This window comes from Guillardia theta (genome assembly GCF_000315625.1).
Source record: "Guillardia theta CCMP2712 unplaced genomic scaffold GUITHscaffold_1, whole genome shotgun sequence".
NCBI lineage: Eukaryota > Cryptophyceae > Pyrenomonadales > Geminigeraceae > Guillardia > Guillardia theta.
This window is the reverse complement of record NW_005434673.1, coordinates 1-63,565: the sequence shown is the minus strand read 5'-3', so window position 1 is coordinate 63,565 and position 63,565 is coordinate 1. Positions and strand designations below refer to the sequence as shown.

At 51.6% G+C, this 63,565-nt stretch overlaps 19 protein-coding genes across 19 annotated transcripts in view; 11 read left to right on the top strand and 8 right to left on the bottom strand.

Moving 5' to 3' along the window:
* Positions 1–212, top strand: part of GUITHDRAFT_149709 (hypothetical protein) — a gene marked incomplete at its 3' end in the record, with an annotated part of 1,207 nt that extends 995 nt beyond the window's left edge. The window contains exons 5-7 of the mRNA XM_005842057.1: positions 1–19; positions 73–128; positions 192–212. The exon at positions 1–19 is cut by the window's left edge and continues 235 nt beyond it. Of these exons, the coding sequence (XP_005842114.1) occupies positions 1–19; positions 73–122 (69 nt within the window). The remainder of the gene's footprint in view (positions 20–72; positions 129–191) is intronic.
* Positions 213–453: 241 nt separating this feature from the next.
* On the top strand, positions 454–824 carry GUITHDRAFT_149708 (hypothetical protein). Its single transcript, XM_005842056.1, has 2 exons — positions 454–512; positions 557–824. Exons 1-2 carry the CDS (start codon positions 481–483, stop codon positions 765–767), a joined length of 243 nt encoding a protein of 80 aa, XP_005842113.1. The 5' UTR covers positions 454–480; the 3' UTR covers positions 768–824.
* A 785-nt stretch (positions 825–1,609) lies between these two features.
* GUITHDRAFT_83711 (hypothetical protein) lies at positions 1,610–3,099 on the top strand (the record flags this gene model as incomplete). The annotated part of the gene is made up of 11 exons (XM_005842055.1): positions 1,610–1,638; positions 1,682–1,812; positions 1,859–1,959; positions 2,003–2,118; positions 2,174–2,240; positions 2,289–2,479; positions 2,514–2,583; positions 2,630–2,694; positions 2,748–2,812; positions 2,859–2,934; positions 2,980–3,099. Exons 1-11 carry the CDS (start codon positions 1,630–1,632, stop codon positions 3,097–3,099), a joined length of 1,011 nt encoding a protein of 336 aa, XP_005842112.1. The 5' UTR covers positions 1,610–1,629.
* A 247-nt stretch (positions 3,100–3,346) lies between these two features.
* Positions 3,347–5,925, bottom strand: GUITHDRAFT_98917 (hypothetical protein; the record flags this gene model as incomplete). The annotated part of the gene is made up of 11 exons (XM_005842054.1): positions 3,347–3,388; positions 3,432–3,536; positions 3,588–3,655; positions 3,773–3,848; positions 3,887–4,017; positions 4,066–4,157; positions 4,204–4,260; positions 4,351–4,496; positions 4,627–4,782; positions 4,829–4,994; positions 5,036–5,925. The coding sequence occupies 11 exons, from the start codon at positions 5,923–5,925 to the stop codon at positions 3,347–3,349; spliced, it is 1,929 nt and encodes a 642-aa protein (XP_005842111.1).
* A 1,589-nt stretch (positions 5,926–7,514) lies between these two features.
* Positions 7,515–11,481, bottom strand: GUITHDRAFT_98916 (hypothetical protein; the record flags this gene model as incomplete). The annotated part of the gene is made up of 7 exons (XM_005842053.1): positions 7,515–7,635; positions 7,697–8,019; positions 8,072–8,335; positions 8,378–8,524; positions 8,569–10,434; positions 10,488–10,622; positions 10,675–11,481. 7 exons carry the CDS (start codon positions 11,479–11,481, stop codon positions 7,515–7,517), a joined length of 3,663 nt encoding a protein of 1,220 aa, XP_005842110.1.
* Positions 11,482–12,248: 767 nt separating this feature from the next.
* Positions 12,249–13,058, bottom strand: GUITHDRAFT_149706 (hypothetical protein). Its single transcript, XM_005842052.1, has 2 exons — positions 12,514–13,058; positions 12,249–12,468 (listed from the first exon to the last, which is right to left on the bottom strand). Exons 1-2 carry the CDS (start codon positions 12,937–12,939, stop codon positions 12,295–12,297), a joined length of 600 nt encoding a protein of 199 aa, XP_005842109.1. The 5' UTR covers positions 12,940–13,058; the 3' UTR covers positions 12,249–12,294.
* Positions 13,059–18,123: 5,065 nt separating this feature from the next.
* On the top strand, positions 18,124–20,898 carry GUITHDRAFT_98914 (hypothetical protein; the record flags this gene model as incomplete). The annotated part of the gene is made up of 23 exons (XM_005842051.1): positions 18,124–18,247; positions 18,291–18,345; positions 18,388–18,443; positions 18,487–18,554; positions 18,680–18,793; positions 18,850–18,903; positions 18,948–19,112; positions 19,173–19,223; positions 19,273–19,326; positions 19,378–19,490; positions 19,543–19,570; positions 19,621–19,723; positions 19,775–19,859; positions 19,907–19,960; positions 20,007–20,055; positions 20,104–20,169; positions 20,216–20,308; positions 20,357–20,404; positions 20,453–20,530; positions 20,570–20,621; positions 20,670–20,707; positions 20,761–20,821; positions 20,864–20,898. 23 exons carry the CDS (start codon positions 18,124–18,126, stop codon positions 20,896–20,898), a joined length of 1,644 nt encoding a protein of 547 aa, XP_005842108.1.
* Positions 20,899–22,062: 1,164 nt separating this feature from the next.
* On the top strand, positions 22,063–23,766 carry GUITHDRAFT_98913 (hypothetical protein; the record flags this gene model as incomplete). The annotated part of the gene is made up of 4 exons (XM_005842050.1): positions 22,063–22,078; positions 22,123–22,217; positions 22,266–22,377; positions 22,424–23,766. The coding sequence occupies 4 exons, from the start codon at positions 22,063–22,065 to the stop codon at positions 23,764–23,766; spliced, it is 1,566 nt and encodes a 521-aa protein (XP_005842107.1).
* A 334-nt stretch (positions 23,767–24,100) lies between these two features.
* GUITHDRAFT_149705 (hypothetical protein) lies at positions 24,101–27,211 on the bottom strand. The gene is made up of 16 exons (XM_005842049.1): positions 27,175–27,211; positions 27,033–27,123; positions 26,895–26,986; positions 26,731–26,847; positions 26,497–26,550; positions 26,337–26,438; positions 26,244–26,293; positions 26,125–26,196; positions 25,952–26,044; positions 25,706–25,765; positions 25,579–25,656; positions 25,426–25,531; positions 25,321–25,379; positions 25,144–25,279; positions 24,977–25,098; positions 24,101–24,932 (listed from the first exon to the last, which is right to left on the bottom strand). Exons 1-16 carry the CDS (start codon positions 27,184–27,186, stop codon positions 24,158–24,160), a joined length of 2,019 nt encoding a protein of 672 aa, XP_005842106.1. The 5' UTR covers positions 27,187–27,211; the 3' UTR covers positions 24,101–24,157.
* A 1,065-nt stretch (positions 27,212–28,276) lies between these two features.
* GUITHDRAFT_91319 (hypothetical protein) lies at positions 28,277–30,120 on the top strand (the record flags this gene model as incomplete). The annotated part of the gene is made up of 2 exons (XM_005842048.1): positions 28,277–29,765; positions 29,871–30,120. The coding sequence occupies 2 exons, from the start codon at positions 28,280–28,282 to the stop codon at positions 30,023–30,025; spliced, it is 1,641 nt and encodes a 546-aa protein (XP_005842105.1). The 3' UTR covers positions 30,026–30,120.
* Positions 30,121–30,389: 269 nt separating this feature from the next.
* Positions 30,390–33,212, bottom strand: GUITHDRAFT_62617 (hypothetical protein; the record flags this gene model as incomplete). Its single annotated transcript, XM_005842047.1, has 10 exons — positions 30,390–31,583; positions 31,631–31,762; positions 31,806–31,994; positions 32,040–32,133; positions 32,184–32,248; positions 32,292–32,394; positions 32,445–32,659; positions 32,721–32,947; positions 33,008–33,116; positions 33,159–33,212. Coding segments are annotated over 10 exons (2,382 nt in total), but the record flags the coding sequence as incomplete, so codon positions are not given.
* Positions 33,213–35,864: 2,652 nt separating this feature from the next.
* Positions 35,865–36,715, top strand: GUITHDRAFT_62865 (hypothetical protein; the record flags this gene model as incomplete). Its single annotated transcript, XM_005842046.1, has 4 exons — positions 35,865–35,963; positions 36,012–36,119; positions 36,235–36,387; positions 36,431–36,715. Coding segments are annotated over 4 exons (645 nt in total), but the record flags the coding sequence as incomplete, so codon positions are not given.
* Positions 36,716–39,714: 2,999 nt separating this feature from the next.
* Positions 39,715–40,980, bottom strand: GUITHDRAFT_160376 (hypothetical protein; the record flags this gene model as incomplete). The annotated part of the gene is made up of 2 exons (XM_005842045.1): positions 40,241–40,980; positions 39,715–40,180 (listed from the first exon to the last, which is right to left on the bottom strand). Coding segments are annotated over exons 1-2 (966 nt in total), but the record flags the coding sequence as incomplete, so codon positions are not given.
* A 7,158-nt stretch (positions 40,981–48,138) lies between these two features.
* On the top strand, positions 48,139–48,708 carry GUITHDRAFT_149704 (hypothetical protein). Its single transcript, XM_005842044.1, has 2 exons — positions 48,139–48,222; positions 48,270–48,708. Exons 1-2 carry the CDS (start codon positions 48,145–48,147, stop codon positions 48,603–48,605), a joined length of 414 nt encoding a protein of 137 aa, XP_005842101.1. The 5' UTR covers positions 48,139–48,144; the 3' UTR covers positions 48,606–48,708.
* A 590-nt stretch (positions 48,709–49,298) lies between these two features.
* Positions 49,299–50,609, top strand: GUITHDRAFT_53115 (hypothetical protein; the record flags this gene model as incomplete). The annotated part of the gene is made up of 5 exons (XM_005842043.1): positions 49,299–49,943; positions 49,986–50,078; positions 50,171–50,304; positions 50,345–50,468; positions 50,517–50,609. Coding segments are annotated over 5 exons (1,089 nt in total), but the record flags the coding sequence as incomplete, so codon positions are not given.
* A 370-nt stretch (positions 50,610–50,979) lies between these two features.
* Positions 50,980–53,025, bottom strand: GUITHDRAFT_98904 (hypothetical protein; the record flags this gene model as incomplete). Its single annotated transcript, XM_005842042.1, has 8 exons — positions 50,980–51,100; positions 51,145–51,296; positions 51,337–51,378; positions 51,426–51,894; positions 52,229–52,479; positions 52,532–52,655; positions 52,712–52,816; positions 52,868–53,025. 8 exons carry the CDS (start codon positions 53,023–53,025, stop codon positions 50,980–50,982), a joined length of 1,422 nt encoding a protein of 473 aa, XP_005842099.1.
* Positions 53,026–53,967: 942 nt separating this feature from the next.
* GUITHDRAFT_62660 (DNA-directed RNA polymerases I, II, and III subunit RPABC3) lies at positions 53,968–54,533 on the top strand (the record flags this gene model as incomplete). The annotated part of the gene is made up of 4 exons (XM_005842041.1): positions 53,968–54,037; positions 54,089–54,250; positions 54,296–54,380; positions 54,422–54,533. The coding sequence occupies 4 exons, from the start codon at positions 53,968–53,970 to the stop codon at positions 54,531–54,533; spliced, it is 429 nt and encodes a 142-aa protein (XP_005842098.1).
* A 1,349-nt stretch (positions 54,534–55,882) lies between these two features.
* GUITHDRAFT_149702 (hypothetical protein) lies at positions 55,883–56,820 on the bottom strand. Its single transcript, XM_005842040.1, has 5 exons — positions 56,534–56,820; positions 56,413–56,470; positions 56,276–56,361; positions 56,006–56,185; positions 55,883–55,957 (listed from the first exon to the last, which is right to left on the bottom strand). The coding sequence occupies exons 1-2, from the start codon at positions 56,722–56,724 to the stop codon at positions 56,428–56,430; spliced, it is 234 nt and encodes a 77-aa protein (XP_005842097.1). The 5' UTR covers positions 56,725–56,820; the 3' UTR covers positions 55,883–55,957; positions 56,006–56,185; positions 56,276–56,361; positions 56,413–56,427.
* A 1,379-nt stretch (positions 56,821–58,199) lies between these two features.
* On the top strand, positions 58,200–59,467 carry GUITHDRAFT_98901 (hypothetical protein; the record flags this gene model as incomplete). Its single annotated transcript, XM_005842039.1, has 2 exons — positions 58,200–58,920; positions 58,983–59,467. 2 exons carry the CDS (start codon positions 58,200–58,202, stop codon positions 59,465–59,467), a joined length of 1,206 nt encoding a protein of 401 aa, XP_005842096.1.
* Positions 59,468–63,565: the final 4,098 nt, after the last annotated feature.

Below are 63,565 nucleotides of genomic sequence, written 5' to 3'. Positions count from 1 at the left end.
AAGACGAAGGAGGAAAGATGTAAATGTTTCCTTGAGCATAGTTGTCCTCGTCCCATTGACAATATTGTCTAGGAAATGGGACTTGCCAAACAATAACTCAAGAAATTCTCCTACAACATTGAAGTCAGGTGAGATTCAGAGTTCAACTGATTTCGAAGTTTTCTTTCAGTGTGATGACGTTTACTATGAAGCACATCGACTGCCCAACGACCATGAAAGCAAGAGCCCGGGCTACTGCGACCGTCCTTCGCTTTCAGCAAGAACTCCACATCGATCAGAAATCGTTTGCAGCGAGTTGTATCAGAAGATGAAAGATGAACGCAAGAGGAGGAGGGATGTTGAGCAAGAAAGCGCGAAGGACTTTTGTAGAAGAATAACGGGTAATGCCTTCTTCCTCTTGTTGGTATAGGAAAGTTTTCCATTCACAGACGGTCAATGTGAGCAGGTATGTGTGAAGACATCATCCGAGTTACAACTCCCATGAAAAATTTTCGTAGAGAAACTCCTTCCAGGTGACACTTTCTCGATCGCGGTAGATTTCTGACATCCTTGTCAGGCCTACTCCTGGAGGGCCACGTAACCATCTACTGCAAAGCTCTGAGCCAGAGACATGCAAGGATGCGAGAACTCCTTTGAAGTTTTCCTCCAAGGTGAACGAGATCGTCAGAACAGGCCTGGGGACTCCGCAAAGGATCAAGACGCCAAGAAAACAAACGTTCCTCCAGAGCCCCGCGCGTTTACCTAATCGTTACAACTCAAAGTTGTAGCGCATCATAGCCACCGTTTTCTTTACTTGATTACAGACATTACATCACAACTTGGCCCGCGTGACTGCCAGTGAACTGCCACAGTCACTTCGGAAACTTCGGCGTTTTAGTCCAGCTGGCCCGAGTCCAGCTGAGCTCAGCTTCAGTGCGTCGGGGGCCTGCCACCGGCCGGGCCAGCCGGGCCGCCGGTTTGACCGTCTGACAGGCTGCCATGGCCCGGCGGTCCGGCTGTTCAAGACTCTTGAGGCCGTGTGCCCTGTAAAGGGAACTTCCGAAGAAGAGGAGGTCGCACTGGGAGATAGGGGTAGTGAGACAAAATTAGGGTAGGGGTACTGGGGAACAAACAGATGCGATTTCAGATTCCTGGAATGTGCTATAGACTGTAGGGGTACTAGTCAATAGGGGTAGTAAAATAAGGGGTGGGGTGGAATCACAGGGGGTTGGGGAGTATAGGAGAGGAGACGTAAGAACGGGGGAAGAAAAGAAACAGACGGAAAATGCTAAGAATCGCTAGATGAAAGATGAAAGATGAAAGATGAGAGATGAGCGATCAGAGATCAGAGATTAGAAACTTGATGAGATCTGATTATAATCAGGGGAGAAGTGTAGAACAGTAGTAGAAGAGAAGCTGGTTGCTATGTGAGGAATTTCTCAGTTCAGGAGATCCCCCGATTCTAGGATAAGAAGCGAGACAAAGAAATAAGGATGGAGGGAGGGGGCAGGAGAAGGACGAGGTTTTAATCTTACGAATTATCTCCACGTAACCAAGATAATTCAAATTGTTTCTGATAGAGTTTGAACTCACGACCCGCTGTTGATGACTTGGATTTGCTGTTTTCAGTGTGATTGAAGCGACCTCGGCATGCCTAAGGCAAGTCAATGCATCTCAGAGCTGAATAGTAACATTTGAATAGATTGCTATCTTCAGCTTTGCGCATTACGATGGGCAATGTCTTGTTCCAGCCCTCACTGCACATCTGGGGGCAGATAATTTGAAATGCCTTCCTGTTCGACTGAGCGAGGAGACTGCCGAACTTGCATCTGGGTATGGTTCTTTCGCTGTGATCGCTGATGTAACACTCGTGCGGTAGATGCGAAGTGGTTTGCCTCTTTGTCAACGACATTGCGGACGAGCGTGTCGTGAACTACCTCGCAGATATTGGAGTGAAGTTGATTTTGTTGAGGAGTACTGGTGTGTTTGTAATGGCTGTTTCGAAGCATCTCACGGTGTGCAGGCTTCAACCATGTAGATCTTGAGTGTGCGGCAAAGCGGGGCCTTGATGTCCGTCGAGTTCCTGTCTACAGTCCATACGCAGTTGCTGAGATGGCTGTTGGTTTGCTTCTCAGTCTGGTGAGAGAGGAGCCAACTTCGGCGCGACTCGTGACTTTTCTTCTCTCTGCTGCAGGTGAGAAAGATCCACAAGGCGTACAACCGCGTGAGAGAGCACAACTTCAACATCGAGAACCTGCAAGGTGCTCCTGTTTTTTAGTACGACTTGATGCATGTAAACTCTTGCAAAGGGTTTGATATCCACGGCAAGACGATAGGAATCTTGGGAACGGGCAACATTGGAAGAATTACTGCTAAGATCTTGAACGGGTTCTCTCCTGGAAGACTGCTCGGGTTCGATCCGTATCCGAGTGATGAGATGAAGGCTTTGGGAATGGAATATGTCTCAAAAGAAACCCTTCTTGCAGAGGAAAGAAACGATGTTCTCATGCGCAAGGTTTACTGGTGTCCAACAGAGCGATATCATCTCTCTCCACGTGCCTCTCATGCCCGAGACCTATCACATCATCGGCAAGGAGAGCATCCGTAATCGTTGAGAGCGAGCTTTCTACGGAGCTGACAAGTTGTTCAGAGACGATGAAGAAGGGAGTGGTTATCATCAACGTCTCCCGTGGAGGTCTCATCGATGCTGAAGCCGTGAGCTCCTTACGTTCCCTGTACACAAGAAGGAGATGTGATGTTGCTGGCAGCTCGAAGAAGGTTTGAGGGAGAGGAAGATTGGAGGAGTGGGCATGGATGTCTACGAGAACGAACAGTAGGAGCAAAGGCAACTCGTTCTGGTGATGACTTATGATCTGCAGATCTTTCTTCTTTAAAGATTGCTCCGATCAAATCCTCTCAGATCAAATCCTCACCAGGCTCCTCACTTTCCCCAACGTGGACGTCTTGACTTGACTCGCCAAGGGACTGACAGCTGGCTAGGTGATCATCACGGCGCATCAGGCTTTCTTGACTACAGAGGCTCTTCAGACCATCGCAGACACTACTTTGCAGAACTTGAAAGATTACGAAGCAGGTGGGGTGCAGCTGGAAGAGGGATAGCGGGACGGCAACATGATCTCTGTTAACATGACTTGGATTGTGTCAGGCATGCAAACTTCTAACGTCGTGGAGTATGTCAAGAAAATGTGAACACACAAGAGGAGCAGGAGCCGCATCTCTCATGACCGAGCGATTTGATCGTCATGCACGTTAAGTTTGCGGTCTCTATGGGCTCAAATTCAAAATTAAAGGGCGAAGGATCAGCTTTATTCAATTTTTATTCAAAGATTGGTTGTATAAGGGCTCTTCATTTCCTCGACCCCTTGCGCTTGTCCTTAGCTTCGCTCTCCTGCAGAATTTCTCAGCTCATTCATGCTCCAGCTGCCCTCCACCTCCGCTCCTTGATAGAAGAGGCTCAGAGACAGCTCAAGATCCTCGCTCTCCAGCCCCCACGCCAACTCCTCCTTCCTCAGCGCTTCCTGCTTTGCCTCCTCCACCTGGTCAGGAGCAAGTCATGAGGGGAACGACGCCCACGAGCTTCCTCCTACCGCTGCTTCAGCTACCTGTAGTTGGAGGAGGACCGCAGTCCTTGCCTGCCGGATCAGTGCTGTGGAGCCTTCATACACGTCAGAACTTTCTCCTCCTAACTTCCCCATCCTCCTCCCCACTTCCCCCCCCCCCCCTCCCCCCGCCTCTCCCCACTCCTCCCTCCTCCTCCCTATGCTCGTAGCACCTGTTGCGATCCTCTCTTCCCACTGGTCCATGGACGCCTCAAGCTGATGGATCCTCAACCGCAGAGCTGAAATCTCCTGCCGATCCATCACCTCCTGTTGCTCTGCATGCTCACCACCAGCTGGACTTGATGCTCGCCCGCTCTTCTCTCCTCCACCTCCTCGACTAGCTCTAGAACTTGTTGATGCCCCGCTAGCAAACTTCGCGCGCGTCCAAGGACAGCACGAGGCAGGCCAGATCGTTCAGCTGGATGACAGCCAGTGAGCCGTCGATAGCCCAGCAAATGTGAGTCACCGGCGGCCAGTGCCCGGCTATGGCCAGGGAAGCCGAAGAATGCGCGGAAGGAGGGAGAAGAACCGTTCCAGTACATGTTGCAGACTTGAAATCTGAGGCGACAGTCACAATGGTAAGGTCAGACGCTGGTCAAGTCACCTGTGGTTGTTCATCGCCATGTTCTTCACCCCCTCGTAGTGTGTCGTCGTGACCAGCCTAGCACTCCCTCAGATGACAGTCTGGAAATGGAGGAGGAGGAGGAGGAGAAGCAGGAGCAGGAGAAGGGGGAACGGGAGTTGACATTACCTCACGTCCTGCTCCACCAACTCCTGCAGGATCGCCTTTGCTAGAGCACTTCCTTCCTCTGGGCAGGTCCCCGAGCAGGGCTCATCGAGCAGGATCAGAGAGCTGGCAGGCGCGGAGGAGAGAGAAGTATTCATGATCTTACGGATCTGAGGGAAAGTGAGCGAGGAGACGACAAGCAGCAAGGAGAAGGATAGCAGGTGTGAGGAGGGTGTGTGAGGGGTTCGAGGCATGAGGAGGGAGGAGGTGAGAAGAGGATGGAAGAGGGGAGGTGACAACGTCTTCGAGTTGAGAGGAGAAGGTTGAGAGGTCCTTGAAAACGTCTTGCCCGTCTCCTATTGAGCAGAGGATGTGCTCAAACAGATCAAATCGGCTCCCAGCTCGACAGGGCAGCCAACATCCACGCTGGACCAGCTTGGCAAACAGCCCGACGGTCTTGACAAGTGCATGTCAAAGCCTCCCCAGCTCTTTCCCAGCTCACCTTCAGCAGGATTGTCTTCCCTCCTCCGTTGGGGCCAGTGACCACCAGCCCTCGCTTGCTAGAGTCCAGCAGGAGGTCGTTGCCAACAGGTGAGGTCTCTCGCAGAGCCAGCAGCGGATGTTGACAAGCATGCAGCTGGATGAGACCTTCACGTCCTACTAGAGGCCTGCTGGAGCTTCAGCTCGGGCCCGCACTCTCCCTCATCACCTGCTCGCTCCCATCCTCAGCGCCGCTCGCTCCCTTGCGCAGAGACCGTCGAGGACGGCAGAAGCTTCAAGAGCGTCGAGCACGTCTCGTGCGTGCGGGGAGATGTCACGAGAGATCAGTCGCAGGATCTGGTGGATGGCCTGGAGGTACGCTTGCTTCGCACTCTCCATCTCCTGCACCAGCGGGTGAAGTTTCCTCTGCAAGTTGGTTGTCGTGCGGACAGTCTCCTCCAGCCTTAGGTAGTTCTCCTGCAGGGCTCGAGCCTCCGGGTACCTCGACAGGTCCAGCCGACCATCGCTCTTGAGGTTCTGGTTGAGAACTTTGATCACCTGGGCGGGAACTGCCTTTCCTCCCCTCTGTGACCAGACCCTGACGACGGTCGGGCACAACCATGAAACTTCCTCTGATTTCATCCGATCGTTCAGCTGACGGAGGGTTCTTGCCGTCGTGCGAAGAGTTTGCAGCTCTTCTACCTCTACAACTCCAGCTGTGGATACTCTGAGCAAAATGTCCTCGACGTCGGCGATGGAAGTGAAGGTGAAAGAATCATCAAAATCCTTCATCTTGTTGCGGACACGAAGCGCTCGAAGCTCGCCGATCATGTCAAAGTGTTCTTCAATCTCCTCAATCTCCTGCATTGCTCTGCATTCTCCTAGGAAGCGCTTACCTGCTTCGCTCTTTGCGCATGAAACCACACTCATCCAAGTCTTCTCCCAGTCTAGTTCGTCGCTCTTTACGTTTGACGGAGGCATCTCTCGGGCTGGGCCCTCCTTGGACAAGAGGCGGATGGTTCCAAGACGCTCGCGCAAGCTTTTCATTGCCTGAGTTCTATACATGGACGTCAACATTCGGGACATCTTGCATCGAGAGTTGATGCTGTCGATCCTCATGAAATCCGTTCTGTACAGCCGGAAGTTTTGACCAACATCAAACCAAGAGAGCGCGAGGTACAGCGACAGGATGCGACTTGCCTTCATGTTCAAAACAAGCAGGTGGAACAGGAGATCACGCCATGTACAGCTCGCCTCCTCCTCCTCCTCCTCCTCCTCCTCCTCCTCCTCCTGTTTTCTATGCAAACGGTGTACATTCAGGGGTAGGGTGGTTTTAGGGGTAGGGGTGGGGCGGCTTTATGTGATGGTTACACGCCTTTTTGAATTTCAAAGATGGCATCAGAGAAGGGCAGGAGGACAGGTCATCAGAGCAGGGCAGGAGGACAGGGCATCAGAGCAGGGCAGGATGCTTCAAGAGTTGCGCTAGCTGTTTGAAGAACCAGTGAAAGGTGAAGAGAGAAACAGAAAACAACAACAACAACAGCCTTGTGCAGCAAGATGGTAACTTGCCTGATCTAGTCCTCGTACTTACAAACATAATCAAATTCGACCTCACCGTGATTTTGATTTTTCGGCAGGGATACGACGAGTCTCTCTCCCTGCTCAAGACGAAAGCATGACAATGGAACTGCCTACTAATGTCAGCGATAATGGAACTACCTACTGATGTCAACGATAATGGAACTACCTACTGATGTCAGCGATATTTACGAATGGTCTCTCAACTATCAACTCTCCACTTATCGTTTTGAAATTTCAATGAATGTAGGCTCAATGCAAAAGAGGAGATAAGGGGCGGGAGGGTAACAATACCTGGAGTGAGATATGATCTTTTGGACAGAAGAATGTGATGTTATCTTGTGTGATCATTGATGGAAATGATATCCTTGTTTGGAAATCAGGAAAGCAAGGCTGCTGCTAGGACAGAGGAGGGTTGAGACAGAATCTGACGGGGCAAGCTGTATTCCTGTCCTCTGTCATGAGTTGACGTTTCATTCAGAGCGACTTGTATCCATACATGGAGCCTGAAGACTCTTGGAAGTGCATGAGGATGGTTGATGATGCCTCAGATGGCCCTGATGAATCCCAGCTCGATGTCTTCAACGGTGAATTTGCTCGCAATGGCCGGAATTTTCGAAGTCAGTCATGAAGCAGGAGAAGATCCAACGATCCGTAAACAAGAGTTGTCAGTCAAATCCATGAATTTGATGCAATCAAGAGAAAATCTTCCTTGCTCAACACGTCAACCAGCAAAACCTTTGAATGTATTATTTCACATTTCATTCCAGGTTGACCATGACTTGCTCATCAGGTTGCCGGGGGCAGAAGAATGAAGGGGTCCAGCACATTTAGAAGGCGAATGTTCACTGAGATTGAGAGAAGACAGTACGTGACGTTCATTTCATGGATGGTTTGGTGAGATTTCGATGCAGACAAGACATGATAGAAGTGTGGAATGAAATTAGAGTGGCAAACGAAGATCTCAAGATTGTGAGATTTTCATTCGGGTGAGAGAGTCTCGTTCGTTGAAAGTGTGACAGACTTTGGGAGAACTGAATCGCTCGTTGCGTGAGGAGCTAGCAGCATCGAGTGTCGATTGCTGAAACATCAAGTAGATGTGGACATGTCAGATGTATGTACATGAAACCTCAATAGAACTCAATAGACTTGTCCTGCATCATCCTTGCTGCGGCTTGTCGTCGGAAGCAACTCAACTCTTGCTTAATGGCTGAGTTTTCACCTTCGATGCGGACAGATCGTTGTTGACATCTGCCATCGAGTGTGAGCTCGCAATGTGAACATGTGCGATCAGAGAATAATCGTGAGTCACCTTTGCAGGTCTTTCAAGAGGGTCTCGTGCTGGGAGCGCATGTTCTCGTATTCCTTCTGGATAGACTCCAGGCTGATTGATTTCTCTATGATGTCTCGCTTGTACTTGCAGAGTTGATCGCTCATCGCTGAGGCCGAGTCGTCTTTGCGCTTCATCGCCCTCTGGAGGTTCTCCACATTTTCTTGCAGTGACCGAAGTTGTGTCGTCACCGCCATGTGCTGAGAGTCTTTCAGCTGGGTTGTAACTAGGCAGTTCCTGTGGGTCTGTTCAATCTCGTCGCAGACTTTGAGGAGTTTGACTAAGATGGGAGCGAGGGTCTTCTCCTGCATGGAGAGTCAGCAACAAGAACGGCAGCAGGGGCAGGCGATTTAGCACCTGCTCGTCCTTGTGAGAAGAGTTCCAAACTTGCAGAGTGCTTGTCATCTCATCTTGTGACTGCATCAAGTCTCTCTGAGATTGCAAGACTTCCTCCTTGAGTTGTTCGATCCGTCCTTCTTTGACTCTCATCTCATCCACCAGCTCCTGGTTCCTCAACTTGTACATGTCGACCTCTCGGGTAGACTGGCGCAAGCAGTCGATCAGGTTTTCTTCCCGGTACTTCATGTTGATGAAGGCGTCTTTTGCATTGCAATGCAGGACCTGGCATCACATCAGCCTCAAACTTCAACTTCACGTGACAACCTCGAGCTCCAGCAGCTGAATCGACACCAGCGAGCAGACGGCATGCATCTGCCCGTCCAGTACCATACAGACTTTCTTCGACCCCTTGTACTTCTCCTCCAACTCCCTTGCCCTCCTCGACGTCTGCGCCAGGTTCTCCTTCAGCTCCTGCCAGCCTCGTCAGGTTCCTCCCCCACCCTTCTTTACCTCACCGCCGACTCGTGCTGAGCCTCAACCATCTCCGAGGTGATGCTCGACACCTGCTGCGCCATGTCTTCGGCCTTGTCCTTACAGTCCAGCAGAGTCGAGGTGAGAGCTGCCAGCTGCGAGCTGAGCGACCAGTTGACAAGTTGGTGCTCGGCGACTTGACCCCGAGCAGCTGAGAGCTCACCAGACAACTCATGCACTTCTCCAGCAAGACCCCCTACTGGATGCACGCACTTGGCAACAAGCTCCTCCACCTTGTTCAACTTGATCTCAGCAGCTCCCAGCGCTAGAGTCATGTCGCTCTGGTCCTCGGCGTCCTCAGCGCGGAGCAAGGACAGCTGGTAGAGAGTGCGGAGAGCCTCAAGCTCGGCAGTGCTATCGAACAGAAGCTGCTGACAGCCTGCAATGTAAACTTTCTGCGCCTTGTTGCAAGACAAGACCTGAGAAACCTTGAACTCGCATGACTGGACGAGAACTTCGATGCACTCGCATAAAAACGAAAGATTGCAGAAGAAGGAGTCATACTCAGAGAAGAGTTGAGACAAAAAGTCATTCTGTAGAGAAAATTGATACACAAGCGCATCGCTCTTCTTCTCCACAACTGCCATTTCAACACGGAGAGACGTAATGTACTCTTGTGACTCCTGTAGCTGCGCCTCGAGCTCGTCTTGCTGTGCCCGCATGCGGTCTCGAGTCCTCGCCTCGCTCTCTTCGGCCTCGCCCAGCTTCGTCCTGAGCTCCTCTGCCTCCTCGCGGCTTCTAGTCTCAAGCTCTCGCAGCGACTCGTACATGGCGTCTCGAGCGGCTCCTAGCTCCCCGGCCTCTGCCTCGGCTGCCTCAAGCTTGCCCTGTAGCTCTGCCGCCTCCTGCGTCAGCCTCGAGATCGCTGCCTGCGCCTCCTCAAGGGCTTGGCCTCGCTCCTGCATGCTTCCCTCCATCTCGGCCTGTCGGCTCTGACCCTCTGCAAGCTCCTGTCTGAGCTCTGACAAGCTCGCCTGAGCCGCCTGTAGCTGCGCCTCGAGCTCGTCTTGCTGTGCCCGCATGCGGTCTCGAGTCCTCGCCTCGCTCTCTTCGGCCTCGCCCAGCTTCGTCCGCACATCTCCGGCCTCTGCCTCGGCTGCCTCAAGCTTGCCCTGTAGCTCTGCCGCCTCCTGCGTCAGCCTCGAGATCGCTGCCTGCGCCTCCTGCAAGCTCTGGTCGCGCTCGGACACTTGAGCCAGCGACCGCTGCTCGGTGGCTTCGAGCTGCTCCTGGAGCTGAGCAATCTCCTCTTGCAGCTGCTCGCTCCCCTGCACGCTGCCCTGTAGCTCCTGTCTGAGCTCTGACAAGCTCGCCTGAGCCGCCTGTAGCTGCGCCTCGAGCTCGTCTTGCTGTGCCCGCATGCGGTCTCGAGTCCTCGCCTCGCTCTCTTCGGCCTCGCCCAGCTTCGTCCTGAGCTCCTCTGCCTCCTCGCGGCTTCTAGTCTCAAGCTCTCGCAGCGACTCGTACATGGCGTCTCGAGCGGCTCCTAGCTCCCCGGCCTCTGCCTCGGCTGCCTCAAGCTTGCCCTGTAGCTCTGCCGCCTCTTGGGTTAGTTTGGATATCAAGGATTGAGCATGCTGAAGATTAGTTTCTTTTTCGGCATCTTCTTGCATCCGTTTTTGGTTTAGTCGATCCCAATTGTTTTCGAGCTCACTGATTGATTCTTGCAGTTGTTGATTTTTTGCTATCTCGTCTTTCAGTTGTCCTTCAAGATGAGTGATCCTTTTTTCGTGTGCTTGATTGCTTTTCTTATGTTTGTTTTGCTGCACTGTAGTGTTTTTGTCCCAATTTTCCTTATCCGCGTTCTGATCTTGGCGATTTTCCAAGCTACCTTCGAGGTAGATTATGTACTGCTCAATTTGTCATCTTTTACCAAATTTTTCAAGCATCATTGATTCATTACCTTACGGATCATTTCAACATCACACTTTCGCACCATGTCACTTCCATCTTCATTCTTGTACTTGATGATGACATCTGCCAAGCTTCCGCTGGGTTCCAAGGGAAGGAACATGGAGTGCAAGAGATCTACATGTACCTGCACATTTTCTAGTTAGAGATATCAAAGGTCGATGCACAGAAAGAAAAACCTGATTCAAGCTTGCATCTTGATCCTTGAGTATCTCACACTGAGTCTCAAGCTGTCGAACTTGTTGTTCATTGTATCCGATCGTTCGTTTAAGAGACACCTCACCGCCGCTATGTTGAAACGAGGCTGGATCTGCTGTCTCGTGTGACTTGGCTTCGCTCAGATTTGCATTCAACTTGTCTTGCAACGAAGCATTTCTCATTTGAAGCTCAAGAACTTCAGTTTGCAGCGTAGCAACCTTATGCTGAAGTGCAACAGTGAGCTTATCTCTAGATCCTCCCAGCTTCTGCGTTTGACCGAGAGTGTTTGAGTCCGTCAACTCAGCATCGATGGATCCGTAGCTCCCTGAGCTCCATCGAGTCGATCCTCCAGCGCTATCAAAACTTTCGCGGCCTGTGCTTGTGCTAAGCAGGCTTGAGTTTATGATGGAGGTTGAAGATCCGATGCTCAAAGTCGAGGCCTCACTGAGACTCCCTGCTGATGAAACGACGCTCGCTTCTGTCGAGCTTTCATGGTGCGTGTAGTGAGATGTATCCGTGGAGCGGTTCATACTCATGCTGTAGCGGGCCTGTCTGACCTTTGCCGGAGTCATCGGAGATGGAGGCTTCCTCTCCTTACCAGCTTCAACGTTTCTGTTTGCAACGGACTTGCTGGCAACAACAACCTTCTTCACTTTCATAGCGTTGAGTGGTTGCTTGAACAAGGATCGATCTCGAGTATCCCTGCTCTTCCCAGTCTTCGATCTTCTAACTACGTCGTTCGGATTCTCGGGCCCACCAGGATCAGGGGTTTCACGGCAATCTTCCATTCTTTTCTGTAACTCCAAGTCAGAAACATAATGTTGACACTCTCATCCTTCAAAATCCCCGCTTCTTTCGGAAAACAATTGATTGGTTTGTCCTGGTAAAAAACGCCATAATCTCAACTTTTGTAAATTCTTCTCTACTCTGATATGCTATGCTATGCTATGCTCCCCTGCCGAGCACTTCTTCATGTCTCACTTCTTCCTGTCTCACACTGTACTTCCTCACCACTGCAATGCTTGTCTCTCTGCTGCTTGACTGCAATCAAGTTCTCTCCCCCTCTTCAATCGCATCGCATCGCGGCACTCATGCCATGTCTCTCACACGCCATGAAGTAGACGCATAACTGATAAGTGGGGTAGTGGAGATAAAGGTGGGGGTCCTCTTCACAAAACGTGAGTTATAACCCCACTATTCAAAGGCAATTTGCTGATACATGAAGGGGTCTAAAGCAAAAATACAAAAAAGGGGCCACTCTCGTCTTGGGGTGGTAATGGATTGGTGGGGTAGGGGTCATGGGCAACGTAGAGCAATTTAATTTTGAATTTTCCGGTCTCCCAACATTCTGGTTTCAATCGCCGGTCACCCAGTGGCACCAGTGAGTCACCTGGCCGGCCCCGGTAACTGATTCGATGCCACCTCGGATGGGCCAACTTGGCAAGTTGCCACCGAAAGCCCGGCCTCGGCGGCCCAGGCCCGGGGGCCACCAGGCGGCGCCGGGCGCGGTCGCCCGGCCCCGCGGCGGCCGGTGGCATCACGTCTGAGTCTAGTACCGAAGTTCATTTTTAGTTTACAACATCGAGCCCACCGGCCCATAACTACTTGGAGATCTTCTGGAAGAAAGCGCCTAGCTGATCCATCGGGTAGTCGGCGACGGAAATCTCCACGAAGGGAGAGCCGGCAACCAAGACAGCCATGCTGTTGGGATCCTTTCCCATCCCGACCTTCTGAATGTCCTTCAAGCTCGTTTCCTTCAGCACATCGTCCTCTTCCTGCACTCTCGCGTCAGGTCCAAGGGGAGGAGCAAAGATCAGTACCATCACATACAACGTCCTGGTGCTGCAGGCAAGGATGTTCGCAGGGCCATGCAGGAGCATCACGATCGGGTCCTTGGCTTTCTTAGCCGTGTCACGGATCTGCTTTTCTCTCCGCTCCTTCCTCGCCTGCTTGTCCAGCTCTGCCTGCCGCTTCTCTTCTTCTCTTCTCCTCTCCTCCTCCGCTTTCCTCTCCTCCTCCTCCCTCAGCTTTCGTTGGGCTTCTGCCTCGGCTGCTTCTCTGGCCTCCCTGTCTCTCCTCAACTTCTCCTCCTCCACTCTCTGTTGCCTCTCCCTTTCTTCCCTCGCCATGGCATCAGCAAATGTCTTCATGATCGCGAACACCTGCTGGAGTTGCTCAAGGGAGAAGGCAGTCCCCGGGATTGCAATGGACACCCTGCTCAAGTTCTTCGAAGCATCTTCAGACATGAAGAGAATTCTCCCGTCCGGATGATTCTTGACCGATTTGATCTCCTTGATTTCTTCGGACTGAGACTCGTTGGATGAAGCAAAGTAAACCTTCACGTCGTCTACGGCAAACACACAATCATCACCGAACACTTCCTTCAAGATCTTCGACTCGTTCTGATGGTTCATCCTCGCCCTGAGAAACTTCCTGTGCTCTTCCGCCTGCTGCTGCTCTCGTTCCGCAGCTCGCTTTTCCTCCTCGGCCATCCGGTCCAGCTTCATCGACTTCTCGCGCTCGACTCTGCGAAGATGCTCTTCCTCTTCTTCCTTCCTTTTCCTCGTCGCCTTCTCGTGGAACTCGGACAGGAACTGGAAGAATGAGCCGAGCTCGTTCATGGAGAACTTGGAGCTTTCAACTTCCATCGGCTCGCTCTCTCGGATCACCATCACCAGGTTGCCCTTGGCCGAAGTAACGACCTTGTCAATCTTGTCCAACGCTTCTCTCCTCAATGACGTGCGGCTGGACCGGATGACCTCGACGACGCTAAGAGCCAGCAGGTCATCGTGCGAGTACATCACAGAGACGATCTTGGAGGAGGCAATCGACGCAGCCTTCGTCAGCAGCCTTCTTCCTGCTTCGTCGTAGTCGGGCATGCTCGCCGGCATCTTACTTCCATCGTCACCCTTGACATTCTCTTCCAACGCTTTCTTAGCTGCTTGCTTGATCTGCAGCTCTGAGATTCTCCTCTTCCTCTCCTCCTCTTGCATAGCGGCATGCTTTTCTCGGGCACGCGCCGCCTCTTGGATCTCGTCCTCTTCCGCTTCAAATCGCAGTTGCTCCGGAGTCTTCAAGGAAGTGACAAGCACGTTCAGCGCGTCCATAAATCTCTTCAGCGCCGCCTTGCTCGCCTCTTGCGATCCTCCAAAGCAACGAGGCAGCACCTGGACGCTGAAACCGTCAAGGAATTTCACTTGGTATGCCCCTGAGGACAAGGCGATGACTTTGCGGATGCGGGCCTGCGAAGAATCAGGTCAGGAGGAAGAAGGAGGGGAAGGCATGCCTCACAAGCATGAACTGTCTTCCTCCCTGGACTCCTCCCACGATGTCTCCCACGATGGACAGCTGCAAGTCCGAGAAGGCTAGAGCACTCGAGCAGCCGACGAGAGTTTTGTTCCCTGATTCCCCGGAAGTCTGCAAGAGTTGCTCGAGCTGTTCCTCCCAGTGTACAGCGGCTTCTTCGCTCCATTTCGCTTCCTCCTCCCCTTGTAGCCCTACGGCTCCCTCAGGTTTGTACCTAGAACGCTCCAGTTCATTGTCATTGCTTCTTAATTTCTCCTCGGATTGAGACTTGTTCAGTCCTGCTGTAGATTTCTTGTTCTTATGAAAAGTGAAGGAAGTCATCAGCTCGAAGAAGTTGCTCATCTCAGACTGTGCGATCCCCGACATCACAACTGAAACAGGAGGAGAACGTTCGAAGGAGATCTCCAGCTCTGAGCTAGCTGACGTCTTCATGCCTACAATGTCTTTCAGCCTCTCCCTGCGAACTTGAGAAGAGCCCGAGGTTACTACTAGCTCCTCTGCTGTGAGGGCGATGCACTGAGCGATTCCATCCAGCCTCTTGAGCACCTCCTGTCCCGCCAGCTGCTTCTCCATCTCTAACTTGGCTCCACTACTCTCTCCCTCCTCCTTGGGGCTCATCAGAGGACTGTTGCTGCTCACCTCTGCACTCTGTGACGAGCGCTCCTCGGGGCTCTGGAGCGAGGACTGAGGCTTGCGAGGAGGAGGGGAATGAGAGAAGAGACTTGGTCTGTTCCTCATGAGCGCCTCGTTCAGTCCAGGGAAGAAGGAGGAGAGATCATGCTCCTTGAATTCCAGCAGATTCAGAAGGATGGGCACGCTGCCTTCAAAGTCCAGCTGCATGAACTGACCATCTTTCGCCCTCAACGGCCCCATCTTAGACAATTTTTCAACTCTCAACTCTCCAGCAGAAAACCAAACGAACTCTGAGCTGGAGAACGCCATGGCCTCTTGCAGCCCTTCTACGCCAGCGGTGATGTCCCTCAGGTACTGGGCCTTCAGCTTCTTAAGAGGAGAAGAAGGAGCCTCCTCCCCTGCATGTTTCGATGCCATCGGGTTCGAATTCGAATTTGAATGGAGCAATCGATGCCTGCCGTCTTGAATCGTATCCTGAGCGGCATCATGACCATGAGGATGAGGATGAGGATGAGGATGAGGATGAGGATGAGGATGAGGATGAGGATGATATTCATGCATTATCTCCGGATGATCATGCAGATCATGATTTCGCGCTCTGCCCAGCTGGTGAGCACTCTGATGCATTTGAGGGAAGGACCGCTCGTCGTGTAATGAAAGATCTTCTCTTGCTGTATCGATTGAAGAGACTGTGTTTTGACGTCCATGGAATCCCTCAGCCACGTCATCACCTTGGAACAATCTCTCACGCTCTATTTCAAAGTCCCTGGTAACCGGCTCGTGGTCGTTGCCGCGTTTCTCCTTGTCAACTTTGACTGCTTTATGACGCAGGTTGTCATCCCCATCCCAGCTATTCCAGTCAATGTGACCAGAACTATCCTCGGTGCTCTCTTCTTCACTCTGATGAGCGCGATGCAGATCTCTTGGCTGAGATTCAAACCTGCTGGCCGTTGGAGGTTCAGAATGTGCCTTGACCCTCTCTGATGGCGGTCTGTCGTTTCCTTCCTTGACCATTCTCTCTCTAGCTTTCTTTTCCTTGTCGGACTTCAATTCCTCATGTATTTTTATCTCTTCTCCCTCAAAATCTTCAAATTCCTTCTTGATGCTCTTCTTGCCATGGGAGGGACTTGAAGTTTTCTTTGCTGTCTTTTGATGAGAATGTGGTTGTGACGTGGGAGTACCTTTGCCCGTCTGCTCGCCAATCGAGGAATCCGCTTCAAGCGTCTTAAATTCATATTTGATCTCCTCCTGGACCACAATGTTAACTGCACTCAGTTTGGTATCAAAGCAAAAATGATAGATTGAAGCTTCTCCTGAAGCTTCTGCATGCTCGAACAAGCTTTGCGCTCTGCAATCATCGGAAGACCCTTTACAAATTGATCTTGACGCTGCCGAACGAGGATTTATGAATGGTTTGTAGTTGGGCGATTGCAAACTCTTCTTGTTACGCAAAACAAGCTTGATAAACTGTTCACAAGATTTCTCTTTGGACAGGGCAGAAGAAAAGACTGTCTGCTGTATTCGATTCATCTCCACGTGTGGTACAATTTTCCCATCCTCACCGAAAGAGAAATGAATGTGATTCAATTCACGAAGATCAACCCGATACAGGCAATTAGACTCGACGATGATAAGATGTCTGCTTGTCACAGCGATCACTCCCTTTGTTGTAAGGACTCGTGCTTGTACAACATGCTGTTTGCTCGCGATTTCAACCAGAATCGAGACCTCTTGGTCACTGAAATCACGCTGATCAGAGAGTTTCTCAGCTGAACTCGTTGACGACTGAACCTGATGTTCGTTCTTCTTTTTTACTTCATCTCCTCTGTGCCGTGCTTGATCTGCTTTCATTCTGACTTCATTTCCCTTCTCTTTGACTTTGGCTCCTTCTGGGAGCTTCCACACGCTTTGCTTCGTGACGCTATTCCAGAAGTAAGTCTTTCCCTTCACAGGATCTCTCGCGGGAATCCAGACTCCCTCCTCCTCAACGATTTCGCGCCGGGGAACTTCTTGATGGGCTTTCAGATGGGGCGATGATTGAATTTTCTTTTCCTTCGCACTCTCTGATCTCAACTCCTTATCAGATTTCCTCTCTTTCTTCTCATTCACCCTGCTTTCAACCTTGTTCTCGACTAACTGCTCTTGGCCGGTCGGATTCTTGTCGATACTCTGATGCATTTTCTGCAACCCTTCCACTTGGAAGGAGACCAACACAGTAACTTCTGAAGCCTCGTAGAAGCCTCCTCGAAACAATAACCCTCGCACATTCTGCAACGCTTGCTGAATATCTTCTGCCTTTGCATCTTGCCATTGCTTTTCCACGTCGTACCGCACCTTCCATCCGGCGCTTTCATGTATCCATGCTTGGGCATTGGTCTTGAACTTGAGGGGATCCACAGCCCCGGAGAAGGAGATGGACAGGCCTTTACCTCGGATGATGAGATCATGTGCGAATAAGAAACTTTCAAACTTGTTGGGGAAATTTCTGTGAACCAGTTCCCACTTGAGAATTTTCCCGTAAGCTTCGCTGAAGCCATGGTAAAGTTTAGGGGGCGGACTAAAGTACCACTCGTCTGCTGTGTCTTCCACGACTTCTACTCCGTCCCAAACCGCATCGATGCTCAAGACACTCACTTGCCTTCCTTCGGAACTCACAATCTTCCAGCCTTTCACTCCTTGTTTGAGCAATTCGTCCTTGTCAAGGCCGAAAGATATTTCATGGGAATCACAGTGGACACAGACAAGTGAGAGGATTGAAAGAACAGCATAAAGCTTCGGTATGTTTGTCATGCACAGGTGCACGGTGAAGAAACCACAAAATCAGCATTTCGTCAACATGGACTTTGTGCGGGATTCACGGGGCCAGCATGTTTCTTCCGGCCTCATGACTGTTTTTATGTTCTCATTCTCTCATGTTGAAGCTCTCATGTCTGTCTTGTCTTGTTCTTCTCTTCTTCATCTTCTCACCGTCTTCTTTTCACACGCTTGTATGCTTGCATGCCCTGTTCCTAATCCCTTGCACCCGACAGATTCATTACCCCACCTACCTCTGACCACCTTTACTACCCACCCTACCTACATACTAACTGCTCAAACATGGTGAGGTAGTAGGAGGAATCGGAGGGGGTAGGTACGTGCGATGACTCGGGGTTCGGAGAGGCAGGAATTGCGAAAATGGCAAGGGAGGAATGAGAGAGAAGAAACAGAGAGGAAGGAGAGGAGAGACAGAGAGCGGAGAAGGAGAGGAGAGTGAGTGGTGGAGGAACATGAAGAGAGGACAGGGAGGGCAAGAGAGATCAAGAAAGAAAGGACAGGAGGAGAGTGAAGGAGGTGAGAATTGAAATGAGGACAGCAGGAAATCATTCGCATCATGTTTTCATTGACAAGCTTCTTTTCAGCCTGGTTGATCATGCCGCCACCATATGGATACTTATTGACCTATCTCACGTCCCCTAAATGACTTCTGAACCGAACCACGCACAACGAACAGTATGAGCTTTTCTGCGATAGAACCAGAAGGGTTCTATATTGAAGGACTGCAAAGCCTGAGCTTGAGTACACCCCTTGTTGACTACTATGAGGAAGACTCTGTTCGCTTTTGTATCAACTGGGGAGGTGGGCATGGGGCTCTTATTGCCTTCTCTGATCTCATTGTCAGGAATGCTGGAGCCGGTGGAACTGCCGTCGGATACGACCCTCCTTGAGGTGTCGAGGTGATTACTAGATCACTGCCATCGGTCCCTGATGCCTGCTAGCTCCATCGACAGCGCGGCCGAAGCTCAGTTTCATCACAAGTTCTTCATCTACAAAGGTGTGACGGAATTGTTTTGAGATGTCGTCTCATAGTGCTATAGGACACCTGCTGCATCCAGGGATGACCCTGACGGAGGCAAAGCTTCAAGATAGCTCGTTTCCTGTTCCAGTGATTGTGGCGTCAGGTTGGAATGAAAGATGGCGGTGTTTTGCACCTTGTTTTGAACGATGATCCTTTCCGCGGGAGAGTGAGTTTCGATGCTGTTGTGTATGAAGAATGACATGATTGCACAGCCAATCTACATCCGGAGCAAAGGAGATAGTGATGGAGATGAGAAGATCAGAATGATTCTTTGTGGAGCTGAATTCTATATCGAGGATCTCAAAGAAGAGCTGTCCTTCCTTCCGGTATGTTTGAAGGATTTGTCTCTCATGGAGACTTTGACGCGGAGACAACTTGTCAGGGAGAAAGATGTCCTGAAGAAATTCGTTTGGTGTTTGCTGGCCGAGAGTTGCAGGTCATGAAGATGATGGGAGATTCGATCTTGATCTTGTCTCGTAGAATCATCACACTTTGAGGGAATACAACATACAAAAGGTTGACTTCAGATTTCTTATTCGGTTTTATTCACATCCATTCCTCGAAGCCAAGCGTTTTACATGCGTTGGACTTAAGCGAGACTGGACGACATCTGAGCAGATTCGTACAAAGCTTCACTCCACAACGGTTAAGCTATTGTTTACAATGGATTCGATACGATTTTGCTCACACAACTGTAGCGATCAGATGGATGTGAAGGTTGGGGACAAGCTTGTTGTTTGCTTTGAAGCACCCGAGGTCTGGAGGGAGAAGCTGATGAACTAAATCTTCTGATGAATTTGAGCAGCAAAGTGAGAATCACTTCTGGGGTCAAATGCTTGGCGGGCCAGACGTGCAAGCGGTGAAACACAAAGTCAAAAACACGTTTGCTGTTCCTTGACGTTGGTGAAAGATCACGGACGCAGACTTCGAAGTCTTTGCATGTAACGGTAATAACCGAGAAGAGTTGAGGGGCAGAGTCTTTGTGGACCTTAGACAATTCACTGTCACTTGGACGCCTTTGAGGTCAGCAGGCTTCAGGCGGAAAGTAACGTTACATGTTGACATTTCTGTACAGAAATTTCCCCCGCGGGTCAAGAATTCTTGTGAGAAGATGATTCCAAAGTGAAAAGTTACATCTGACCAGCACGTGAAGGTCACGCTCAACAAGGGAAAGAATGGCGCAGAGTTTGGAAACCTGAGACATAGTCGAGCACGAGAGAACATACACGGCGTGCTGAGTTGGGATTTCTTCACAGGTTGTGAACAGGGAGATTTCGATGGGGCTGTCGTGATGGTTTTCACTCCAGAGGGTTACGAGCCTTTGCGTATCTCTGCCATATACCCGCGGCCGCACTCAAGAGTAGCCTGTGGGACTTGTGTGATTGCGATCAGGTTTCTTTCCTCTCCGTCTGCTCTTCTGACGATGTCCTCTCGTCTAGCTTCAATTTCCCTCTGAGCCCCTCGTGCTCTGCGAAGAATTGGGTGACAGTCAGGTCGGTCGAACAGCAAATTTCGACGTCGCCATGATGTCTGATGTAGGGGCCACGAGTTGGAGGACCCCGAGTATGATTCCAAGACTAACACTCTTGTGAATGCAAAGGGAGTGCTTGCTGCAGCCGTTAATCTCCTGCTCTAGATTTACAACTTCAAAGAAAAGCCTCTCCCCTCCGAGATCTGCAGAGTGCGGTTGCACGCGGAGCTGGTGACGTCCTTAGCTTCGATGTTTCTTCCTTCCTCACCCCTTTCAGGTCTACGGAGCGCACAACCAGACTCTCTTCCCTCGTCAGCAAGACGGTCTGCTCAAGACGTCGGTCTTCCGCTGGAAGTTCTACACGTGTGAGGTGGGTCAGGAGGGAGGAGCTGACATCTAGAGCTCATCCTCAAACAAGGTCTCCATCTACGAGGAGTTCAACGCCATGTCAAGTGGCTTGTCGGATGTACTAAAGACTTGAAGCTGCGCGTGCGTTGCCTGACTATGATCTCAGCTCATTCGAGCCTGGCGAGAGAAACAAATCAGGAAAGAGATGGAGAGAGAGAGAGCGAGGAATCTCCAAGCAGTGGAGGTGATACAGAGTGCTTCCTGTCCAGCTGATAGTGTCCAGGGGTCCAAGGTTGAGAACGAAAGTTTTCATCTTTTCCGTCCTGATGCAGCAGGTAGGAGGAGCTGATGCCGAGAAAGTACTTGTAATCTTTTGTTCTCAGAGCGAATGGATAGCAGGCCTCGCGAGCAAAACAACAACGTGAAGTTTTGACTTTTCTACCCTCTTTGGTCCTGACACAAGCTTTCCTTCAGGACGGTCTTGGCTGGCTCAACCCTGGAAACTTCCTGGGCAATGAGATCCAACAGTTTGGAGGTATGCTCAATTGGTGCTGTACTTGCCTAACTCTGATCACAGAGGGTATTGGAAGGAATTGGCTTCGTACAGGTTGATTGTCTTTTCCTCATTGATAGAGACATGCAGAAATTTTATTGTTTTGCTCCTCCGAACATTGATTACATCTGTGAAAGTGATACATTTCTGTTTGAAAGATTTCTTGTTGCAGCATGATCCACAACGTTCGATATCTGGTCTTGCTCTCGCTCTTTGAGAATATCAGTTGTGGTTGATTGCAAAACAACCAGGGGGGGAGTTTGCCAGTCCTGCAAGTCGTGACGAGGCGAATCATGAATGGACATTCTAGGATCAATTTTTATTCTTTTTAAGTTCTGTTAAAATGAATTTCGGATGACTTCCATGGAAGTCATTCACCAAAGTATGCGCAATAGGATTTAATCTTCCTCTGCTTCTGCTCATGGTGTTTCTTCGTCTTCTTCTCTTGTTTCTGATCTCTCTTCTCTCTTGTTAGTTTCCTCACTGTTTTCTCGTCTTGTTCTTGACTTCCCGCTAATAATCGTTGCATTAAAATTTTAACCTTAAATTCGAGGGGATTCAAAAGCTCCCGATGGTCCGGATTCAATCGATTCAAGGAGGACCTACAGCATCAATGGCCGAGGCGCCCGACGGTATGGCGAGACGAGATGCAGGATAGAGGGAGGGAGGGAGGGAGGGAGAGAGAGAAGAGGAGAGAAGAGGAGAGAAGAGGAGAGGGAGGGAGGGAGGGAGGGAGAGAAGAGGAGAGAAGAGGAGAGAAGAGGAGAGGAGAGGAGAGGAGAGGCAGGGAGGCAGGGAGGGAGGGAGGGAGGGAGGGGAGAGCATGGGGAAAGGAGGAGAGCAGGAGAGCAGGAGAGCAGGGAGAAGGAGGAAAGATGCAAATAGTTGAATGCCATCACTTGCGTGCAGGACATTGTTGTCTTGAAGACTTTCACAGTGAATGTCAGCGGAGAGGAGGGAGCAGGAGAGGAGGGTATAGGTAGCAGGAGGCAGGAACTCTAGGTTGAAGAAGGGAGGGATCATGAGGACCATGAAAGTTTCAAACTCGCAGCCATCAGCACGAGTTCGGATGCGCTGCCGTGGGTTGTGGAGATGGAAATTCTGCCAGGTACAGGAGGAGGAGGAAGGGGATGAGGAGAAAGGGATAGCCTCGTGACACGTTAGCAGGAGTCACGTACTCAGGCTTCATCGGTAATGATGGACAACCTGAAGTTCTGGGGTGCATGAAGTTTGACGACAGTGATCCTCGTCTGACTTGCGATGTTTGTCTGAGATGCTCGCAGGTGCTTCTCTCGCCCGGCAGGGACGGCTTGCTGTCTCGTACGATGAGGAGGAGGCGACTTGGCGGATCAGCAGCTTTCGGTCTTGTCCCAGCGTAGTGAGCTGGTGGGTCCCCAGGAGGAGAAAATCGTCCTCATCAGCTCAGATTGTCTACACGGGTGAATTCCTGCATGGAAGGAGGAGCGGGACAGGACAGTGGACAGAAGCAGGTCGGGAGCGAGCAGGAGAGTGGGTGGACGGGATGTTGAACGGAGCAGGTGAGACCCAAGGGCTTGTTCTTTCCTCGTTGATGTCGAGCTTCAGGCATCGAGCGGAGCAAGGAAGGCACGACTGTCATCGCAAACTTCCTGTGGGATCGCGCGCATGGAGCAGGAGTGAAGATGAGCAGACGCAGATGTGGTTGTGAAAGTCTTGAAGGAAACTTTGAAGATGGTCAGCTCGTCGGGTTGTGTGTGGCAGGAGTGACGGACCTGGAAGAGCTGAACATCTGCAGGACTCCAGGGCTGATGGTCAGCAACGGCGAAAGTTTGAGGTTGAGCCGCGACAACTGTGGAGAGGAGGAGCTGAGAAGAGCTGTGATGGCGAGAACTGAGCGAGTGGTGAAGAAGGCAAGAGAGCGAGAGAAGGAGGCGAAGAGGCTGGCGTACCTCGTGAAGACGATCAACAAGCTGCAGAGAAACTTCGAGAAGAAGCTCCAAGACGGCCCTCACCTCGTCTGCCTCCGCTCACGACGAGAGTCGATAGTCATCAAGAACTTCTGGATCCGCTACTTGACTGAGGACTCCGCCGCCCATCCCTCCCACCTCGCCAGCTCTCGCCGCAGATTTCTTCACGCGCTCCGACCTTGTCCGGGGGGCTGCCCAGACTCAACCGACGGCGCGGAGAGCGACAGCCACGCGAGTTTGACAACCAAGTTGCTGCGGTTGGATTTGACACCTGGATATGTTGATTTCTCAGCTTCTAGGTGGCACAAGAACGTTTTTATGCGGCAGCTGCGAGAGGCGTTGACGTCGAAGCTTGTTCTCGTCGACTCTCTCGAGGTCGTTGAGCTGGTGAAGCTCCGCGGCGTTGTCTGCGTCTTCGTCCTCCTCTCCGTCGAGGCTGGCGACGCCTTCACCCCCCGCGTCCTCCTCCTCCACCTCAGGTCCACCTTCGAGCTCCACGGCTGCAGAGTCCTCGACCTCGTTGAACTTCCAGCCTCTTCCCTCGCGCCCTACCGCCAAAGACTTGCAGAGGTGCAGGAGGAGATGATGGAAACTCTTGCACATGCTCGGGGTGAGCAGGTGAAGGAGGGAGCGGAGGTGAAGGAGGTGCGCGGACGTGTACAGGAGGAGGAGAGGAGGAAATCACCAGAGCAACAGCGTCACAACACGGAGGTCAAGAGCAAGAGAGCCATTTGCAATCCTCTGATTGCTACATGGCGAAGAGGGATACGGGAAGGAGGAGGGGGAGGAGGAGGGAAGCGAGTCATGTTGGGGCTGAGCTTCAGCGACATCTCTTTGAGCAGCATTGCGACGGATCAGACGGAGAGAGACGCGACGTTTGACCTCTCAGTGTCTGAGCGAAGTTGCGGGTCGATGGAAGACATCACCAACAAGCGAGACCGATGTGACTTTCCTTCTCCTTCCTTCCCTTCTCTTCCTTGATCCCCTCCCTTCATCTTCTCTTCCTTGATCCCCTCCCTTCATCTTCTCTTCCTTGATCCCCTCCCTTCGTCTTTCCTTCCTTCCCTTCGCTTCCTTGATCCCCTCCCTTCGTCTTTCCTTCCTTCCCTCCTCTTCCTTGATCCCCTCCCTTCATCTTTCCCACCTTCCTCTCCTTTTTCTCTTTTGCTCGTTCTTTTTTTTTTCATCGCTTCTCTCCTCTCCTCTCCTCTCCACGCCTCTCCTCTCCTCTCCTCCCGCTCCTGACAACTCTACAGACGGTCGCGCGATCCAGTTGTTGCAGTGCACGCAACCTGAAGATTCCTTTTCCTCCTTTGTAAAGCACTGCATGTAACAAATAGAACTCGCCTCCTCCACCTCCTCTGCTTCGCCTTCACAGCACAGAGCTGCCTCCCAGCCGCCACTTGGGTCGGTTTTGGAAGATGAGAGGCTCCACTGCCTCCTCCTCCTCCTCCTCCCCCTCCCTCTTTTCCGCCTCTTCTGCCCTCGTTGTCGCCTCCTCCTCCCCTACATTGGCTGTCTCTACCGCCTCGCTCAGCTCTCCCTGGGTCTCGGTGCTGCCGGCGTGTCTCCTCCGGATCTCCTTGAACGCTTCGACGTTGGCGTACGGCAGGCCAGTCTGCGGGTCTTTGTACTTGGCCGGCAGCCCCGTCACCGCGCAGAATCCGAAGGGTCCGGCCTTAGCAGGAGCAGCAGCGACGCTCGTCTTAGTCCCCAGCAGCACCAACGTCCTCCGCTCCCACCCGCGCGCGCTGCCGTCCAGGAGGATCGGCCGATTCATCGCGTCAACCTCGTACGTCCTGTCCTGCAGGTCGAGAGCCTCCAGGCCCTCCAGCGCGTCGGCCGTTGGCCTCTCGTCCTCCTTCGACTGCGACAGCGTCGACTCAAGCGAGGCCTGCAGCGTCTCTCCCTCCTCCTGCTGCCTCCTTGCTCGCTGCTCCAGGACTTCCTTGGCTGCCGCCTTGTCGTAGCTGAGGAAGTAAAGGGGGAAGTGAACGCCGTTGTACAGCTTGTACTTGTCGCGCAAGGCACTCTCCTCGACCATGCCGAGCTCCTTACCCAGCTGCTTGATCTTCTCGTTGAAAGCCTTGCGGTCATTCTTGTCAAAGTTGAGCATGAAATCTGCCCCTTCAACCACAAGAGTCGCCCTGAGGTCAAGAGTCATCGCGCGATCGCTCGCCTAGACCTTCACCTCTCGTGGAGCAGCTCGGGAAGAGGCTCTTTCAGCATCTGCAGGCAAAGATTCGAGAGGAAGACCAGGTGGAACAGTTCAGCATATTTCTTCTTCCCCCTCATGAACTCCAAGCTTTCCCCCTTCCCATCTCACGTCATGCAAGGGAACAACAAACAGAAGCTCACCTGCAGCAGAACGAGCTTGATCCCTTGCGGAACCCTCTTCGTCCCGCTCTCTGGTGCTCGGCCTGTGCTGAGCGTGTCCATCCTATCATCCTGCAAGCTTTCGATCTCCCCCTCCTCCTCCACCTTCTCCACGTCCCTGCAGACGGTCAGACCTCGAAGCAGGAGGAGGAAGGGCACCTGTGGGAGAGGCCAGACCAGAAGCTCCTCCCGTGGATCTCCGAGTCCTCCTGGGGCATCTGAAAGCAGCGGTGAGTGAGGGGCGCGAGACGTCTGATCTCCAACCTTGTAGCGCTTCTTGGCCGACAGCTCGAAGAGTAACGAGTAGATGTTGTACTCAGCCACGTGTTGACAAGTCTTGGTGTGCTGAAAACTTCTCTTTTTGTACAGGCTTTGCATCTTTCCATCACTTCACAACCACCGCCGCCTCCTTCCTACCTCTGCTCATCTGCATGAACTCCAATGGACCAGTAGGGGCTCTGAACGATGTCCCCCCAGTACCCTCTCTTCAGCTTGCTGCCCATACGCGTAAGTTCGAGCGAGCACGAGCTGCTGTGGTTCTTGCCTGTGCCCTTTCTCCTTCCCCTCTGCGTACGATGCCATCGTCCTGTTGGGTTGTGGATACCTTGAAGAGAGGTCAGGACCACACGAGATTGGGTGCAGCGGGGCGGGGAGAGGGAAGGAGGCAGGAGGAGATAGGCGAGAGGAGAAGGGAGGAGGTGAGACGGGAGAAGAGCGAGAAGCAGGGACGAGAGGGGAGGCAGAAGGAGGGGTTAGGTGGCGGTGACGGGGAGGAGGAAGAGTTCTTCACTTGCTATCGCGGATCTCGTAGGCGATTCCTTCCTGTCGCCACCACAGGAACAATTTGGAGTGAATGATTTCAGCCCAATCTTTGACGTTCATGCTGCACAGCATTTAGATGGACAAGAAACAGGAGGAAGAGGAAGAGGAAGAGGAAGAGGAAGAGAGGGTGGGGGGAGGGACCTGTAGTCCCAGTCGATGAGATTCTTCCTATAGTCAAAGCGATCCTCGTAGTACGATCGCAGCCGTTTTTCTCTTTTCATTGCGTCATCGCTATGCCCCAAGTGATCTGATCAAGTCACCTCCATTCTTCCATGTTGCACTCGATGTTTTCATACCAAGTCTTGAATACCTGCAGTCCGTAAGCATCGTGAAAGAAGCAGCAGTTTGGTCACTTTTTCTATCGCATCTCTTTCTTTGAATTTCATTTGTGTGATGTCTACAAATTCTGCAAGTTTTCCTTCTCCGTTGGTTAGAAATTTGATCAATTCTTCAACCTGAGAGCATAGTGATTCTTTGATTTACGCTAAGGTTTAAAGATTGAAAGCACGCGACCTTCGAATGAAGAAACGCGCTGGTTTGTTTCCTGAGCATGTTGTTGCCGTAAATCTGTCATGGAGTTCATTCTTCGTTTGCACATAAATCGAATTGTTTTGCAAAACAAACAACAAACGCAAATTAATTCCGAAAGATCGACATGAATGGTTTTCAATCAACATGTTTCTGCCTTGGAGCAAACGCAAAGAGGATTCTCGAGTTGAGATTGAAACAAGAATAAGGTCGTCTTACCTCAAGGAAGATCTCAGTACATTCTCTTGGCCCCAGGTCATCATCGAAGAATATTGACAGGAGTAAGATGTATCTTGCCAGTGCCTCGGGCTGGCGTTCAACGATGTAATAATTGATCTAGCCAATCATATCAAAATGTGCGAGTTAGCCAAAGAGTTTTGCACTTGTTGAGTTTTCTTCGTATGTCTCCGAGCAATTGTCATCAGGAAACTGCAGATATCTCCAGGCATCATGCTCAAGATGTTGAGGACATCATCTGTCAAGCATCAATCACACTCTTGGGGTTCTTTTCTGTCTTTTACCTTTGCTGCCATCGACCATATTGCTCAGATCTTCCGAAGGGCTGAAACCCCAAAGACGGATCCCCCCAACTCCCTCCACGTACTGCTGCACCTGATGTCGTATGTCAGTGCTCGTTCCGATGAAGAACTTCAAACTACAAACCTTGGTCTTCATCCCCTCGTCAGTCTTGGTGAACCTTCGGAGACAAGAATATTAGAGCAGCATTTCTCCTCCTTTCCTGCTGTTCCTGTATTTCATGTCCTAATGCTGAACATGATACTCCTTGTGCATCATTCCAATCCTCATCTTTTACCAAGGGGCCACCAGCTGTTCTTCCAACCTCATCGTTGCCTACTCTATCTTCACGCACGATTGTTCCCGAGTCTAATCCTCTGATCTTCAATCCACCCAACCCCTTCTCGTCTCCTCGTCTCCTTGTATGTCGATCTGATCTTCTCCTCCTCTCAACTTGTTCTCTCCTCCTCCCTTCCCTCCACCCATCCCCGCTCTCGAACCCTGATACACCATTGCAAGCTCTTTCAGTTTCCGTTATTCATCGGGGCTTGGACAGTTTTTGAGCAAAGACGACCAGTCTCAGTATGACCCCTCCGATCCCTGTGATTTTTTGAATATTTTATGGGTGGGGGTAATACAGAGTTCCACTATGACTTTAAAACTCCCTCGCTATATAAAAAAATACTTGAGACCTCCTCGCCACGTCCTCATGGCTGAGTCGGGGAGATGGAACGGGACCAGGAGCAGGAACGAGAGGAGGAGCAGGAGCAGGAGGAGCAGGAGGAGCAGGAGGAGCAGGAGGAGCAGGAGGAGCAGGAGCAGCAGGAGAGCAGGAGCAGCAGGAGCAGCAGGAGCAGCAGGAGCAGCAGGAGCAGCAGGAGCAGGCGCAGGAGCAGGATCAGGAGCAGGATCAGGAGCAGGATCAGGAGCGAGCAGGAGCGAGCAGGAGCAGCAGGAGCAGGAACGAGAGGAGCAGGAGGAGGATGGGCAGGGGCATGGGCAGGGGCATGGGCAGGGGCAGGGTAGGGGCAGGGGCAGGGGCAGGGGCAGGGGCAGGGGCAGGGGCAGGGGCAGGGGCAGGGGCAGGGGCAGGGGCAGGGGCAGGGGCAGGGGCAGGGGCAAGGCAGCGCAGTAACTTGATGAGCGTGTAAATAGTCGAGTAGCAGAGCTGAGATTGTGAGGACAGTGATATTGAATGTGGGAAGAAAAGTGACATTACATCTCGAGTGACTGTTTGTTCTGCTGGTACAGGATGGAGAGGGCAAAGTTTGGGTACAGCTGTCTTCGTGATCCCATTGTGAACCACGGGGATGCCTTCAGTCCGAACGAGCGAGACAGGCTGCATCTGCGAGGACTGCTTCCTCCTGCTGTCAAGTCGTTGAGCCTGCAGGAGAAGCGTGTGATGAAGCAGCTGAGTGAGATCAGCGAGCCCCTGCACAAGTACTTCTTCCTCATGTCGCTCCTCGACACCAACGAGACTCTCTTCTATCGCGTGCTCGTCGACCATCTCCAGGAGCTCATGCCCATCATCTACACGCCTGTCGTCGGGCTGGCATGCTTGCGGTATGGGCACATTTTCCAGCGCCCGCGTGGCATGTACCTGTCGATAGAGGACAAGGGCAACGTGAGCAACATCCTCAACAACTGGCCCGAGTGTCAGGTGGACGTGGCTGTCATCACTGACGGCGAGCGGATTTTGGGCCTGGGGGATCTCGGGGCCTACGGCATGGGGATCCCGATCGGCAAGCTGAACCTCTACACGGCATGCGCTGGCATTCACCCGAGACGATGCCTGCCGATCCTCGTCGACGTGGGGACGAACAACAAGAAACTGCATGCAGACGCCATGTACACGGGCCTGCCGTCAGCGAGAGTGCGGGGAGAGGCTTACTTCGCCTTCATGGAGGAAGTTCTCACGTCCTTGTCCAGTAAGTTCCCTGGGATCCTGATACAGTTTGAAGACTTTGGCAACACAACCGCCTTCCAGCTGCTGCAGAGCTACAGGCAGAGGATCTGCACGTTCAACGACGACATCCAGGGAACGGCAGCGGTGGCGCTTGCGGGCCTGCTAAGCGCTGTGAGGGTCAAGGGGACGAGGCTGAGAGATGAGGTGCTGGTCTTCATGGGGGCAGGCGAGGCAGGGACCGGCATCGCAGACCTGGTGGTGGAGCAGATGCATGCAGAGGGGCTGACGAAGGAGGAGGCAAGGGCAAGGTGTTGGCTGGTGGACAGCAAGGGGCTGGTGGTCAAGTCGAGGAGGGAGGAGCTTCAGCATCACAAGCTCAACTATGCGCACGAGCACGGCAAGATCAAGGACCTGCTCTCTATCGTCCGCACCCTCCGCCCTACCGCCCTCATCGGCGTCTGTGCGACAGCCAAGGTCTTCACGCGGGAGATCGTGGAGCTGATGAGCGAGATCAACGAGCGCCCCATCCTCTTCCCTCTCTCCAACCCCACGCAGCTGGCCGAGTGCTCGGCAGAGGAGGCCTGGACATGGACGCGAGGAAAGGTTCTCTTCGCCAGCGGCTCTCCCTTCGACCCCATCGAGCGCGACGGTCGCTTGTTCGTCCCCGGGCAAGGCAACAATGCCTACATCTTCCCCGGCGTTGGGTTGGGCGCGGTGGTGGGAAAACTCCGTCATATCACTGACAACATGTTCCGAATCGCCGCTCGCGCTCTCGCGGATCAGGTGACGGACGGAGACATCAAGAATGGATGCTTGTTCCCCCCGCTACAAGGTGACTAATCGCTCCCTCCTCTTCCTCCCCTCCTCGAATGCCTCCTACGGTGCTTCCTGTCCTGTCCGCTTCTCCTGCCTCGTCCTGCTGTGACAATTGTGACAGACATGCGAAGGGTGTCGGAGAAGATCGCGGTGGCAGTGGTGCATGAGGGAATGAAGGAGGGGATGTGCTCTGCGACGCTGCAGGAGGGTGAAGTGCTTGCAGCCGTTCGGAAGGCGATCTATGTGCCGGACTACTCGCCCATGTGTAAACTATGAGCAGAGAGATAAAGGGGTTGCAATCCAATGTAGGAGGGGAGGGGAAAGAGAGGAAGGGATGGAGTAGGAGAGAAATAAAACACAGGAGGAGTCGGAGTGAGGAAGGGCGAGAGAGAGGAGAGAGAGATAGGAGGAAGGGAGAAGAGAGAGGAGAAGCGAGAAGGATGGAAGGGAGAAGAGAGAGAGAGGAGAAAGAGATAGGTGGGAAGGAGGGAGGGAACGGGAGGAAGGGTGAGATTCTCAGTCAATGTCGGCGATGGCATCCGCGTCGAACTCTGGGAGGAGGAGACGGTCTTCGGACTTGAGGATGCGATTAGCCACAAGATCATCTTGAAAGAGGTTGAGAAGCTCGGGCTGCGAGAGCTCAGACCTGCAAGTCGTTAGATCGTGGGAGAGAAGGAGGAAAAGGAGGAAGAGTAGAAAGAGAAGGGGCAGGAGGAGTAGAAAGAGAAGGGGGAGGAGGAGGAGGAAGAACGCACTTGGTCTTTTGGTACGAGAAGACAACTTGGAGGAGGAATCCGTTGGTCTCGTCGTAGAAAATCTCCAGCAGGGGGGCTGGTCCCTTCCACCTGCTGTGACTTGTCTCCTCCCAGTACGCCTTTCGCATCTTCCGCGCCGGCCGGACTGTCCGGTCCATGTCGACGCTGCTGCTGATGAGAACTTTCGTACTCGCCCAGGCCGTCATGGCCTTAGGGTCGATCTTGCGGTTCATCTTGAGACGCCAAATAAGATATCCGTCAGCCTCGGCCGCAAGGTGGTTGAGCAGGGAGGTGAGAAGCCAGGACCAGAGGATGAAGGCGATGACGTGGAAGCCGAAGATTGAGAGGGGGAAGTTGCGGTCAAGGACGATGAGCCATTCCTTGTCGTAGTCTCCATTCCAGTTCTCGACGCCTCCAACCGCCTTGTCGATAAGTGCGAAGATGAAGTTCCCTGCCATCATGATGTTCACCATTTGCATGCCCTGGGCGTTTCTCGCCTCCGTCAAGCTGTTCTGCACGAGATCCTGAGTGTTCTGCTTGGTGAACTTCACCACCTGCTCCAGCGCTGACTTCCCCACAACGTCCATCATCTTCACCAGCGTCCTGTACTCGTTCTCAGCTCCTTCGATCAGCTTGTAAAGATCGCGAGCTCGCAGCACGGCGTCCTTGAGCCTCGAGTGCAGGTCGAGGAAGCTGTACATCTTCCGCCCTGAAAGTTCCGAGGGGAGGGGAGGGACTCTGAAGCCCTGGAGGGACTCGACGAGGTACTGCTGGAGCTCCTTGAGCAGGGAGATGTCACGGGAAGCATCCGCAAGTTTCTCACGGATGACGTTTCCTCTATTGGGATGCTCGTTGTGCTTGATGAGGAGATCTCGGATGTGCAGTAGCTCGGAGTTGAGGACTTTGAGGCGCACGAAGACAGACTTGACGAAGTTGTCTCTTGCTCCGAGGACCATGAAGCGAGCAAGCAGCTCCTCATTCATCTTGCAACGAGGCCCAGCAGCGATACATCCCTTCGACCCCAGGATCACCACGTCTTCGCTGCTCAGGCAGTGCACGGACTGCAAATCTCCGACGATCTACATGAGGTCAGTCCGCATCCCTTCGTGAGCATCTACAGGGCAACCTGCCGTAGCTCAGCCACAAACTGCGCGTCGTTCATGTAGGCTTCGGCCTTGGTCAAGGGCTCAATCGAGTCGGCCAGGTAGAGGACAAACTTTTCGCGTGAGAAAGACTCCCCTCGGAAGACCATGTTCATCTGCCCACGATCAGCAGCATTGGAACCAACAACATCCATCTACCTGAACCCTCTGGTACTCGGAGAGCAGATCGCCAATGATGCGAGACGAGTCATTCATGATGTCGACAACCAGACGACTGATCAAGTCGATGCTCAGCTGCTCTGCTGGAGACTTCTCAATCGCCTCCACTTTCAGCCCGATCATGATCCCTCCATCTACGTCCATATGCATCCCGAAGTACTCCACCTGCTCCCTTGCTCACAGTTGCTGCCGCAGCTGCAGCCATGGGCGCACCTGAACGATGCCAGGCTCTTCCGGGTACAGAATCTCAGCCTCGAAGTTGACGGCCTCGCTGAGGTCAAAGTCGAGAACCCTCACCGCAGTCAGGCTGGTAAGCCCGTCACCTCTCTCAGCAACTGTTCAACCTGTCGCACTCACCCGACGGGACACTGAAACTTGCTCTTCGCCGGGTTGTTGTCTACTTGAGCTGTGAACATGCCCCCCTACGGCTCGTCAGACGAGGAGGTCACAGCTGCTGGGGCTGACCTGGCAACGATCGAGGACGCCCAGACGGTCCATGAGGTACCAGAGCTGATTCGGGCCCAGGGGAATCCACTCAGCGACGAGGAGGTTGACGTTTCGCAGCCGTCTGCGGGTGTTCGATCACTGGAAGCAGAGACATCCACATGGCAACGTCACATGGCTGAGTCCAGCTCGTCATTCAATTGACTGATCCCCTCTGCCGCTTCGTATGCCCGGTGAGCAAAGCTTCGCAATGGTTTCGAGGTGTAGCGCAAACTCTGCGGCAGCCAGGGGCTTGAGACGTAACTCACATCTTCCGTATCTGTGACTCCTGACTGCTGTGAAAAACCGCTAGATGTGTATATCTCGAAATCCGAGCCGTTAAAGCGAACCTGTCATGACTTGTCATTTTGATACCTCAAGCAGCTATCACGTCGCTTGTTTCGTCAGCACCTGGAGTACATCACCAGAACGATACAAGAAGTCGTCCACTGCCATCAAAATCTCTTTGGGTGCCCTTGCAAGAAAATTGAGCCCTTTCTCTGTAATCTGATACGCTGTTACTGCAGAGAAATCCTTACTCTGCAGCTTGATATTCCGACACAAATTCTTCGAAATGAAATCGTCCAGGGCATGGATGCCCTCCTGAGTCACATTCATCCAGACGTTGCGTGAAATCCCTTCATGGCAAACGTTCACCGCAACCTGTGACAATCTTATCAGCAACATATCCAGCATACTTTGAGACCATACAGGAGCGTAATCGTAGTCCAGCACGTCTTCAATAATGGCTTCATACATGAGAACAACCAAGGGAAGCCTCCGCATGCAAAGCTCCTCATCGCCAGGCTATAGCGACGTCAGGAGTGAGGAAAAAGAAGGACGTCAAACCTGACGCGCAGGACTGGAATATTTCGAGATGATGTACAACAAACGAATCTGATCGGGATTGGTGATGATGGTCGCTTTGCTTCCTTGCCCTGTGACTGCTGACCCGGTGACAGACGGCTGAACTGCCGGTGTGGTTGACTTTGACTGCGCCCCTTCCCCTTGAACCACATCAAGAAGTGAAACCTGATCTTTTCGTCACGGATATTTGAAACGCAGTATGGAAAGAAAATTGAATAAGACGATGAATGGATTCTACCACAGATATGCTGCACCTCTACTCATTATGTAATTCACAAACGCATTCATCGATATATCATGGGCCATGTCCTGGACACACATTTGTTCTTGATCCTCCCCTCTCCTCCTCCATCGTCCATCCACGGCATCCCAATCCTCGTCCTCATCCTCTTCATCCTCCTCCTCCCTCTGCTCCTCGTCCTCGTCATCCTCATCGTCATCCTCATCGTTATCATCATCAACATCATCAACTCCATCATCATCAACATCATCAACGTCCCCATAATCATCATCGTTATCATCATTATCGTCATCATCATCGTCGTCATGATCATGATCATGATCATGATCATCGTAATCGTCATCTCCATCCTCATCATCATCATCATCGTGATCATCATCATCATCTCCATCATTATGTCATCATGATCATTATCATGTTCATCATCTCAATCCTCCTCCTCCTCCTCCTCCTCCTTCCTCTCCCTGCTCTGTCGTTGCAGCTTCGTACCTTCCCCATGTCGCCGCCAAGTCAAACGGGCAGATTTGACGGGTTCCTGAATATATTTGAAAAGTGTCTCTCAAATATTGAAAACGAAAGAACTTGACGGATTGCGACTTTTGATTGAGGCCTTGAACTAAAAAAGTCAAAGCGCCCGGTACAGCACTTCACCAAGCAGGTCCTTCGGCAAGGCCCTGAGGGGGACCGGCGTGTTTGCCTGTCATCGTTTGCGTGCTCGCCTATTTCGGCAGTATATCGTTTGCGTGCTAGGCTTTATCCTCGTCCTCCTTTGTTTGCTCCGGTTTGCCCTTCTTTTTCAGTCAATAAAGAAAAAAAAATCTTGCCATTTTTCCTATGAGCACCCGCCCGACAGACCGTTACTCCGAGTCAGTAATCGGTCTGCCCGGCCGTGACCGTTCTGATGACTCTGACGACCGAGTCTGACTCTGACTGTAGTCTGACTCTGACTCTCCGACTCTGACACTGGACAGGTCCGTAGACTCAGTGACTCAGACGGGCAACCCGGCACGGTTCGCGAACTCTTTGATGGGGACCGGCCCGGGAGGAGGAACGCTGTCCGATGATCATTTGAAAACCCACTGGGTAGGGGTGGATTCATTTGATTGTTCTCTGTATAATTCAGGGGTACTTTTATCTATGATTGGGGGGTCCTATGCAGCTTGCAGGGGTGCCATGCACAGGGGTGGATGTAGGGGCTTGGCGCCAAAATGGCACTATCAACAAGAAACAGGGAAGGAGAGGAGAGAGAAGGAGCGGGGAGAGAAGATAAGAGGCGAGACGAAAACATGAGATGAGATTGAAAGAGGCGCGAAGATGAGAAAGTGTGAGACGAGAGATGAGAAAGTATGAGACGAGACAGGACCAGGCCGGGGATTAGGGGATCAACTGAAAGAAAAGGAGGGGAAAAATTGAGATGGAGCTTGTTGGATGTCTGAGCTTACAGGGTGACAACGGGAGGGTTCTTGGAAGTGTGTGGAAGTGAAGAGGGTGAACAAAGGTGCTGGCATGGAGGTAAGAAAACGTGAGACGGGCGAGGGAGGACAAGATTGGAAGTATAGTGTGGTCAGGGGCAAAACAATCAGATAAGCCAAGAAGGATCAAATTCATTCTTCCAACAGATTAAACGTTTGTGATTCCTTTAAGTTGGAGTATAATGATGTTTTTCTGACGCGGTGGGCAGTGTCGAAGGGTGGATAACATGGCTCGTATTCCTGGGGGTCGACGGAGCACTGCCTCGCATACGGAAGTCAACGAATCCGATGTCAGTGCCCAGGAAGAAGAGGAGCCCAGTCTCAGCAAGAGTCAGACAAAGAAAGAGAAATCAACCAGGTCTTCGTCGAGGACATCTCTCAAGAGATCTCGTACTGAGGTGTTGAAATGCGGTTCCGTCCCTCGTTTCACTCATTGGACCTCAGTTTCAAGGCCCAGCTGTGCAAGAGTCAGGACAGAAGGCTCAGTGTCTATTGTACAGTGAAGAACAGGAGGAAACTTTTGTGAAGACTTTGAAGGTAATTTCTTACTGTTTCAAGCTTTCCTTACATCTGTTCTCATAGGATCTTTCAAGTATCAATAAGCTCACGGTTGCAGGAGAGGGATTGCAAGCCAGTAACGAGTTCGGCGAGACATACCTGCACTTTGCGGCATTTACCGGCAGGCCTGACCTGGTCACCTTGTGTGTCCCATCATTTGAAGCTGACGTTGCCTTCAGGTGAAGTGGCTTCTGGATAAAGGAGCGCAGTGCGATGCTCGAGACAACAAGGGAAGGACGCCGCTTGCCCGCTGTGCCAGGTCAGCTTGACTCTAGACTGACGCGATCTGATGCTTGACGCGATCTGATGCTTGACACGATCTGATGCTTGACACGATCTGATGCTTGACGCGATCTGATGCTTGACGCGTGATTTTCCCCTTGACGGTTCTTACCTGCTCCTCTTAGTGGAGATGTGGAGTGCGTGAAGATTCTGATCCAGCGGGGAGCGGACGTGGACCTGGCTGACAACGAGGGCATCACCCCGCTGCATTACGCTGCTCTCTCCCAGTCATTTGTGAGTACTGCAGTCCTGATACAACCATCTGACCTCTGTCGATGGCAGGCAAACTTGAAGCTGCTGCTGGAGGCTGGCGCGCAGATCAACTCATACGACAAAGTGAACGGCTGTTCGCCACTCCATGACGCCTGCTATGGCGGAGATCTCAAATGCGTGAAGGTGAGAATTTCTAAGAATACTGGAAGAGACTGAGAAACTGCAGGCGTTGGTGGAGGCGAAGGCTGTCGTAGACATGCCAACAAATCCAGAGAAGTCGGAAAGGAATAAGGTGGACGCTCATCTCGATATATCTGCACCTCCCTCATGCGTTGCTTGTTCGCAGGGTGCGGTCGCGCTTCACTATGCAGCGCAGGAGAACAAGGCAGATGTTGTTCTTTTTCTTCTTAAGAATGGAGCCAAGGTTAACCTCCAAGATTGCAAGGTTTGCCCTCTTCCCCTTCCCCCCCCCTCTGATCCTCCTCAAGGGCTGCACTGCTCTGCACTACGCTGCTTACAACGGAGCTGTGGATGCCGCGAAGATCCTGTTGAGATACAAAGCTTGCACGGACACCAAGGTGAGATGGGAAGGCGCGCTGGGAGACGTTGAGATTCGGTGGGGGAGGAGGAGGACTCACGATACGTGGCAGATGAATCAGGGATACACCCCGCTGCAAGTGGCTCAGGATATGTGCGCGAAGAAAGATAAGGAGCAGATGGAAAGTCTGCTGAAGAATGGAAATCCCAAGGCGGATGGCTGCGTGATCTGTTAAGACGCTGGTTGGGGTTGTTCTGCTACCTATTCTTTCATGAAATGTTTTTTTTTCATATGCTTGTTCCTGCATTCGCCTGTACATGCAGTATGGTACATTAGATTACAGCCTCTCCCTCCTGCTCCCTGCTCCCTCTTCATCTGTATCTTCTCCATTTCTTTCAATTCTTTCTCCATGCCATAATGGCTCTTCCGATTTTCCCGCCGACGAGTCCGTGAATGCTTCTCTCTAGCACGAGCTGACTCAGATCTCCCCTCACGTACTGCAGCAGCAGCTGAGCAGGCGTCAGTCACCCAGCAAATCACGAGGCAGCAGGCGTCACCTCCAGCAGCTCGGGGGAGATTGTGGCGGACCCTGCCTCGAGTATCAGCTGAGGAGGAGAGGAGGAGGAGGAGGAGGAGGAGGAGGAGGAGGAGGAGGAGGAGGAGGAGGAGGAGGAGGAGGAGGAGGAGGAGACCTTTGATTCCAGCAGACATGGTGATGAGAATTGAGATGAGGAATTTGCAGGTTGGGACGTCACTGTCTGCGGCTGCTGGAGGGTCAGCAGGGGGAGGAGCGAGGTGAGGGTGGAGCACCTTTCCTCACTCTCTCGAGCTTCTTCACCCACATGTTGTGCCTCGCGATCGCCTGCACCTTCTTCGCGTGCTCAGCCGCAGCCTCCTGCGTGCCCGTCAGGCTGTCAAGCGGCTACGACAAGGTTGTCGACCTTCCTCGCCGCCTTGTCTCGCCTTCTCAGCTCGTTGCACAGGCAGCGATGCGATATACTCGCTTGCCGTCTAACGGAGAACCACGAGGGTCAAAAGGAGCGAGAGAGATGGGGAGTGAAGATAGGATAGGATAGGATAGGGGAAGAGAGGAGGGGAGGGGAGGGGAGGGGAGGGGAGGGGATAAGAGAGGAGGGAAAAACAGAGGAGAGGAACGGTGGAGTAGGAAACCTTAGGCGCCAGTTGAGCGAAAGAACCTCCTCCACCTCCAGCAGCCACTCGGTCACAGCCCGCAACATCTCGCGCCTCCCACAGATCTGCAACCTCGTCATCTTGCCTTCTCTCTTGCCTGCTCCTCGTCTCCCTCCCACCCCCCTCCTTTCCTCCCTCTCGGATCTCACGTGGAATCTCAGGCTGTTGAGAAACGCTAGTCGACTCTTGTTGTCCATCATGCTGATGAAGAACCTCTCGTCGGGGATGTAGAACTTCTCGAAGTTCTTGTCCAGTTTACGAGCCCATTCCCCCAGCCTGCGGATAATCTCCTGCTCTGTCCTCACTACCTTTCTGAACTGCTCCAGCTTTCCCTGCTCAAAGTTTCTCCCTCGCCGAAGTATCTCCACGTAAAGGTTCCATGCCCCCAGCCCCTCCTTCCATCCTCCAACAAACTCCCCGCGCCGGTCGCTCAGCACGAAGAGCAGGTCACCACGATACGAGACTTCCCTCATGAACTCAGCTTGTCGTCCATCGAGTCGATCCCCCTCCTCTCGGTTCTCCTCCTCGTCTGCCCCACTGCAGCGAGCAGCTCTTTCCCTTGCTTCCTCCTCCATGGCAAGGGGAGGAATGACGTGCGGCCTCCCCTCGGCATCCAGCAGGATGTCTGTCAGGTAGCCCTCCATGGCCCGTCCTCCGAACTTCGCCGCGTACTCTTCCTCCTCCTCCAGGAACTTCTTGTGCAGGTTCTGCTGCCCCTGTATGTTGAGGCTCTGGACAAGTTTTCCCTCCTCATCGTACTCTGATCGGACTCTCTGCACCATCGCGTTGTGCTCTTGGGCCCTTGCCGCATCCTCCATGTGCTCCTTGACGGCCTCCTGGCGTCGAGCCTCGTTGTTCCTCTTCACCTCCAAGACAGCAGCGTCATGCTCGGCTCGTGCTCGAGCAAGCAGCGTCTCGTTGGATGAGATGATGTTCTGCACGTGCGCGCGATGTCTCCTCTGTATGCTCACGATGCTCTCAAGGTTTTGCTGCAGCGTTCTTGTCCCCTCCTCTTCCTCCAACCCCTTCACCTCCTGGTTCTCTGCTATCCGATCCTCCAGCTTCCTCCTCCACGTCTCCTCCGCTGACTGACGCGCCGCCTTATCCTGCATCGTGTACTCCTCCATGGCCTTGCGGTTCTGCTCGATAATCTTGGCGAGTTTTGTTTCCTTCATCCTCAGCGTGTCTTCCTTGTGCTGCTTCAGCACCTCCTGATACTCTCGCACACTATCCTCGTTCGCTCGGTAAATCTTCTCCACCATCCTCGCATGTTCCGCAACTTTCTCCGCCCGATTTCGTTCATCCTGCGCCTTCAGCGCCTCGTAGTTCTTCCGGTAGTTCGTCTCCTCCAGGTCGTACCGCCTCACTCGTTCCTCGAAACCCGCGCCCTCCTCGTACAGCACGAACTTTCCCCCAGTCATCAGGCTCATCTTCCTCAGAAACCTTTGTGGGCCTTCAGCTCAGCATGCAAGGAGTGGAGGATGAAAAGAGAAGGGCAGGAGGAGAAGATGAAGAGAGGAGAAGGCAGAGAAAGGGAGGAGGAGAAAGCCATGGGGGGGGGAGGGGGAGAAGGAGGAGGGAGAGGAGAGGGGTTCACCTTTCACCGTCGTCGTTGGGAGCGAAGGCAATAGAGTGGATGGGAGGCGGGGGGCTTGTCAAGCTCTTCATGAAGCTCTCAATCTTCTTTGGCTCATCGACGTCTCCATCCGTCAGCAGCCAGACCTCCGACCTGTTGCTGCAACGCATGGCGGCTCTCAGCGCTCCCAGCAGGCGACTCGCCATGCCCCGCGCGCCTCTCGTGCAGATCATCTCGTGCTCTCCTACAGCCTCCTGCGTGCTGGAGGTTGCGATCCATCCTTGAACGCTCCTCAGCTTCTCCTCAGTCCACCTGCGCAGCTTCCACGTGCTGATCTCCTCGCCGCCACGTCTCCTCGCGCTCGCCGGACATTCAGTGCCATGCGCGTCGTACCCCTCGTTGAATCGCAGGAACTCGAACCTGCAGCATAGCGTCAGCAGCTGCCCCTCCCTCGGCTGACTTGTCACATCCGCGTCCTCCTCCGAACGGGGCCAAGCGGACGGAGCAAGCAGGCGACGAGCTCCTTGAGCTGTCTCTGCCTCTCCCCCGTCATCGTTCCCGAGAAGTCGGTGATGAAGATTGGCGCCTCGCCCATCACGCGGTGCATGAGCATGTCTAGCGGGGGCTGTATGGGCCTGCTGGGGATGGAGGTGGAGGAGGTGTAGTCGAAGTTTGGGATCTTCTTGAGAGGAGGAGGCTTGGGAGGAGGCTCGGCGACCACATGCTCATCCTGCAGGACGGGCTTCTTGGGTCTACGGTAGACCCCGACAGGATACGGCTTCAGCCTCGTCGTGTTGGGCAGGAGGAGATACTCTACTGGGATCTGCTTCCCGTACTTCCTTAGCTTCTTCAGGATGTGCGTTCGGTGAGAGATGAGTTGTGTCAACCGATTCCATCGCAGCACAGATTTGCTCCATTCTTTCCGCACCCAGACTGAAAGTCGTAAACGTGAGAAGAGGAGAAGGTGCGAAGGAAGCGATAGACTGCTCTTACCGACAAGGAGTTCCAACTTGGGGACTTTTCGTGGGACAGGAGGGCGGAAGGTTGGCAGCTCCTCTTCCTCTGGCAGCTGCAGCTCGGGGATGGGTATCGACTGCGGCCCATCATAGGGAACCTGCCGGATTTGGGTCAAGGGCATGAGCTCCGGTCTGTTGTCGCAGGGAGGAGGGGGAGGAGCATGCAAGACGAGGGTCTTGCGCTTGGGGAGTTCGGTCTCCCTAGTCTGGGGCTCAGCAGGGAGCTCCAACCTGCTGGGAACCTGCTTGACGCTGATGAAGAAGTCGATCTGACGGCGAAGAGAGTCAAGGAGAGAGTTGTAGCTCCACACTTGTCTGCTTCTCAGAAGTTCTTCAACGCCCATGTAACATCCTTTGGGTACGGGATCTTTGAGCAGCATGCGTGTAGAGCTGTCCTCGTTATCCTTGTCCTCTGTCTTGACTTTCTTCGACTTGGACATGACGGCTGCTGCATCCTCTTCGAGCAAAGCACTCTCCATCTCTGTATCCCAAGCTCTGTTTCCTACAAAGTCTCTCTTCAGCTCAAAAATCTCCTCACCCGTCAAGGCGCCTTGGATCGGTCGCCACAGAGCAGCTCGTTCCTTCACCTCTTCCGTCTCCTTCTCCTCAGCTGGTTTCAGCTTGCCGGCTTTCAGGTTCTCCTTTCCTGCCTTCCACTCGGAGCGCCACAAGTCAAAGAAACTTCGCAGGGGATGGAGGGCCCAGAGCTTCAACAAACTCTCGAGGGTGCGTCGGGTCTTGTAGTTTGAGTATGCGGAGGAGAGCAAGACGGGAAGGTCTTTGTGAAATTGGTAGGGGATGCTCCTCTCGCTGTACTCTGGGGAGCAGAAGAAGAGGGACCTTGGAGCGAGCGTCTGCTCGAATCCTGACCAGGGAGTTTCCCCCGCCCAGACCCGCTGACCTTTCGAGACGTCCCAGGCGGAGATCTCAGTCGGCGTGGAGCTGCAGGAGCCGAGGGGCCCAAGGATGTCATAGATGCTGTTCGCCACCTCCAGCTCGCGCATCACATCTCTTTTGCGTTTTGCAAAACTGTTTTTGTCGAGGTATACAAACGTTTTACATCGATCAAGCTGCTGCAACTCTTGCAAAGCTCTCTGGTGTCTGATTTCTCTGAACCTCACTTGGTGCTCATTACTGATTGCTATGAACGAGGCACGAACAGAAAGTTTCCAATGAGCTTCTCTTCCAGCATCCATCTTGAGCAGTTTGTCTCGCTTGTACGGTATCAGATTCCTACCAGACGAGTTCAAGTCCAAGTTCCATGCCAGCGGATTGCTGCACGTCGTCAAGCTCTGCCTGCCTTCGCTACTTCGCTGAATAACTTCATCCCCTGACCCACGGAAGTCCAACTTAACATCTGCATACCTCATTCTCCCGAAGAAGTCTGCTTTGGTCATGACGGTGCCTCGGTGACCGACAATCATATCAAACAACAACGAGGCCTTGGTTCTGTTTAGAACCCCCATTTCATCCAAGACCGAGCAGAAGCTATATCGGCTTATGCCTCCATCGCGCCAAGTTTCTATCTCATCTTGATTTTCGATTTGACTTGCTCTTGCACGCAAACAGCCCCATGCAACATGCATGCAATGGATTCCAGTTTGGAACGATGGAAATTGACCCCATCCACCAAGAACTCTTATCACCCTGTTCAACTCATCCTCAGGACTCCGAAGAGGATAGGATGTTACAATCAGTTCTTCATCTGAATCATCCTCGGATGACTTATCAAGGCCATGGCCGTACATGGTTGATGAAACACCCAGGAGAATCTCAGTGATCTTGCAGCATGTCTGACAACTTCTTCTTGTATCCCTTCTCCACAACCATGTCTGACATAGTCGACTTCAGAGCGCCATTTTTCAAGAGGCTCTCGATATCTTGTCTGCTCTCTTTCTCTAAATTCCCCTCCTGCCTCAACTTCCCGCACACCTTGGAACATGCATTTCCAAGTTTCCTTTCGCCTAGCCGTTGACTTGTAACCGCGAAAGTTGGTGGACCACAATGCTGAAATGCTCTAATGGTGAAAAAATGCCTTTTCGATTTCCATGCACGAGGACTCTTGGCCTCTTATGGAGGTTCTGGTCGCATCTCGAGCGCGCCTCAAGGTTCAGCATAGGGAACAGTGCAGGGCAGTCAAGCATGAATAGAGCACTTTTCATCGTCGGTTGATCGTGGGGACGTGACAGGTTCTCGTAAAGTCAGTTTGGAGGACATAGAACGGGAATCGACGCGATGGGGTGGGTAGGGCAAGATGCAAAGGGGGGTAGGGTAGTGAGGGGGCTGGGTAGGTTGGAGCCCCCGTAGGGTGGCGGGGCAATAATCATGAACGTAGTATAGTACGGAATCTGCGTGATAAGATTTTAAGGAGCAACAATCAATTTGGCTATCAAATATCATTTTTGTCTCTTGTATTTTCAAATAGACACTTTGTTTTCAAAAGTCGAAACCAAGTTTTCTTAAAAAAGTGTTTTTAAAACTTCAGGTGCCTTCAGCTCTGCTTACCCTACCCATGCGATCAGGGGGAGATGAGTGGGTAGGGTCAAGGTAGAGTAGTAGGTTTGGGGGATAGGGGTGGTCAACAGGGGTGGTAGGGTTATACCCAGGTGGGCAACTAGGAAGAACGAAGGGGGTGGTGTATGCTCGAGAAAGCATGGAAGGAGGGGAACGATGAAAGCAAGGCAGGAGGGAAAGCACGTGGAGAAGTGAAGACTCTGGACATATGGAAATCCATGAACAAGTAACCCATGAAAGCTCATGGAAATATTCGTGATGAAATGAGAAGATAGGCAGAACAAGGAGGAGAAAGGACAGTAATGATGTGATGGGAGATTAAATTTAGAGATGGAGGGATAATAGCAATTTGTTGTGAATGTAAGATCGAGCTATCATTGTTTTGCTATTACTAGAGATAGATGGATACTTGGTAATGTTCAGTGGAAGTCTTTTTGAACATATGATTTGACAAGACCATATCAGTTTGAGATCAGATAGAATTGAGTTTGTTCGAAGGCAAAGGGCGCCAACTTCACCCTCATGAAGAAAGGCTGGTCTTGTGCAAGCCTTGACGCTTTTTGAACTCCCAGGACACTGGAGATGTCGCAGTCTCATACTTAGATCAGCCTGGATCGTCTAAAACATGGAGTGGAACGGCGGTGCAGAGAGAGGATAGAGAGTTCCCATCTGTTCTTCACTTTGGAGGGATGTTTAATACAGTGCCGTTCATACGGCTGAGGATCGTCCTGTTGTTTTTGGTTCTTCTTGATTTTTCACGGGCTGAATACAACTTGACTGTCGGGGGATTATTCGTTGCAAACTGGAATGTGAGCTACTGGGAAACGAGAGCGCTAGCAGCTGCAAGGATTTCCTTGATGCATTTGAATAGTTCGGTGTACAAACAGCATGACTCTCGACTCGATTTCATCTTGGGTGATACATCTCCTGTGAGATCTCTCTGCCGTCAATCAGATTTCCCCGCTGCAGGGTTTGAAAGCACGCGAGTTTGGATCATGAGACAAGTAGTCGAGAGCCTGGAAGCCACGAAGCCCAGCAACAGTGTTCTCAATGCCGTCGGTCCAGGTTACAGCTCTGAGGTTGTTGCGATCAATCCTGTTCTCAACTCTTTGTCTCTCATGAGCATCTCCTTCAGTGCCACCAGCCCGATGCTGTCTAACAAGACGAGTTACCCTCACTTTGCACGCACTTGCCCCTCGGATGTTCACCAAGGATTGGCTCTCTCTCAGGTCTTGCAAGCTCTTGAACTCGATTCATTTACAGTCATCAAGTGCAATGACGAGTACTGCAATGGTCTGTATGACGTCTTGAGCCAGAATGCTGCTCATGCCAACATAAACTTGAAAACCTTTACTATGGATGAACAGACCTTCACTGTTTCAAACGCAATCAGCATTCTGAGGGGAATTCTGTTTCGAAGCTGTAATGAGCCTAGAGTGATTATTCTGATCATGCATGACTTTGCTGGTGTCATGGTTTTCGAAGCTGCTCAAGCTGTGGATGCAATCAACTCAAAAAATAATTTCTTCTTCGTCGGGTGTGAAGCCATTACTAGTTCGCTTTCTTCATCACAATTGCCGTTGGGATATCTTGGATTGAGGATGACAATCGACACTCAGTCTGAATCATTCAAGACATTGAAGTCGACTTGGAGCAAATTAAAGGCAGCCGATTACCCTGGATTAGAGTATCTTGAATCAGACGCATACATGTCACTAGCGTACGATGCCGTGCAAGTTGTTGGACGGGCTTGGGAGCGTTTCCTGAGTGGCAACGATACTGAATACACTATTTCCCATTTCATGAATGCTATGAAAAATGTAAGGTTTCAAGGAGCTTCGGGGTTGGTAGCTTTCGACGAAAATTTTGATCCAGTTGTTGCCAGGTTCGATCAACAATCTTTTTGGAGATGGTTGAGCTGATTCTTTGGTACAGGTATGATATCATGAACTTGAATGAGACAGGAATGAGAAGGATAGCAGTCTGGGAGAATGGAGTGTTTCGAAAGGGTTTTGACTCCAATGATACTATCTCCTTGTCCAAGTCTATCTTCTGGCCGCCAGGGTTTGTCAAGCCGGACAAGTTTCAGGATTGTGTTGTTTTAAGTTGGAATCACTCTGGGGATCTTGATCTCTATTCTTATGCCTATTTCCAGTCGGGGGAGAGACAGATATGCAACTACTTACAAAAACGTGTCGTTGATTCATTCATGCCGGAATCTCTTGCTTCCATCACGCTGGCAATGGACAACACGTGCGGTGTAGATCCAGTCTGTCCTTGCAAGTGTGGCCCTGAGATGATCAACTTCAAGAACATCGATACAGGAATTTTCGAGATCTGGGTGAACTATTACTCTGATAGCGGTTTAGAGCACTTTGATCCTCTTGTCACCCCTCACGAGCCCGCGATTGTGCAAGTTTTCTCAGCGGATTGTGTCAACAATGCAGGACAGAACGCTTCAGGACTGATTGAATCGATTTCTCAAAGCTCTTCTCCAATCCCTAGCGATGCGCCAACGTGGTGGAATGTGGGAAAATTTGTTTCGCCAGGTCCGAATGGAGAGCGGTTGAGTTGGGTTTCGTGCAAGTCTGACTGCTATCGAGCGCAAGACCCCAGATTCCGTGTTGATATTGGCATGATGCTCGCCGTCAATAGTGAGGATATCGCAGACGCTGAAGTTGCATCGGTTGCTAATGTCGCAATACAGAAAATCAATGACGAGCAAGTTTTATTCCCCGGTTTTGACATCTCGATTTTGACACAAGACATCTCAAGCTTGCAAATTAGACTGAAGAATAATCCAGACTTGAATTACAACAACGAAGCTTCAAGCCTGTTGGATTCTCTTATTTCTCAGAATGATTTCAAGGTGGAAAATTGTTCGGTTTTTCTGTTTCCTTACATTTTTTTGGGTAGACTATAATTGTGCTGGGTCCGACAGGAAGTACTGAATCGAAAGCACTTGCAAGTGCATTCAATGAGAAACAGATCTTGTCATTGAGCTCTGGCGCTCAAGCTGCGTTTCTCTCCAACAAAGCGTCTTATCCGTTCTTCTCTCGTGTTGTGCCTTCGGATCTCATGCAGGTATGCGAAGTTTCTGATCCGTTTGCACAGCGTGACTTGTGTTTCAAGGGTCAAGCGATAGCCAGGACTGTGGAGCACTTGGGTTTTGTGTCTTGTGTCTTGTTCGTTGATTCCTCGCTGCGAAACCAGGCTATGAGCTCTAATTTCAAAGATCGTGTGAAAATCTTAGGAGTGCAAGTCATACAGACCTTGCCCTTGTCGAGTGCGAATGCTGCTGGACTGAAGGAGTCACTGCAGCAAGCCTATCAGAATGACTTCAAATGTGCACCCAAAGTCTTTGTGTTGTTTCTTGATCCAGAAATCTCTTCCCTTGTTTTCCAAGCAGCAGTGGACTTGGACATTTCCTCTAGGGTTGTATGGATCGCTTCTTCCGACTCCCTCAGGGCATCTCCTCTCCCTCAGGCCCTGATTGCTGTGAGGTTGTACTCGGGCAATGACATCTTGAGCTCCAACCAATCCTTGAGTTATCGCTCGACAACAGAATTTCAGAAGTTGGTGGAGTACTGGAAATCACTTAATCCTGTGGAATATCCTGGGCTGAGCGCAATGTTGTCTGGGGAAAACCCATTTCTGTCGTTCACGTACGATGCTGTATATCTGATTGCCAGTTCGTATCAGCTCTTGAGATCTGCTGGATACTCGATGAACAATGTCTCAGGCTTCATAGGTCTGATGCAGCAAGTAACTTTTCAAGGAGCTTCTGGATCGATTGCATTAGATTCGAAACTTGAACAAACACAAGCTGCTTTTGAGATGTTAAATTTCGTGGGATTTAAGCTTCAGACGCTTGCTCTTGTCACTGTAAGCTCGTCAATATCTGAATCTGTCATTCATCTTGTGAACTCGCAGCTCACTTTGGATCTTTGGATGAAAGAGTCTGTTGTCTTTCCTGAAAACGTCAGTTTTGTGCCATGTACGACTTCTCAAAGTCAAGGTCTTTCCACGAAAGAGGTGTGGCTGTACATCGTTCTCCCTATCGTTTGCTTGTTGCTCTGTCTCTTTGCCTCTCTTTTTTCGTTGTGGTTCTTCTATCAGCGGAGGAATAATCAAGCCCAGTCTGAGGAGGATAGGCAAATAAACAAAACAATCAACGATTTGCGACACCGGTTGAGACTGCATGCTAGAGATGGATATCTACTGACAGGGGAGAGAGTCCCGATGTTTTCAAGGTGGAAGGGAATTCGCTATCATATAATCGATAAAAAGTTCCTCGAAGCTGCTGCAAGGTTGTCAATTTTCCGCGATTTTGATATTATCCATTTCAATGGTTTCTTTTCCCGGTTGAGCAACATAGCGATGGAGCTTTATGTCACAGAGAATCATACTACTCCGATATCTGAGAGTCCATTTGCCGAAGATTTCATGGAAGACATGATGCATCATCGATATACTGTCCAGATGCTCGAGTTGCGCAAGTTGATTCTCGAAACGTGCGAGAAGCTTTTAAGTCCCGAGAATCAACAAGTTTCTTCTGCAATGCATGGGCACGCCAGGCAGCCATCATCAAACGAGAATTTAGCGGTGAATGTGCGGAGAGTCTCGTGGGAATCGGGAATGAATGTGAATGGAGCGAACAAGCTGTCAACTGAGTTGACAAGTGCTTGCACAACTGTCACTCGGGTGAGTACAGAGGATAATGAAAACTCAAGTCAGGAATCATGGTCGATCGTTGTCAAGAATTCTCCAGCCGTTGTAGATTATGACGTTCGGTTCTCCTTCTTTGTCAACAAGATATTGAAGATCTCGATGTGGTTTGAAGACGACTGCTCCTTGTTTGTGGAGTTGAAGGAGATCATACAGCGTTACATGGATGTTCTTGCCAGTTACTGCGATGTGCGTTATGAGAGCATGTCCAGCGAGCCCGAGGGAAGGTTACTGAAGTCTTTTGTCACCGAAACCTCTTGCAATGTAAAACGACAAGACGATCCGGAGGTTTGGAAGATCCTCGACTTGTTTGCTGTGCTGATCTGATGGCAGATTAGGGCATTGCGTGTCGACGATGAAAGTGTCCGAGAAGCTGAGATTCAGAAGGAGATGGGAAAGGTCAAGATCATGAATAGCGGAGGCATCGTCACCAACGAGGAGCTATTTGTGACTCAGCTTCACACACGAGCGCTTCTCTTGGATCACGAGTTTCAGCTCAAAGTCTTGTCGGTCATCCAAATGCACGGCACCAGCTCTGGCAGCGCACAGAACCTCAAGTCTCGCATCGTTCCCTGCAAGTTCAACGCGCAACTGCACGACATCGAGGTCATCGCGGCGCCTTTGAAGACAAAGGAAAGGATGCTCCAGAAGCTCTGTAAGTACGCCAACCCAAGCCAGGACGTCCGTTGGCCGTTCTCCGGTCGCATCCTTGACTGCGTGAGTATCGCAACCAAATTGAGCTGCTGGCCTGACGTGCCTGGCAGGTCCGAGCGTCTGTGGTCTGCCACAACACTTCTCAGATCCTTGAGATCTACAAGTGGTTCGAAGACGAGAGGAAGACTCGGTTACCCATCTGCCGTGTGAAGAACAAGTTTGCAATGCAGACAGTGCCCGACGGGTATCGCGACCTGACCCTCTGTGTCATCTTCACGGGAGAATGTGGACTCAAAATTATTGGGGAAATCCAAATACACGACAAGCAGATCCATGATATCAAGATGCAGGTAAGAGAGCTTGTACGTTTTCTTGGTCGTCTAATCTTGTACAAGATGCACAAGCTCTATAAGGTGAAGCGCGCTGAGAAGCCAAATGATGTCTAGTCGGTAATCGTGTGCTTGTTCTCTGCCTCGCGCCAGCCATTCGGCTGGCGCGACAGCATTAGGGCACACGGCATGTCAAGGTCAATAAAGATATAATGCTCACTGAAGGAGAGCCATGAGACCTTCTGTCACTATTGGACTGCTCAGCGGCTGATCGGACCTCACCGATGACTCCACTGCCCTCCTTCAGCCGGGTAGACTCCTGATACACTCCTACTCACAGGCTGGGTCAGGGCTGGCAGGCAGAGGCTGGGCTGGCTGCTGGGCTGCAGGCTGGGCTGGGTTGATTTATTGGAGTGGTGGGGATGAGGGCCTTGTTCAGCGGGGCCATGCGGGTCATGACTTTGGTCATGCTACTGGCGGCTGTTGAAGCGGCTGGAGGAGAGGCGGCATGGCCGAGCGGCTGCCATGCTGCCTTCTCTGCCTTCTCTGCCTTCTCTGCCCCCCTTTCCCTTCCTCAAGGTCCCTTGTTGACCTGCAGCTTCTCTCCTCTGGCGAAAGTTCAGCACCGCGCCCGAAAGCACCGCTGTGTACTCCCCCTCCAGCTCTCTCAGGCGAAGGACGAGAGCACGGGAATGCGCAAGAAGCCATCGCGCATCAGCGAGCTCAATAGTGAGATCTCAAGGCTTGGCAAAGACGGGCAGGTAACAAACTACAGCGCGAGGGTGTTGATATTAACAAAAATTGCAGTGGGAGGCGGCGCTTGAGGTTCTGAAGAGCATCGAAAAGGAGGGGTTGACGCCGACTCGAGTGTCCTACAATGCAGCTATGAGCGCTCTCACTAGGAATGGCAGATGGAGAGAGGCGCTTTCCATGTTCGATTCGGTTTTCTCGCAGACAGAGAGGAACAAGGTGGCTGCCCGGTCTCTCAGGCCAGATACTGTCACCTTCTCTACTGCGATCTCAGCCTGTGCCAAGGGAGGAGAGTGGCAGAGGGCGATGAACATGTACCATGAGATGGAGGCTCAGGGGATAGAGCCGAACGAGTTCACTTTCGCTGCTTTGATCACGGCGTGTGAGAAAGGAGGACAGGTGTCGAAAGCTTTTGAGGTTTTTGAACGGATGCAAGCGCGTGGAATTGTTGGAAACGTGTACACGTTCACCGCAGCCATCTCCTCCTGTGAGAAGTTGGGGGACTGGCAGAGGGCGCTGAAGCTCCTCGAGGAGATGATAGCCAAGGGCATTCAGCCAAACCTGCAGGCTTACTCCGCCGCCATCTCTGCTTGTGAAAAGGCTGCGGAAGCTCGTCCTGCCCTCGGCCTGCTTGAAAGGATGACCAACGAAAAGATCAAGCCCGACATCATCGTGTACAGCGCTGTCATGGCAGCGTGCGGCAAAGTTAGCAAGCTTTTGCTGCAGGGGATGAATGACTTGTTGTAGGCAGGACTTTGGGAGCCAGCGGCAAGAATCTTTCAGAAAATGAAGAGGGAAGGACTGACTCCCGATGTGGTCGCGTACTCGACGCTGATCCAAGTAAGTGTTGACGAAGCAGTCTCTGTTTCACACCCCACCTTCCTCTCGCATCTCGACAATCTCCTTCACTTACGGTAACAATCTTGCTCCAGGCATATCAAAGAGCGGGAGAGTGGAGCAGAGCGTTGGAAGTCTTTCAGCTCATGGAGAAGGCAGGGGTTCGACCCAACGTGATCGCCTACACCGAAGCGATCGCTGCATGTGCCAAGGCAGGGGAGTGGAGAAGGTTGAAACCAGGAGGTTGGCAGCGGGTGACGGGGCTGCAGATCGTTGGGGCTCCTAGAGAGGATGAAAGCAGACAAGCTGCGTCCGGATGCAGTGGCCTACAACTTTGTTATATCGGCGCTGTCCCGAGGAGGCCAGTGGGACGCAGGTCTCACCCTGCTTCAGGTTGAGCCAGACACAGTCAGCAGCTTGTGGTGACTAGTAGAGCAGGAGATGCTAGAGGAGGATGAAGCTCAGCCCAACATCTCGACTTACTGCACGGTGATCAAAGCTTGTGGAGACAACGGACAGTGGGAAAAAGCACTTGGTGTGGTGACCAACATGGAGTGTAAGGTTCGGACTTGGTCGCACTTGTGCTCTTCGTGGGTCGTTGACATCTCGCAGGGAATCGAGCCGACGGCTGAAGTTGTCAACGCGTTGATATCAGCTCTGCAAGCCTGCAATCAGGTGCTGCATGATACGAAACATGTGTAAAGATGAACCGAATGACGCCGATGTCAGGAGGAGCTAGCACTTCAGATCAGACAAGAATCGAAGAACTTCAAACTTCCAAAGAAGACCAAACCACCATGAAGAAACTTAATGACTGACAGTTGATCGTCGAAATATATTACAACGCACGAAGCATGCTGCTAATGTAGAATTACACAGATCAAGATGAACGTGAAAGTCGGTCTCAATCCAGCTCATCAATCTTGTCAGACTGCTGATCTTCAATCTCGCTCAAGGTGGCCGAGAATTTCTCCTTCACATGTTGCTCCACTTTGCGCCTTATCGCTGGAAATCGCCTCAAGAGTCTGTCAAGCTGATTAGATAGCTGAAAGGGAGCTCTTACACTGACCTCCGCGCGTCTTTGTTGGGAATCATCGTCACAGTGCCCTCGGTCTTCGCTCGCATTGACGTGTTTCGAACCACCCGATAGTGGGTCAGCGCGTTCTCACCGAAGTAAGAGCCAGGGCCCAGCTCGGCCACCACCCTGTCATCCATGCATACCTGTGCATCGTTAACCAGATTCCGACGGGTGACAGCAGACCTGTACGATACCGTCCTCAAGGATGTACATGTTCTGCGCCAGCTGCACACAACGGTTGAGCCTTTGCTCGTCATACGCTCACATCTTACCTCTCCCGATTGGATGATGCAATCTCCCACTACAAAAGCCTCAACTCTAGCAAATTGAGCCAGATTGACAAGAAAGCTTCGGGGAGCATCTTGAAAGAACGGGAGTGTGCAGAAGTGTCGTTCAATCTTGCCGTAGTGAAGGCTCGATCGCAAGCTCTTGGGCAGCGGCTCAAAGACAAGTGCTTCATTCGTTCCTCCGATCCTGTCCCATGATGCCTCGAGGAACTTTCGCACCCTTTGCTTCATTTCAAAAGGGACCTTCTTTTTTCCGAGATAGTGATCAAGCTTCTTAGACGCTTGGTAGTGACCCGTGCGATAGCTGTACATGCTCAAAACCGTCTGCACGCATAAGGAAACGAATCCACTGTACATGACTTTGCCGAAGAGGGCACAGAAGGTAGTTAACAACTCTTCTCGGTAGGTGGTTCCTGAAAACTGACCGTGTCCGATCATGAAAGCGACAGCAGTCCTGAAGGAGCGTAAGTACAATCTGGCGATGCACCTTGAGTCATGCCCACATCCACTATTAAAGACCTAAGACCAGTCAAATATGCTCAATCACACCTCAAAACATTCTCACATGGAACTTTCCAACACTATTGACATCCAAATTCAGATATTCTTCATCATCAGAGAGAAGCCAAACCAAACAGATGGTGCATGCGACACAGTGAAGCCAAGTAATGAACACAAGGATGCCTGTAAGAAACCGCCAAATGAACGGTGAAAACTGCACATCCAGATGGAGCTGAAGCCTGGATTCTGGTAACTGAATAGAAAGTAACAAGCAATGATTGTTTCACCTGTTAATGAAAGACAGAATCCTCGAATATTTGACTACGTGAAGTCCCACGGTTGTCACTCTTGCTGCCTTGAGAATTCCAATCTGACGAACCCCCATGAAAACTTCGCATGGCAGAGCAGCGACGAAGTCTATCGTAAACCAAGACCCGCAGTAATGTTTTGCCACCTTCGAATATCTCATAACCAGCCGCCCTTCTTTATCTCTGTAGCCCGTTATGAAGTGAAAAACGATATCCAACATGTAAAGGACCTGATAGTCGAAGTCAGAAATATGATCTGCAAGAAGCACTGAATAGCGTTACCATGACCATTCGATCGCAAATATTAAACCATTCTGTTTCAGAATAAGCGTGAAAAGCAATGCTGATAGGATCCGTAATGACTGTGAAAGCAATACTGATCACGATGATCGTTTTCCAGATCATACTGTCAACAGAAAATCAGCAATCTTTGATTGCCCTCATCTGCAGGGAGTTGTTTACCAGATGTGTGAGTCGGGGTGAATAGGAACAACGCGATTGTCAAATTGCCACGTTACTGGCTCGCCAGAATTTTTCTTGGCGCTGGATGAGCCCACAGACACATCACTGCCACCAAGCGATCATACAGAGACAAGCAAAGAAAAGTCAACTCAGAACCTGTCATCTTCTTCCGAGCTGTTGTAGGGTCTCCGTATCATGTCTTGGACAAAAGTCCGAGCTTCAGAGACCGAAGCTCGATTTCTTTTGGATGCTTCGATCTCAAACACTCTGTGACTGATGTCCAAAGAGCACCCTCGATCGTCTTCTGGAGGCATCTACGCACAGGGCAATTCAGAGCGAGAATAGGCTTCCTGGTTTCTAAGATCTGCGGTCCTGCTCACTCAGACATGCCAAGAGCAAATAAATGAGGGAGAGACATCAAGTACTGACATCAAGTACTGACATCAAGAACTGACATCAAGTACTGACATCAAGTACTGACATCAAGCGCAGACATCAAGTACTGACATCAAGTACTGACATCAAGCGCAGACATCAAGTGCAGACATCAAGTGCAGAAATCAATCAGCCATGGAATGCAGCACGCTTGGCTTTACGGCTGGTTATCTGCGCCAGCATCTATAGCTGCATAGACAGCTGCATGGCTGGCTGCATAGTGAGCGCAGCCAGCTTGTGGAGCGCTGGTTGAGCGCCAGGTGGAGCGCAGCGTGTTGCAAACGATGCGGGGACGCGGGGTTGCAGCATCTGAGGTGGACCTGCAGGTTGTATCAAAAACATTTTTATTTCGTTTGCGAGTTCCGCGCGCCATGCACGTGAAAAGGAATTTGATGTTAGCAGAGAGGAGGAATAGAGCAGAAGAGAGGAGAGGAGAGGAAACAAAGAAGAGAGGAACAAGCGATGAGAGGAAGAAGAAAAGGAGAGGCCAAGGGGAAAGGGAGGCGAAGGGAATGGAGAGGCCAAGGGAATGGAGTGGCAAAGAAGAGAGACGAGAGGAAGCATCACGATGGTGGAGGCGAAGTCGCAGGCTCGAGGCTTTCGTGGCCAAACAGCGATTGGAATAAAAAGAGTTGATGTGAGCGTAAACAGTGATCACAAGGATTATAAATCACAGCAGTTTTTCGAAACAGACCGATGTTTGAAATGCGATGTAAGGGAGGAGAATGGATAATGCAGGATAACAGAGCAAGAATCTTTCTATGAAGTACGTATAGCAGTCTGATGCTCATTGCAGCAGGTTTTTCGGGAGTGTTTATCAGATGGTGTTTCTTCTGGAGGATTTGTTTGATGTTAAAGATATCGACCAGGATGGCAAGAAGTTTGACAATGGTATCAATATGCTCATCACTGGGTTGAAGGTCATGACTTTATTGTTCTAAGTCTCGCGAATCCAAGCACTGAGCCAAACCTATGGGTTAGAGCTCACCATCGACATCAATACGGAAATCTACCCCATGAAAATCTTCGATCGTTTTTCAATGGCCTTGTCAACTAACCTGCGAAAGGATGGCGAGCCAGATGAGGGAGTGTATGACCAGAGCGGTAGAAGGTATGGGAATATCGTGTTAGAGATTGATGGCGTTGCAGGCGTAGAGACTTTTGCTGATGACTTTGAGTATGTCATGCATGGAAAAGTTTTCAAGCAATACCGAAAGCCTGGAGAAACTGAAATGTTCTACTATACAGTGGTGTGCATCAATGACGTGTGTGCAGGTCCGTGTTTGTGTCATTCGGGGGACTCCTGATGCACTTGAGGGGAGATGAACAGCAGCTGAACAAGCTTGAATTAGATACAAAAGTCTATCTGCTGATGCGAAAGAATTAGAAGAGATCTGAGACCATTGCTCTAGTAGCTATAATTGCATCAAACAACACGCCTAAAGTAAGACTAATCAAGAAATCAATTTCAGGAGACTCGTGCAGATGATTTAGTCTCCAACTCTTCGATTTTTTGTTGGAGAAGGGAGAGGTCCTGTGATTACGTCATCGTCCATCACCCAAGTGTGGGTCACATCACCCTTTCGATCTGCGTTTTGATCTGATAGTCTTCCTCGTCGACCATTAGTGAGCTCAAGATCTTTGAAATGAGTCAGGAGCAATACCGAACGAGCTACTGTGCACCTTGTGTACTCGCTTCATTTCTTGTTTCGATCCGTCAAGACCGCGATATGCACCAACCTGGTCCTGGTCAACTCTTGCAAGCCGTCTTAGTCTCCACTTACCTGCATCTCTTCAAATTTCCCTATCGCACTGGCGAGATCAGCTGCCAAGTCTGCGAGGCCGATTTCTTTTGCTTCCTGCAGCTCGGAACGCATGCCATCAAGCTTTGAGCGGCAGAAATCAAATCTGCGATGGACGAGATCGATGGACGCTTTCATTGCCTCGAGATGAGTTGAGATGAATTGCAGCAACTGCTTATTGGCTTCCTTCTTATCCCTGTCGCCTTTTGTCGTCCGCTCTTGCATCGACCCGAAAGTATCGTCACATAAGCTTGAAACGAAAGAATGGCCCCGCTGGCATCGCTCGAAGGCGGCTTTGGCGTTCTTGTACGCGATCGACATCTTGTCGTCTTCTCCCTGGAAAGATTTCATCCTTTTGTGGTACGTTGCCATGATCTTGTGGCTTGCCGCATGATGATTTCGTTTCTTCTGTTCCACTGACGAAATCTGTATAGAGACCTCCTCCAGCTGAGCTTGGAGTTCTCGTTTGCGGGCCATGAGCCTTGCGAGCTCTGTGTCCAACCTTTGATCTTCTTCAACCACCCGAAGGTACTCAGCGTCATCCCCCATCATAGCAGTCTTGATCTTGCTTTGAAATGTTTCATATTGCATCTCTGCAGTGTTATACCTTGTGGTAGCTTCTTGCAAGATTGCAGAGATCACGGAATTCATTTCCTCAAAGACGGCGCGAACATGCCCTTCTTCGAAGGCTTCGGTGAAAGGAAGAGTGGATGATGACTGAAACTAAATTCAGCAGCCAGACGCAAACAAGCAAGATGTCATGCCCACCAACAACTTATTTTTCTCGAGTCCCAGCCGTACCAATTCGGAAGTACATCTGAACATCGCTTCCTTTGCAGCCATCGCGTTATCCTTTTGAAGCTCCTTTCAAATCAAGCATGTCAAAAGACTTTTCGAGGGGGAACGTCACATGACATAAACTTACTTGTGCCTTGGCTAAATTGAAAGAGATCTCATCGTCTATTTTGTTCAGCGTGATTCCACTTGTCCTCTTTAATTTTGGATTTACCTGCGACAAAATTTAGATTGGAAGGATAGATAGCGGAGAGAATCCGACTTTCAACGAGGTGACCACCACAAGAATTTGGCCTACGAATTCTTCTGGAATTGTACGTCCACTTTCGCGGAAGCATTCTCCAATAGTTTTAAAGCCTTCAGCCAGTTTACGGTGAAATAGGGCATCGCCCTCTAGACAGTGGGAGAACAGGAAAGTAATCTCTGTGTCGTCCGGAACCGGCTAGTGGCAGTCGGATCATCATTGTGGGGAGAAAAAAGTTTGCAAACAAGAAATTTCAACATAAAATAGAGTATGGAAGAAAAATCTCACATTTCGTATCAAGCTGGCAACTGCTTCTTCCAATGCTCTACTCCGGATAAACACTTCGTCAAAAGAAACCACGGACCCACCCTGTTTTAGAAATTTGAACAGACAGAGCTACAACAAGAAAGCAACTGCAACCTGTTCATTGTCAACGTATTTCAAGTCTGCATCGAGACGATTGTCCTCCATTCTTCTGGACCACTGCGGCAGAGGAACATCAAAGGATCAATTAGACCTCATCAATTCACACCACCCTAAACTCACCTGTCCCCACAACGAAATTCTGCCACCAAGGTTTTGGCGATGAACGGAACTTGCTTTTTCTTCAAGTTCTTTGATGGCATCTTGAACAGTGATTTCCTTGACACTTTTACCCTCTCTACGAGATTTTTGAAGGTTGGATCGATTTTGATATGTGCTCCAGCTGCACCAAGGTATAAGAAGTCTAAATACATCGCACCTAGATTCACTTTTGTGCATTCAATCCCCCGTTGACATGAAATTCCTGTTCATGGGCAAGAATGCGAACTTCAGAAGTTGACAGGAAACAACAGAACATGGAGGTTTCAGCAGCAAACCTTACGATCATGGGACTCTGTCCATGTGAGGTTATCAACATTCATGGTCAGAGTTCACAATGGCGCGAGATCAAGATACCGGAATTTAAACTTCTTGCTTGTTTGAAGGCCGCTATCGCATCTGAGCATTGCATTTTAATCGAGAACCATGAGATCTACGCCAACCTGATCCGGCCATCATCACTGAAGGAATTCGGGGGTTGTCCATACCAGCTCCTCCTCGTCCTCGTCTCCCACGCCCTATTTATATCAAATCGTCTCAATGCATTCGTATTGAACTGAACTGAATTGCAGTACCCCTCCCGCGGATCCCTCCTCTGTCTGGCTCCAAGGTGGACAAGGGAACCCAACGGTTCTCCACTGGGATCGCCTCATCTTGCATGTTCTCTGCAAATATCAATCTTGAGAATGAATGACAGAAAATGCACACACGCACATGTACGTTATCAGCAAGGTTAAACTTTTGTTCTCAAATGCTAGATGCTTTCTCCACTCTAAATTTGAGCTTATGAGCACTAGAAACAATGAAACAGGAGAGGAGGAGAAGTGGAGAGGGAGAGACAACGCGATCTTTTAAAAAAGTGCAGACACAAGCGGACAGGGGGAACGAACAAGGAGAAGAGAGTTCATGTGGTCGTTCGTGTGGTGATGACGTTCATCGCCTACATCAGCCTAAAAGCCACGGGGTTTTTAGACCACCAGCCGGCCGGTGGCCCGACGCCGGCCGGGATCATCGGATCGCAGGGTTTAATTCTTAGGGTTTAGGGTTTAGGGTTTAGGGTTTAGGAGCCGGCCCTTAGTAAGAGCAGCCGGCCCTTAGTAAGAGCAGCCGGCCCTTAGTGAGAGCAGCCGGCCCTTAGTAAGAGCAGCCGGCCCTTAGTAAAGGAGCAGCCGGCCCTTAGTAAGAGCAGCCGGCCCTTAGTAAGCCTTGAAGAGCAGCCGGCCCTTAGTAAGAGCAGCCGGCCCTTAGCCGGCCCTTAGTAAAGGAGCAGCCGGCCCTTAGTAAGAGCAGCCGGCCCTTAGTAAGAGCAGCCGGCCCTTAGTAAAGGAGCAGCCGGCCCTTAGTAAAGAGCAGCCGGCCGCCCTTAGTAAGACTGAGCATGCTGCTCTGCAGCGCGTAGGGAGAGCGCAAGGGCCCGGGAACGGAGGAAGCTGCAAGCAAGTTCTTGGTATAGTTGAAACAGCTTCTAAGTATGGTACTACAGTATGATCAGGGTTTAGGGTTTAGGGTTTAGGGTTAGGGAGGCCGCCCCTTCCCGAGGCATGCACATCCGCGGCGCGTAGGGGGAGCACAAGGGGACCGGAGGAAGCTGCGAGCAAGAGGTTTGTATCGTTCAAAAAGCTTTCTAAGCATGGTACTACAGTATGATGAGAGCGTTCGCAACCTGCTGTATCGGAGATCATGCCAATACACGCAGGGTGAGCGCTCTGGAGGCCACGTCGAGGAGGCCGCCGACCTCGTCGAGAAGGTGAAGAGCTTCACCAAGCGTTATCCGAATAGTCGGACAGCTTATGCTTGCAGAGCTGAGGGGGGATGCACTCCCGACGCTATCGCTGAAGCCATCCGCTCGACATGTCGGCAGGCGAGACGCGACCTGTTTGAAGACTCTCTGAGCGAATGGAGCTCAGAGTCGAGAGCATGGTTTATTCAACAGATGGAGGAGGCCAAGAAGCAGAATGTCGAGACATACATCGGCACCGAAGGCACCGAGGGGACCTCCTTCATCTCCATGACTCTCCTAGGGATTTCCTCGATGTTTGTTCGACAAGAAGAAAAGTTGAAATCGAAGCTTATGGAGCTGGATCTCATGGTAGACTCAGTCGATGGAGTCGACAAGGCCATCATGTGGAAAGCACCTTACAGACCTGAGATAGCACGAGCAGACGACATCTCAGTCACCGTCTCCTTCCTTCGGAATGAAGCAGCCATGGAGCTATGGGAAGGCAGGAGAGAATACACCATAGACGGCAGATCGTTTCGAGCCACAGAGGTCAGCATTGCACACGACCGGTCGTTCAAGCTTCGAGCCAAGCGAGGACCTTGGGGCAAGGGAGGATGGAAGCAGCGTCGCCGTCAGGGCCAGTCGATCAACAGGTCTTGGTCGACCTCTCGACGATGCTCTTGGAGACATCAGAGGAGGAGCTGCTAGCTGGCAAGCCGATCTCCCTGGAGCTAGACAAGAGTGTTGGGAAGCTGCATGACACCTTCTGCTCGCCGGGCAACGTGGAGTTCATGACGCTCGGAGCTTGGGCAGCCACGCCGACGCTGGGATCGAAGCGAAACATGTTGAAAGAAAAGCTCAGAGCGTACCTCGGCGAGCAGCGCTGGACACGGGTGCAAGGGAATAAGGCAGCGAGGAGGGGCAGCGCCTTCTCTCCAAGGGCAGCAGCGACTGATGCACTCGAGCAGGAGGCTGAGAGCGATGACATCGAGAGTCGATCTGTAAGCCTCTTGTTTCTTGCGATCAGTAAATTTGCTGAGCACCATGGGTTGAGCTGCACGGGCAAGGTCGACAAGCAAGACCGACTGCGGCTGATGATGAGGGAGGAAGTCGACATGGAGGCTGAGGAGGGCGAGGGCGTGGAGGAGGAGGCCGGTGCAGGCCTCTCGCGCGCTTGAAGCTCGAGTCAAGTCTTAGAGGTGGACAAGAGGCGGAGCGGAGCTGTTGGCCCCATGGGGGGAAGGAGGAAGAAATAAATGAGGTGGACATGGGGCAAGCAACGAAGGTAAGGGCAGGTAAGCCGGTGGGAGAGGGGGGAGGGGGGCCGGGAGGAGGAGGCCGGGCGGAGGCCGGCCGGGCTCTCGGGCCCGGTCCGGACCGAGGCCCGGGGGGAAGGGACGTGAGTCCCAGGGACCCATCCACAACCCACCTGCCACCTCATCCTTCATTCACTCACTGGCCGAAGGCCGGCCGAGACCGCCAAGGTGTGTCGGAGCCGAGGAAGCAACACAAGCAAAGCACGGACGACCCAGGCCAAGGCCGGCGGAGGAAACTCCACTGGCTGAGGCCGGGGAAGATCACTGAAGTATATCAGAGGAGGGAGCAGAGCAGAAGCACGGCTGCCATAAGGGCCAGCCAAGTCGGGCCGAACTGCCAGGTCACGAGATCCCTGTTAGACTAGAATAGAGCAAGGTGATAACAAGCCATGCAACCTACCTAGCATTCTAATAAACTCAACTACTACTACTACTACTACTACTAGGGTTTAGGGTTTAGGGTTTATGTCCTTGAGGAAGGAATACAGATCAAAAGGGGAAATCAAGTCACAATAATGTACCAGTCCACACGTTTCCACCGCTTTATGACAAATACGTTGCGAATGGATACCATGCGATACGAAGACGAACTGCTGGAGGACTTACATGATCGGTTACTCACTTGCATGAAGAAACTCGAAGGAAGGGGAATCAGGATCCGACTCCAACTAGCAAAAGAATCTCAGAGACACATTCAAGAGGCCAAAGAATTGGCCAAGCAAGGAAAACAAGCAGTTGCCTCGGGATGGGAGAAAGCAATCTACGATAGCCCAATGGAATTCATCATTGCAGGAGAAGAAAATCCTACATCAGGATTCGATCGCTTGAAGAAATGGGACTACATTATCAGACAACAGACAATGGTGGCAAGGATTCGAGCGGGAGACCTCACCTTGACAGAGAAATTCATGCTCGAAATGCATGTGGGAAGAGATTTACTAGGGAGAGCGTTCAGATTATGCGAAGGGTCAGTTACGCGAACAGCTATCCAAGCGATCACCTTCTCAGCACCGACGAGGAAGAAGCTCTTTCAATGGGGGAAGACTAACTCACCATGTTGTCCTCACTGTCCAGACCGAGAAGAAACCTGGGGTCATGTTCAGCTGGCGTGCAAGCAGTTCCAAGATATGATTCAAAAAGCACACAACGAAGTCATGAAGAAGATCAAGGTAAGACTGCAGCAGAGCTGGAGGAAACAAAGGGTACAGGTCAATTCATGGTGGGACACTCCAATACGCATCGTGATGGAAGCGATGGGGACTTCAATGCACCGAGAAGGGCAATGGATACCAGACGGTTGCTGCTACTTTGCAAGCATCAAACGCATTGTCCTCATCGAATTTGCAAGGACATCGGAATATGACGGAGTCGAACAAACAAGTCTGGAATGCCTGAAGAAGAAATTTCAGGAAAAGGAAGAGAAATATGCCCCCCTACGAGCAGAAATCACAGCTTTGCTACCTGACCATGAAGTGGAACAAGCAACATTCATAGCAGGAGTGAAAGGATCGATCATGGAGAGGGAATGGCATGAGAATTTCAGGAGGCTAAGGGTGGATGACACGGAATGGGAAGGCATCAAGACAGCAGCAATCAAGCAACTGCTGGCGGTACAACATACGCTATGGACGACAAGAAGGGTAAGAGAGTCGATGTAGTCCGATGGGGGCAAGCGCGGCTCATGGGCAAACCACCCATGGCGCATGGTCATGGGCCGCATGAAAGGAAGAAGAGAAGGGCTAGCCAGCAGGAGCAGGTACAGCCTTGCCACAGTGGGCGACCTGCATGTTGGGGGGGGAAGGGGCAGGAAGGTGCAACGGCACTTAGCGAAAATAAGGAAGGGGAACGGGATCGGAATTGGAACGGGCCCGGAGGACATCGTTACTGAAAACAACTAATACGGAAGCAACCAGGCCTAAGGGGCCTATAGGAAAATGGGCCAACCTCCCAAGGTTGGGAACCCCTTTAGACGGATCATTAGGCGAGAGATGAGCGAAGAGCAATAGTTCTTAGCTATGAAACTCTTGACTAAGAGTCTAATAAACTCAAATAATAATAATAATAATAGGGTTTAGGGTGGGTTTAGGGTTTAGGGTTTAGGGTTTAGAGGCGCCGTTATTTTCGGCAGCATGGCTCCCTGCCAGGTGTAGGGGAAGCCGCCAGGGCGCCAAGGAAGCTGCAAGCGAGAGGTTTGTATACTTCAAATAGCTTTCTAAGTATGGTTCTTCAGTATGATGAAAATGTTCGCAACCTGCTGTATCGGAGATCATGCCAATACACGCAGAGCGGACTTGTGGATGCCTCTGTCCTCGAAGCTGATCTCGTCGAGAGGGTGAAGAGCTTCGCGAAGCGTTATCCGAACAGCAGGACAGCCCAGGCTTGCAAGGCTGTGGAGGGATGCACCCCCGACGCTATCGCAGAAGCCATCCGCTCGACATGTCAGCAGGCACGACGTGAGCTTCTACAAGAAGCAATGACTGGATGGAGTGACGCATCCAGAGAGTGGTTTATGCAGCAGATTGAAGAAGCCAAGAAGGAGAAGGTCGAGACATACACCGCCTCAGCAGGCAACGAGGTGACTTCCTTCATCTCCATGACTCTCCTGGGCATCTCCTCGGTGTATGTCAACCATGAAGAGAAGTTGAAGAAGAAATTCGAAGAGATCGGACTGGTCGTAGACTCAGTGCAAGAGAGTAAAGCAATCATGTGGAAGGCTCCGTATAGACCCGAGATAGCGAGTGCTGAGGAGATCCCGGTGACTGTTTCCTTCCTCCGCAATGCACAAGCGGAGAAGCTCTGGCAGGGAAGAGAGGACTTCGCGATCGATGGTCGCAAGTTCACAGCTGTACATGTGAGCATCGTGCACGATCGATCTTTCAAGATTCGAGCCAAGAGAGGACCCTGGGGCAAAGGGGGCAGCTTGGCAGAGCTGACTCACCTGCTAACCTTGGGCGGCATGACAACGGCTGAGATAGCTGCCGTCTATCGCTATCAGCTGCTGCGCCAGTCCCTTGCAGCGGTCCAACTCCAGCCGCTGGCAGGCATGCTGGTCGCTGGGGCGCCAGGACAGCAAGTCCACAAAGGCTTAGGTCAGAAAGGCTTCATCGCTGTAGGGGCCAACGTCATCTGGAGACAGAGGGAGGTGGAGTGGATCGTCTCCTCGAGCTGCCCAGAGGCGAATGATACAGCATTTCGAGCTTTCCGAGAGAGCGAAGCGATGGAGGGAGTACACCTGACTCTGTTCAGCGAGGACCCGAAGATCAGAGAGGCGCTCGCAGTCGAGTTGACAGCTGATCGCTTTGTGTCCAGAAATAAGTTGAAGAAGGCATCAAGGATGCAGAAGAATGCAGGCGGCAAGGACGGCAAGGAGATCAAGATCATCATCAAGTCGACGGCGGCATCTGGTCGCTTCACGAGGAAGGAGATGGAGGGGCTGTGCAACGGCGGCAACACGTCTATCGCAAGAGTCAAGAGAGTCTTGTTGGAGATCGCTAACAGGCTCGAGATCAACGTTGAAGGCATCGACATGGAGGAGGATTTGAACACCAAGTCCTGGAACGGGTCCAAGCTATGCATCCTCCTCGGCTCCACGGAGGATGCTCGACGCATGATGAAGGAGCTGCCCTTCTATCTCGAAGGCGCAGCAACCAAGCTCGAAGCAGTCGGCTTCGACAAGGAGCCTGACTCTGAGGCGGCTGGTCAGCGGGGCACCAGCGACGCAGCGCAGCGACAGGAGGAGAGCGAGGGAGAGTGGCTGGAGTTTACAGACCTGGAGAGGATCACCATGGAGGCAGCATCTCCGTCAAGCCAAGAGGACATGCAGCTCGTCAGCGAGCTGTCAGCAGTCATCGAAGATGCAGCTTCTTTGAACGAGGCAGGGACGAGCGAGCCGATCAAGCTGGTCCTGGACAAGGCCGTTGGCAACCTCCACGACAAGCGCTGGTCACGGGCCCGACAGGG

Coding starts and splice junctions, on each gene's coding strand:
- GUITHDRAFT_149706 (XM_005842052.1), bottom strand. CDS start 12,939: ATGTCTGAAGATGCTTCGAAGAACTTGAGCAGGGTGTCCATTGCAATC. Junction 12,469..12,513: donor CCAGGACGTTGTATGTGATG/GTACTGATCTTT, acceptor GCGAGAGTGCAG/GAAGAGGACGATGTGCTGAA.
- GUITHDRAFT_149708 (XM_005842056.1), top strand. CDS start 481: ATGAAAAATTTTCGTAGAGAAACTCCTTCCAG. Junction 513..556: donor CGTAGAGAAACTCCTTCCAG/GTGACACTTTCT, acceptor CATCCTTGTCAG/GCCTACTCCTGGAGGGCCAC.
- GUITHDRAFT_149702 (XM_005842040.1), bottom strand. CDS start 56,724: ATGTATTTAGACTTCTTATACCTTGGTGCAGCTGGAGCACATATCAAA. Junction 56,471..56,533: donor GAATTTCGTTGTGGGGACAG/GTGAGTTTAGGG, acceptor CCTCTGCCGCAG/TGGTCCAGAAGAATGGAGGA.
- GUITHDRAFT_149705 (XM_005842049.1), bottom strand. Junction 25,657..25,705: donor GGGAAGGAGAAAGGGCACAG/GCAAGAACCACA, acceptor GCGTATGGGCAG/CAAGCTGAAGAGAGGGTACT. Junction 25,532..25,578: donor GTTCATGCAGATGAGCAGAG/GTAGGAAGGAGG, acceptor AAAGATGCAAAG/CCTGTACAAAAAGAGAAGTT.
- GUITHDRAFT_149704 (XM_005842044.1), top strand. CDS start 48,145: ATGCTCCAGAAGCTCTGTAAGTACGCCAACCCAAGCCAGGACGTCCGT. Junction 48,223..48,269: donor CCGGTCGCATCCTTGACTGC/GTGAGTATCGCA, acceptor CGTGCCTGGCAG/GTCCGAGCGTCTGTGGTCTG.